Source organism: Arvicola amphibius, chromosome 5 (assembly GCF_903992535.2).
Source record: "Arvicola amphibius chromosome 5, mArvAmp1.2, whole genome shotgun sequence".
Taxonomy (NCBI): domain Eukaryota; kingdom Metazoa; phylum Chordata; class Mammalia; order Rodentia; family Cricetidae; genus Arvicola; species Arvicola amphibius.
This window is the reverse complement of record NC_052051.1, coordinates 46,488,669-46,559,826: the sequence shown is the minus strand read 5'-3', so window position 1 is coordinate 46,559,826 and position 71,158 is coordinate 46,488,669. Positions and strand designations below refer to the sequence as shown.

At 45.6% G+C, this 71,158-nt stretch overlaps 1 protein-coding gene and 1 long non-coding RNA gene across 3 annotated transcripts; both read left to right on the top strand.

Moving 5' to 3' along the window:
* The first annotated feature begins 33,858 nt into the window (after positions 1–33,858).
* On the top strand, positions 33,859–47,671 carry Slc20a1 (solute carrier family 20 member 1). Of its 2 annotated transcripts, XM_038329664.1 has the most exons (11): positions 33,862–34,051; positions 34,480–35,080; positions 35,254–35,394; positions 35,584–35,669; positions 39,690–39,786; positions 41,927–42,046; positions 43,245–43,511; positions 43,615–44,173; positions 44,723–44,908; positions 45,907–45,991; positions 46,735–47,671. In XM_038329664.1, the coding sequence occupies exons 2-11, from the start codon at positions 34,735–34,737 to the stop codon at positions 46,888–46,890; spliced, it is 2,043 nt and encodes a 680-aa protein (XP_038185592.1). In that variant the 5' UTR covers positions 33,862–34,051; positions 34,480–34,734; the 3' UTR covers positions 46,891–47,671. The 2 variants fall into 2 exon arrangements, with proteins under 2 accessions (XP_038185593.1, XP_038185592.1); XM_038329665.1 differs by lacking the exons at positions 41,927–42,046; positions 43,245–43,511; positions 43,615–44,173; ... (1 more) ...; positions 45,907–45,991; positions 46,735–47,671 and adding an exon at positions 39,877–41,920 and having other exon boundaries at positions 33,859–34,051.
* Positions 47,672–54,923: 7,252 nt separating this feature from the next.
* Positions 54,924–65,740, top strand: LOC119815038. The gene is made up of 5 exons (XR_005285490.1): positions 54,924–54,980; positions 56,915–57,430; positions 59,370–59,529; positions 60,646–60,819; positions 65,692–65,740. It is a non-coding gene; the product is annotated as an uncharacterized LOC119815038 (long non-coding RNA).
* Positions 65,741–71,158: the final 5,418 nt, after the last annotated feature.

Sequence of the window (71,158 nt, the reverse complement as noted above, 5' to 3'; positions counted from 1 at the left end):
ACTATCACCTTGAGGGATTTCTGTCCATGGCAGTGTCTTGACCCATCTATGACAGTCCTGGTACTTCTGTGTCACTGAGTATGGGCCACTGCCTTCTCCAAGCTTCTATGAGTCATTAAGTGTTGGCATCATCTCCAGATCCTCGCCAGTGTTAATCCTGTGCAGCACAGCAATGTTCTATGCCCGTGAATGCTCCTTTTCTGGCTCAGTTGATAGCAACCTGAGAAGGACAGGCCCCAGAATCTTCAGAGCCTACTGGGAACATTGCCCTTGTCCCACTGTTCCTTTGGAATATAATTTTCCCATTTCTCTCCTTAGCAAATCCAGAATCCTGTAAGTGTCCAGACAGCAGTCTGACAGCTACCAAATGCTTGGATGATGCATTTGGCCAGGAGAGAGATGCTGAGCCCTTGCTTTCACAAAGGCAGATAAATCTTGCATAGTCATGGATGTTCAATCAACGGTGGCCTTTCCATAGGGTCCAAAGGACCGGATGAGAAGGATGTGTGATGCATGGTGCCCACGCCTCGCTGCAACCGAGTGGCTCTACAGTTGTCAGTAATGCTGTGAGTCGGGACGTAGCAACAGGTGGTTACTGGAGGTGCTGGAGTCTGAGCCTGTGCTTTCCTAGTCCTAAAAAGCCAGGGTTGACCACCTATCCTCAACTGGACAATCAAAGCAAGAAAATAACAAAAAAAAAAAGTAGGAAAGGGGGTTTACTCACTGTGGTCACATGGGGAAGAGCCTTGAGGGGTGATGATGCAGATGTTCTATCTACAGCTGGATATTCAGTTATCCTTAGCATTTTGAAGTTATTAGTCTCTGTGTTATCTGCTACCCTCTTCAGTAAGAAGCTTCTCAGCCCAAGTCTATGGCAGTAAAATAAATACTTGGAAGCAGTTTGACAATGACCATTTAACAAACAACAACTATAGGTTTTCCCTTAGGGACCCGTGGCTTCCATGGTCATGGGTTTTGACCATATTTACAATACTGAGCCCAAATTTCCTTTGGTGAAATTTTTTTGTTATTTTCTTGCTTTGATTGTCCAGTTGAGGATAGGTGGTCAACCCTGGCTTTTTAGGACTAGGAAAGCACAGGCTCAGACTCCAATCTTACCTAAAAGGTGTATTGAGAATTTGAGGTTTGATTGTGCATCTTTTAAATTTTTTCTCCTTTAAGCATCCATTCCCTCTTTCAAGGGCATCTCCCACATAAGTGGCCCACGATGCCCCAGGAATGTCAGGGTGGAGCGTGCTGCTGGGTCCTCTTGTCCACACACCAGCACTGTTGCTTGATTTGGAAGTGTGCAGGGAACATATCCGTTGTGAATACAGAATATGTGAACTCACACATCCATGTGATTATGGGAAAATCCCCTGTGAGTCCCACAACAGGGTGGCTCACAGACGGATGTGCCCTGTCATGTCTGGAGTCATGCCTGCTCCCGTGATGTCTCAGCAGACGCTACAGAGGAGCATAGGAAGATCGTCTAATCTGCTTTCCACGACCAGACAGAATCTGCTCTTTCAGATTTACACACACACCCCACTGACAGGCACAGTGAACAAGCGTCGTAGGGGCAGCAGCTGTGGTTTCTTCCATTCTCTTCTTCCTCCTCTCCTTGTTTTGTTTATTAAGACAGGGTCTTGCTATATAGCCCTGGCTGGCCTGGAACTCACACAGAGATCCGCCTGCCTCTGTCTCCCGAGTGCTGGGATTGAAGGTGTGAGCTGCTGAACTCAGTCTCTGTAGCTTCCTGTGCTGGAATGATGATGACTCGCTTTGGACCTCAGTTCTGTATTGTCAAGAGGGTGGATCCTGTTGCTTTTACCCAGACGGCAGAGGTCTGATCGGGCACTTAGTTCCACTCGTGTTTAATTTTAAGGACATCCACATTAGTGACAAGCAGAGAGTATAGCTTTTGTGAAATCTAACACCACAATGTTCTCCACCACTTGAGTAGCTCCTTTTCTTGTCGCCAGGCAGAGGACCTACTGGCTGCTACCCACGGATCAATAAAACACCTACTGGCTGCTGTCCAGGGATTAATAAAAATGTGACAGGTGAGTTTTGGAGGAATCATTCAGAGAAAATAGCGCAGTTTTCAGGGCTGTCTGCTGAGCAGGAGTTCTGGGAAAAAGTCCTTGCATCTGGAGGGGCGAGCACATTTCCTCTGAGATCTGGAAATGATCCTTTCATGCAACAACACTTCTTGGTGACTTCATCCCACAAAGTAGCTAGCCACTGGTACTTGAGCCTTAAAAGGCTCATTAGAGTTAACTGGGCTGAGAAGGAAGGCATTTCTTACAGTCTTCTGCACAGTGTTCTTAAGCATGCCTACCTCTGCTCTTTTATCCATGTGACATCACACACAGATACACACACACACACACACACACACACACACACACACACACACTGTACTACTCCACCCATACCACACAGCATTGCTTCGAGTGTGGGGTGGGTCATTGGATACATGTGCATCCCATTGCTAATAGGAGCATTTCTTATGATAAAAGGAGGACCTCATATACTTAGGAGAGGCTGTGTACCCCATATGACTCTGGATAAGACTGTTCCCTAGGCCAAAGTCATTACTGGGAAGGATTCACTATGAATCACTAGCAGTCAGTGCTCCAACAGCTCACAAAATAACTGTCCTGGTCCTGGCAGAATATTCTAAGAGATAGGACAAGTACACTTTGTACCCTAATGTCAGAGATGCCAATCCTATGCTGTCGTCATTAGACAGAAAGTTGGCTCTGGTAGGGACTAATGTGCCTCAAAAAAATAGGACATAAAGCACAATAATGAATCGTGCTCAACCCCAACTGAGTCATAGAGACAGTGTTGGTAGCCCCTTTGTATGGATGGCTAAGGGCCTTCAAACAGGATATCCAGAACAATAGGCGGGAGCATTCAGCTCTAGCTGGGATGACTTAAACTAGCCAGAGGGGCATGTGTAGAAAGCTGTTACCCTTCCCCAGTAAACCTTCCAATCTGAGGGGAACTTAAAACCCCATACATCTTCCTGTGTTTGAACTTCTACTTATGAAACCGATTTCCAAATAAATGGGATTCGGAGAAAAACACTCCCCTTTTCCTGGGGTGTGTGCCCTGGGGAAAGAAACAGGGAGGGGTCGATTGGGAGGAGAGAAATACAAGCCCCACAGTTGCTAGGATTGGTGCCATTGTTTCTTAGCATGACCTGCATTTTCTAGAGTATAAAGAGAGCCATGTGACTCACTGCAAGGTGGTCTCTGGCCAAGTCTTATCTTGCCCCATGCCTCCTAAGTCTCTCCTCCGGATCACAGATACTCCTGGGATTAGCCTCAGAGAAACCCATTATCTAAAATGCAATTTCCAGTAAAATGAGCCACACACAGGCATTAAAGATCATCTAGGTGAGAGCTTGTTTGCTTATCTGCAAGTTGGAACCAAATATATTATTCTAATTGTCGTTCATGCTGACGCTGTAAGAGCACACATATCCAGGCTGTCCTAACTTGTATGGAATGCAGCCCAAGGGCCGTCAGTACCTCTCAGTGCAACTTCTGGAAAGGGTAGGAAGGAATAGATGCCTACTATTCTTTGTGATGGTTTGAGCATAAAATGTTCCCTGGAGGCTCATGTGTGTGTTCACTTGGTCCCCAGATGGGGGCGCTGTTCTGAGCTGCTGAGGAACCTTTAGGAGTTGGAGTCCAGCTGGAGGAAGTGCATTGCTGCGGTGGGCATTGAGGGTTATAGCCTCCTTCACCTTTGTGATTTTATCTCTTTGCTTTCTGGTATATGGAGAAAAATAAAGCAAAACAAAACAGAACAGATAACAACACAAGTTTGGACCACCACAGAAGGAGCCCTAGCCACCATGCCCGTCCCCCATCAAATAGAGGAAATAAACCTTTCTTCCTCTAAGGTGATTCTGTCAGGTATTTTGACTCAATGAAAAAAAAAAAAGAAACTAATAAAATAGTTTTTATTACTTAATAATTTGTAATTATATACTTTTAGTTACTTTCATTTACTCCCAATTTTTGTCTTCTTATTTGCAGGCAAATGGATGGAGCTAGAAAACATCATATTGAGTGAGATAATCCAGACCCAGAAAGACAGTTATCACATGTACTCACTCAGATGGCTTTTAGACATAGAACAAAGAAAACCAGCCTACAAATCACAATTCCAGAGAACCTAGTTAACAATGAGGACCCTAAGAGAGATATACATGGATCTAATCTATGAGGGATGTAGAAAAGACAAGATCTCCTGAGTAAATTGGGAGCATTTTACTATGAGAGAGAGAGTTTTACCATTTTACCATGGGGAGGGGAGAGGCAGGGAGGGAAGCAGAGAAAAATGTAGAGCTCAACAAAATCAATAATAATAATAAAAAAAAAAAAGACTTGTTGTGAGTGCAAATATATGATGTATTTTGAAGAAAGGTCCATGGAATTTTGAAGTTGTAAGAAATGGGTCTGGGGTCTCAAGAAAGTGATCTCACAGTCCAAAGCATTGTAACAAGGCAAAAAGATTTCTTTCTTTTGAGGGGTACATAGCCAAATCAAGCATAGGCGCCCTGTCCCTCACTCTGAGAGATCGGAGCTTGGGCTCACATTCCTGAATTTGTCTGCTTTAAATCAGCAAGCAGTCAACAAGCAGAATGGAATTCCAAGCAGAAAGTGCTACCTTGAGAACATCTTTGGGTTCTAAGAAGTGTTGTCCCTGAAGGAATTTGTGTTTCTGCTGTGTTGCTTCTTTAAAACACATTTTAATGGAGTTTTGTCCTAATTAAACTTTTGATAGAAAAGATACTACATTTTGTTTACGTTTTCACAGAATCACAATTTCTTTGTGCTAGCATCAATCTGGGCTTTAGTAATGGTATCTGCTTCAGGAGACTGGGCACACCTGTGTTCCGAGCACTTCTGCTTAGCAGTTGTAATGTCCCCCTTCAGTATGAAGTGACTTTTGTGTCTTCTCATTGTTTCAGTTTGAAGTTTACTTTGTAGCTATTAGAACAGCATCATCTGCTTGTTTTCTAGGTTTATTTGCTTACAACCGTTCCCCCATGATTCCATGCTAAAGTTGTAGCTGTCTTCTGTGGTGAGGTGCCTCCTGTATTGAGAAATTGAGACCATTAGTAATCTTATTATTGAAAGGTGTGTATGGACTCTTTTCATTTTGGTAGTTGTCTTAGTTAGGGTTTCTATTACTGTGAAGAGACACCATAACCAATAACCATGGCAAGTCTTTTTTTTTTTTTTTAAAGATTTGTTTACATATTTTCTGTACATGAATGCTCTGTCTTCATACACAGCAGAAGAGGGCATCAGATCTCATTACAGATGGTTGTGAGCCATTTGTGAGGAATTGACCTCAGGACCCCTGGAAGACCAGCTAGTGCTCTTATCCACTGAGCCATCTCTCCAGCTCCAACCATGGCAACTCTTATAAAGGAAAGCATTTAGTTGAGGTGGTGGCTTACAGTTTCAGAAGTTTAGTCCATTATCATCGTGGTGGGGAGCATAGCAGTGTGCAGGGTGACATGGTGCTGGAGCTGCTACATGGTAATATGCAGGCAACAGGAAGTAGTCTGAGACACTGGGTGGTATCTTGAGCATATATGAGACCTTTAAGCCAGCCTCCACAGTGGCACACTTCCTACAAGAACACACCTACTCCACAAGGCCACGCCTCCTAATAGTCCCACTCCCTTTGAGGGCTATTTTCTTTTAAACCACTATAGTAGTGGTTTTCCCCCCTCTTTCTCTCTTACTTTATTATTCTGGTGTGATTTATTTTATTTCCTGTGATCTCATGATGAATATTTCTCTTTAGTTCAAAGGGATCATTCAAGTATTTCTGTAGTGCTGTCTAAGTAAATTCCTTGCCCTATTTTTATCATGAAAAGTTTTTATTTCTCCTTCAACTATACCAAATAGCTAGTTTTGCTGGGTATAATAGTCCATGCTGGCAATTTTTGTTTTTCAAAACTGTATCTTGAAATACCTGTTCAGGCCATCCTGACTTTTAAAGTATTAACAAATCTGCTACTATTTTAATGGGTCTTCTTTTATATATGACTTGATGTTTCTATCTTGCTACTTTCAATATGGTTTCTTTGTTCTGTATATTTAGTATTTTAATTAAAATTACAATATGGGATGGTACATTCTTTTTTGGCCTTCTCTGTTTGGTGTCTCAAATGCCCCTATATTTGAATTGTCATCTCCTTTACCAACTCTAGGATTTTTTTTGCTATTTTTTAAAATTTATTTCTTCATGTAATATGTGTATGTGTGTGTACCACATCATGTGTGCAGAAGACCACAGAAATCAAAATAGGCCATTGGATTCCCTGGAATTAGTTAAAGAGTCCTCATGTGGGTGCTGGGATCTGAACCCTGGTCTTTTGCAAGATAATAAGTGCTCTTAACCACTGAGCCATCTCTCTCTTTCTCTCTCTCCAGCTTCTGTAATGATTCTTTTTAAAATGTTTTCTATGCCTTTGGAAATACGTTGTTTTCCTTCTGCTACCCTGGTCATCAGTAGACTTTTTTCATGGTGTTGCAGGTGACTTGGAATTCTCACTCACCTTTTTATTAGTTTATCATTGTCCTTGTTTGATTGTTCCAGTTCATTTATCATGCTGAAAGGCTCCAGTATTCTGTTCTCTCCTTAAGTGGTTCTTCTGGTGAGACATTCCCCAGAGTTTTTAAATTGGATTTAGTGTGTTCTCTATTTCTAGCATTTCAGACTGTTTTTTTTTTTCCTCAGTGTTTCTATTTCTCTGTTGAATCTGTCTTCCATCACTTTTCCTATCTCATTCAGCTGTTCGTGTTCTCAGGCAAAAGCTTATGTTCTTTGATTTCTTTGAATATACTTATAACCTTGAATTCTCTGTCTGGGATCTCATCTAATTCATTCTTGCTAAATACCATTACTATAGGAGTAGTAATTTCTGGAGGAGTTATGCTGTCTTGGGTTTTATATGTCTCTTATGCTACTGGGTTGGGATTTATGCATCTGGTTTTATTTCTTTTCTTGGTTTATTTTTTTTAAAATATTTATTTATTATGTATACAATATTCTGTGTGTATGTCTGCAGGCCAGAAGAGGGCACCAGACCTCATTACACATGGGAGCCACCATGTGGTTGCTGGGAATTGAACTCAGGACCTTTGGAAGCGCAGGCAGTGTTCTTAACCTCTGGAGCCATCTCTCCAGCCCTCTTGGTTTATTTTTTAAGATTTATTTATTTATTATGTGTACAACATTCCTTCCATGTGTGCCCGCATGCCAGAAGGGAGCGCCAGATCTCATTATAGATGGCTGTGAGCCACCATGTGGTTGCTGGGAATTGAACTCGGGACCTTTGGAAAAGCAGGCAATGCTCTTAACCGCTGAGCCATCTCTCCAGCCCTCTCGGTTTACTTTTTAATCAGCTCTATTTTTTTCAGTTGAAATACTTACAATGTTCATGTGGGGTTTGAATGTGGTAGATTATACAGTTAGAAAATCATTCCATAGTACAAGAACTCAGGGTTCTTGGTGCAAGCTCTGTTTTACTACTTGAACAGGACATTAACTGGGAGGGTTACCACAGCTGCTTTTCCACTATGCAAATGTCTTACCGGCCAATTCTCAACAGCGGCTCCTTTAACTTCCATAACTGTTGGAGGGTAAACAGCCAAGTATAGTATGGTATAGACTCGGATTTTAGCTAATGAGGTTAGGATTGGGAAGGAAATAAGGTGGGTGAAGATAAAGATAAATAAGTAAAACTACTGAGGCTAATAAAGTAGCTGGGAAGGGAAAGTTGGCTGAGATACTACTGTTCAGGTCCACAGATTTTAGTGATTGTTAAAGCTACGGAAAGTTACCATTAAGAAAAGAGGACAGGAGAGATGGCTCAGTGGTTATGAGCACAGGTTGCTCTTCCAGAGGACTGGGTTCAATTCCCAGCACCCACATGGCAGCTCACACTGTCTTTAACTCCAGTTCCAGGGGATCCAGCACACTCACATTAGACGTACACTCAGGCAAAACACTAATGCACACGAAATAGAAACAAGTCATTTAACAAGTTTTTAAAAAGAAAAAGTAAAAGGAGGCTGGACATGTTATATTATGCACCTTTAATCCCAGCACTCGGGAGGCAGAGGCAGGTGGATCTCTGAGTTCTAGGCCAGCCTGGTCTACGCATTCAGCTCCAGGCCATTCAAGGGTACAACATGAGATCCATTCTAAAACAAACAAACAAAAATGTAAAGAGGAGTAGAAAGGATAAGAGAAAGAAGACAAGATAATGAAACCAGATGGGACATCTCAGCCAGGATTGAAGAGTACGCTAAAGAACGCCTCAGAGTCAACAGACTGGGGAAAAGAGGAAGTGGTTCTGGTTTTGCTTTTGTTGATAAGTGATGGTGGAAGCTGGAAGGGACCAGAAAGTTCCAGTTCCTGCTGAGCATCTCCACAGACGCCTCTAGATCAGTTCCATCATCACGGGGGAGTGCTTTTCTGCCATGTATTCTTCTTGAATTGTGACCCTAATTAAGCATGCTCAGATCTATGTATCTTAAATTAAACATGCACTGGTTTGGATCCTTCCCAAAGTGCCCCTCCCATATGAATATGTATAGGCCTCCCTAAAATTCCTCACCCCTTCTTTGTTTGAGGGGAACACTATGCTCTCCTACCTGTAGGTGATAAAAAGCCTTCACGGTTGTGTCTTGGCTGTGACTTCAAGTCTTGCCCTTGAAGTTGCTCACACAGCCACAGCTGGACTGCCGCTACTCAGCCTGCCTTCTTCATTGTTCTCCATTTTATTCAGTCCGGGATCCCAGACCATGGGATGGTGCAAGTCTTCCCCACCCAGTTCAACTTTTCTGGAGACATCCTCAGAGACACACCCAGAGGTGTGTGATTCCTTGGTAAATCTAAATTTACGCAATCTGACAAAGATTAAGGGTCACACTCATTACTGATCAGGAAAGTTCATGCCTTAGGATTTCTATTGCTGTGATGAATACCATGACCAAAATCAACTCAGGGAGAAACAGTTAATTTTATCTTACAGCTCTCAGGTCACACTCTATCACTGAGGGACATCAGGGTGGAAGCCTGGAGACAGGAACTGAAGCAGAGGCCATGGAGGATGGCTGCTCACTGGCTTGTTTCTCATGCCTGTTCATCCTACAGCTCAAGACCTTCTACCCAGGGGTAGCACCGTCCCCTAGGGGCCGGGTCCATTCACATCAACCTGGATGGAGGCATTTTTCTCAACTGGGTTTCCCTTTTGCCAAACAACTAAAGCAATGGTCAAGTTGACAAGCTAACCAGCGTAGGAAGTGAGAAGAAAAACAGGCCTACTTAAAAAAAAAAAAAAAATCAACTGTTGAGTAACGATGTGACACCCGAGGCGGGCTTGGGGGAGACTCTGTGTTGACTCAGCATCCTGTCATGCAGCCTGTGGGCCTGGATCTGAGGCCCCACCATAGATATCAACCACAAGGAGAGGTCCAAGTCTTCCTTGGGAGGTGGCAGGAAAGCAGAAGGGCTCCATCTGCGCCTCATTTTACAACTCCCCAGCAGAGGGCAGTCTGAGCTCAGGCACCATCTTCCCTGGCCACTGGTTTAGACAACAGGGCAGATGGGAACCTAGCCCCCTCACTGCCCACTGAAGCTTGGGCATGGTGCCCACTTGCTGGCAGCAGCAGCAGTACCAGAGAAACAGGATGCACAAGGAGGTTGTTTTGAGTTCTCCCTAAGCCTGGCAGATGCCCGGCCCTGGCACCCTGCCACAGTCCCCCATCTAGGATCCTGGACCAAAGGCTCGGCGGCCTCTTATCCCAATGCAGGGTACTCCCTGTTTCCATTCACAGTTCAGAATCCGTTTCTCTAAGGCATAGACTCCCAAAGCCTCAGAGGTGGGAGGGGCTTTGTTGCTCTAAGTCTACAAACTGGCATTTCAAATAACTTCAAAGGACAGGTGGGGGCCTATATTGTGAAGCTGCCTTAGAGTAAGATACTGGCAGCTATGTTGCATGAGGGGGGTGAGGCTTGTGAAGAAATATCTCAATCCTACTTTTGTCTGAATGACAAGAAATATGGCTGCTGGTGGCAGTGGTGGTGGTGCTGGTGGTGGTGGTAGCTGGAGAGATGAATCAGTGATTAAGAGCACTGGCTGCTCTTCCAGGGGACCCAGGTATGACTCCCAGCACCCACATGGCAGCTCACAACCCACAACCATCTGTAACTCCATTCCCAGGGGATCTGATGGCCTCTTCTGGCTTCTGGAACATTAGGCACACGCAAGGGACATAGATATACATACATATAGGCAAAACAAACAAACAAACAAACCTATAAAAATTGCTTTTAAAAACTGAAGAGGATTTTGGAGGAGTTGGAGAGGAAAAGTATATGATCAAAATACATTGTTATCAACAACTTTTAATTAAAGAAAGGAAGGAAGGAAGGAAGGAAGGAAAGAAAAAAAAAAGGTGGTCATGACTGAGTTGTACCACTGGTTACCAAATATCTCCTTATTTAATAGAAGAGAAAAGTTAAGGCCCAGAGAAAAGGAGCCACTTACCCAAGGAGGGGCTCCATTCTCTTTCACTAGAGCCCCGCGTGTTCAAGTCCTGGTATCTTGGGGTAAAGGGTGAATGAATATTCGGCAGAAGTAGCTGGGCATGGCTTGGACTTCTAGATCTGTCTGACTAGTGGCTGCTGATTAATCTTACATTGCCTCATTTCCTTCCTTGGCTGAAGAACTCTTGTTTGGAGAAAGCAGCCTCTCCTAGGACATAGGACACTCCTTTTCCTTGGTGAGTCATAGGCTCCGAACCCACTGTGGACAGCTTGACTTCAAGGCAAGAATCTTCCCCGCTCCTGCTTTTTCCAACCAACACCTCCGTCAGTGGTACTCCACTCCTTTGGCCAACTCCCTGTAACTTAAATTAGTGTCCCTAGACATGTTATATACTCCTTGAAATGGGACTGTAAGGATCCAGAGGATTGCCCATCTTCAATCCTCAAAGCTCATAAGGAAAACGGGTCTTCATTAGGGTGTCTACTACTGTGATGAAACACCATGACCAAAAGCAACTTGGGGAGGACAAGGCTTGTTTCTCTCACCGTTCTATAGAACAGTTCATCATCAAAAGCAGTGAAGGCAGAAACTCATGCAGGGCAGGAACCTGGGGGCAGAGCTGATGCAGAGGCCATGGAGGGGTGCTGCTTACTGGCTTGCTCCTCATGGCTTGTTCAGACTGCTTTCTTTGTTTTTTCTTTTTTTCTTATTTTTCTTTTGGTTTTTCAAGACAGGGTTTCTCTGTGTAACAGGCCTAGCTGTCCTGGTTGTCCTGCAACTAGCTCTTGTAGACTAGGCTGGCCTCAAACTCACCGGGATCTGGCTACCTCTGCTTCCAGAGTGCTAGGATTAAAAGCATGCTCCACCACCGCCTGGCCCAGACTGCTTTCTGATAGAACCCAGGACCGCCAGCCCAGGGATGGCACCACCTACAATAGGCTGGACCTTCCTGCGTCAATCACCAATAAAGAAAATGCCCCACAGACTTGCCTATAGCCTGAATTTATGGAAGCATTTTCTTAATTGAGGTTTCCTCTACTCAGATGACTTCAGCTTGTGTCAAGTTGATGTAAAACTAGCCAGTACAGGCACACGTGTGCAGGTCTCATGGATGCTGCATGTGCTGACAAAGATCTTATAAGTGGCTTTTCAGAAGTCAGGGTATTTTGGCATTGTGTCCACCTCCAGGAGAACAAGCAGGCCAGAGATCGGCTGTGGATTTTTGCTTAGCCTCAGCCTCCTTCAGAGTAGCTGGGATTGTGCTATAGCTGCATGACAGCTCACAGGACTACACCTTTAGGTCTCAGGCCTGTATGTGGAATAGAGCTAGCCCTGGGAAGAATGTCATTTCCTTGTTACTATGACTAACTCCAGCGAGGATTAACACATAACAAATCCCTTTGTCATGGGCTCTTGCTTGTCCAGCTCCTCCCAGCCAGCAGACACAGAAGGTGGCCGAGGTAGCAGCAGTGGTAGAGGTGGGGGTGGCGAGGCAGTCCTGAAAAACCAATCTTGAAGAAATCACCTCAAGAATACCTCCTAGGGGAAGAAGTATGCAGCGTGTACCCATTTGTTCAAGGAAAAAGGAACGGAAATAGAAAGAAGACAAAGAAAGCAGAGACTAATGAGATTAGCTACCTGCAGGGCATGGCAGAGAAAGGATGGAAAGGATAAGTGGATGAAGCAGGAACAGGACTTCTCTACACAGAGCCTTTTTCTGACCTACGTTAGAAGCCACTGCGAAATTAATGAAATAAAATTTGGAAGGAGATGGAGGACCCTAAAATCAAATTTAAAAAAACAAACAGAAATAAAAATAATTTAAAAAATGTTCTTTGACCGCCATCTTATCACTTTATAATAAAACTTATTATGCATGAAACAATTAATTAAAAATTAATTTAATCTCTGTCATTTCCTTGAGTGATTGGTACTGTGACTACTTTGACAAGGGCAGGGATTGATCATGGTTGTTTAAAGCCTTCTAAAGGTCCCAACAACTGAAGCCAGATTTTCTGTCAGATTGATGCTAGAGCTCAGTCCTGAGACCCCATTACATACTCCTCTCTGGGGCAGGCACAGAGGATGATTTTCTAGATATATAGAGATATATTTTAGTTAAATAGGCATTCTTCATATCTTTCAAAGGCTACAAAATATGGCATTTAGTGTTTTAATAACTTAGGGTTTTTCATGACAATGAGACACATCTGCTCCTGGCAGCACCAATCTACTTCAAGAGGAAGATGGGCATCGAAGAGGCTCCTTATGGAGTTTGATAGCTATTTGGGCAAGAAAATGCTCTTGCCTGGACTGTTGCATAAACTGGACACAAAGAACTCACAGAGAGAGGACTGCTGAACTTGCCTAAAGGTGAGATGGTCTTTCGGGGTTCCTGATTCATAAAAGAGTCTGTGAGACAGTCTGCAGGACACAGCAGAAAGTGACTAAACTGTCTTTAAAATTTCCTGCTTCATGGAAATGTCTGCTGGACGCTATGGGCCTGAAGGCCGAAGATGGATGCCCCAACGGTACAGAGGAACTTTGGGTGACTGTCCAGGCAGCGAGTTGTCTCTGTCATTTCTAGAGTTTAAAAGTTACATATTTCTTGTTTACTTAGGTAGTATTATATCCTTCTGGAGCCTTTGATAGAGTTAAAAAATGGATAGATAGTTATAGTTTTCCTTAGTTATGATAAAAGATAAAATAGATTTAAATATTGTAACTATAATTCTTGCTTGATAACTGTTATGCTATATGTAATTTTGCGATGTTAAAGTTAAAGCCTTCTTTTTTGTTTAAACAGAAAAAGGGGAAATGATGTGGGAGGGCCTTCTGTTTTAATAAAGAAACTGCCTTGGCCAGCCCTTAGGTGGGTGGAGTAGACAGAACAGGAAGAAGGAAGTGAGGTAGATGGCTCAGTCAGTCAGATGCCACGCCTCTCCTAAGTGAGATAAATCGCCATGCCTCTCTAGGGCAGACTGCCGTGCCTCTCCTCAGTGAGATGCCATGAAGCCAGCCACCAGGTCAGGCGTGCTGAATCTTTCCCGGTAAAACACCATTCGTGCCGTTACACAGATTATTAGATATGGGTTAGTCAAGATGTGAGTAAGAGGCTGAAAATAATGGGCCAGACAGTGTTTAAATGAATATAGTTTGTGTGTTGTTATTTCGAGGCATAAGCTAGCCGGTGGCCGGGAGCCTGGCGGCGGGAAGCCGGCCTGCAGCTCCTCACTACAGACATCCAAACAGCGGAACTCACTGAGAGCAAGGCGGGAACTTGGGCAGGGAGTGAAGAGTAGGTATTATATGTAATACAATTATATATGTATATCCCGTATGTATACAATCAAATATGACTTTCTGGTGACCTCTCAGAGTTCCCAGGCTCATAGGAGGAAGAAGCCCACATGAGCCTGGAGTATAGTTATTAAGTTCCTGTCTCCACATCTTAGTCCTGTGAGATGGGTATTTGCCTTGCCCCTTTCCAATGACTGGCTCAGTGACGACCTAGGGAAAAACAGATACACAGCACTCCGTGTGTGGAAAACGTGTTTTTGCATAAAGGCGAGAGAATGTGCTCACTCTTTGGTTGGTCTCACTCTTTTCTTCCTCTCTAGTGTCAGTGCCGAGAAGCAGAAGAAGGAAGACAGGCCACTCCCTGTTTGCAAAGCAGGAAATCAAAGTTCTCCGTCCTGCTGTGTTTTTCTGTAGTCAACCTGTCTGTAACCCCAGGTGTGTCGGGGGAGGCGCGGACAGGAAACCCTTCCTTCTCCTATCCTCCCTTCCCTCTCCTAGCTGTGCTAGGGCTCAGCAGGGCAAACAAAAAGTGAGAAGAGAAAGCAGGAACGCCGGAAAGCCAGAGGTCAACCTGGGTGTAGGCAGACAGCAAGACATAAGAAGAAAACCTAAATGTAGGGAACTCCCATGGGGCTCATTGTGCCCTGCATCTTAATCACAATCATTATTGAGGTAAGTCTGAAAAAGCCTTGGGCTGGGAACAAAAGCAACATCTGGCCTCCAAGTGCTGTCCTTTATTGCTCCACACCCTTCTCTCTCAAACAAACACACACAGGGTACCCACCTCTCCAAGAAGATAAAGCCAGTATCTGCTCCCCATGCTCTTGTATCCCTCCCCGGTACCAATGCCAAGGTCCTGGTAACAGCTCCAGCCACGGGGCCTGGGGCTGTGGCTTTGTATCCATGCCTCATCAGGAACAAACTTTTTTCCTTCCTCCCACAGCCAATGTCAGGACCAGCCACCGGGGCCCAAAGGTGGTGGTTTCTCCTGTGACACCCCTCAGACACTGTGGTTTTGACATCCTGTCCTGGTGGTGTATCTGTCCCCCCACGCCACCTCCAAGAAGAGCTTTCCAGGTGCAGTAGCCAAATCTTGTTTTTCTCTTTCTCCTAGCTCAAGACACAGCTCTGATAATATTTGGATAATATTGGATAACATTTGAGACATGGATATTTTCCTTTAAACCAATATTTTAAAAACTTTTTCAGCCTCCACCCACACTAAGAAATACATTTTATTTCATCAACAGTTTGCACCTACAGACAGACAGACAGACACACACCCATGACACAATTTTCAGGAAAGAATACTTACAATATTGAATGCACTCTGGTATTTTCTTTATTTCCTTTTTTAACAGGCTGCCTGTGTGGGTTTGGGGATGTAGCTCAGCAGTACAGCACTTGTCCAGCAAACATGAGATCCTAGCATCAAAACCACAAAGTGCTTGTTGGGACTTGGAGGAAGAACACTCCATCTTAAAGCACAGGGATACTCTGCCATTGCTAAACTGAGAAGAGCTTTGCACCCCAACCTGATCAGATTAGGGTTAAGCTATATACAAGTGAGGGCTCTGGCCAGTTCTGCTTTGCAGATTGTGAACTTGGCCTCATTACAAGGAAGGAACCCTCTTTGGGGGTTTACTGACAGTGGTGATGGCTTCTGGATAAGAACTAGGCCCTAGTCCTGCTTTTTGTATTTTTCCTCTTTGGTACTTTATTATTTTTCCCTTTACACCTTTAACAACTCATCCCATTCCAGAGTCTACCTGCTGCCGCGGCTCACCTTAAGATGGCTCATCTCATGTTGTACAGTCACACATTCTTATGTCACACATTTGCTCCCCTGGCAACCCGGATGCCCCCTGGCCAGGAAAACCCAGCCATCAGAAATCTGTGAGTGAACGAAAGGAGGTGAACTGTGATGCCCACAGGGTCTATAGATTCCTATTTTTCAAGTGTTGCCTTCCTAGAGGGACCCAGTAGGCAAGAACAGGGCAAGGCAAGCTACTCTGTCTCACGTGGCAGGTGTCTCTCTCTGGTCTGAGGAGCAGAGGCCTCAGGCAGTGAGTTTACAGAACTCAGTTATCCCTGCAATGCTATGTTTATACTTAATAGTTTAGAAATTAAGCTGGGGGTGCTGGTGGCATACACCTTTGATCCCAGCACTCAGAGGCAGAGGCAGGAGGATCTGTGGGAGTTCGAGGCCAGACTGGTCTCCAAAGTGAGTTCCAGGACAGCCAGAGCTGTTACACAGAGAAACCCTGTCTCAAAAAACTAAACCAAACCAAACCAAACCAAAAAGTTTAGAAATTAAGAAAGTAAATCTAGGGCTGGAGAGATAGCTCAGAGGTTAAGAGCACTGCCCGCTCTTCTAAAGGTCCTGAGTTCAATTCCCAGCAACCACATGGTGGCTCACAACCATCTGTAATGGGATCTGGTGCCCTCTTCTGGCCTGCAGGCATAGACACAGACAGAATATTGTATACATAATAAATAAATAAATATAAAAAAAGAAAGTAAATCTAGACTTCAAAGACGGGGCACAAACAATGGGGCTCTGGAATGCAGGAAGTGACTGGACATTCAAAGAGAATAATGGCAGGTAATAGGCAGCCCCTTTGGGTTAACACCACCCCTGTCTAGCACAGCCTCACCCTGAATAAGATGTGAGAGGAATGCAGGGTGGGGGAGATGTTCCTACCTCCCATCCCAATAGAGCGACAGCTATAAAGCCTTTTATTAGTAACTGTCAAAATAGCATCATAAAACATAATATATAAATCATGAAATTACATTACAAAATGTCATGATTCTGTCTGCTGATAACAGTAACATCCTTCATGAGAAAAAAGTAGCAGATACTACTATATATCTGCTATAAAAGTGGGCTACATTGCAGCCTTTCCATAGCAGGCCAGCCACCTCCAAGAGGAAAGCTGATGAGAAGGCTCCAGCTAGGAACTGCAGAGTCTCACATACGCTGGTCTCTGTTTTTCAACCTCATCAAATACTTTCTAGGACAGCATTGTGCTGTCTTCAAAGGGACAACATTGGGCTGGAAAGATAACTCAGCAGTTAAGAGCCCGACTGCTCTCCCGGAAGCCTTGTCTTCCATTCCCAGCACCCACTTGGTGGCTAACAGTTCTCTAGAACTCCAGTTCCAGATCTGACAACCTTTTCTGACCTCCTCAGACATAGCACACTGGGTACACAGACATACATGCAGGCTAAAACACTCACACATAGTTAATTTAAAATCTTAAAACTTTAGATAAAGATTAAAGGGGAGGAAAGCAATTTTATTTTTCTGAGACAGGGTCTTATGTAATCCTGGCTGGTCTTGAACTAGGCCGTAGAGGATGACCTCCTGCCTCCACCTCCAGAAGGCTAGGATTACAAGACCATCCCACTCAGTTTATTTGGTATGGAGATTGAGATTGCTTTACACAAGCTGAGCCAGCACTCTACCAACTGAACTACATCCTCAACCCTGGCCATCTCATCTCTATGCTGAAACTGAGGGGTAGGTGAGGCTGGTGTTGTTCTGGGTGCTTGCCTATCCCACTGGTGTGAAGACACAGGTTCAATAACAGGCAACACACATACACACACGCATGTACGTGCGCGCACACACACACACATACACACACACACACAATCCTGTAAATTAAAACTAAAACAGGGGCTGGAGAGATGGCTCAGAAGTTAAGATCACTGGCTGCTCTTCCAAAGGGCCTGAGTTTAATTCCCAGCGACCACATGGTGGCTCACAACTATCTGTAATGAGATCTGGTGCCCTCTTCTGGGCTGCAGGTGTACATGCAGGCAGAACACTGTACACATAATAAATAATAATTTTTTTTTTTTTAAAAACGAGGGGGGCCGGGCGGTGGTGGCACACACCTTTAATCCCAGAACTTGGGAGGCAGAGGCAGGCGGATCTCTGTCAGTTCGAGGTCAGCCTGGTCTACAGAGCTAGTTCCAGGACAGGCTCCAAAGCTACAGAGAAACCCTGTCTCGAAAAACCAAAATAAACAAATAAATAAATAAAATAAAATAAAATAAACGAGGGGCTGGAGAGATGGCTCAGAAGTTAAGAGCACTAGCTGCTCTTCCAGAGGTCCTGAGTTCGATTCCCAGCAACCATATGGTGGCTCACAACCATCTATAATGAGATCTGGTGCCTCTTCTGGTATATATAACATATATATATATGTATATGTATATACATATATATATATGTTAACAGAACATTGTATGCATAATAAATAAATAAATAAAATGAAAACAGAAGCTTAACTACTTACTTAGTGCTGCTTTTCTTTCCTTTTCTTTTTTTGAGAGAACAGTCATAACCCATCTGCAATAAAGTATGCTCCTCAGAAGCTGTGTGTTGAGCCTGACTCCAAATGTGGTGGCATCAAGAGGTAGGACTTTAGGGTGGTGATTAGACCATACGGTGGAACCTTCGTGCATAGGATCAGTACTCTTTTTTTGTTTGTTTGTTTTTGTTTTGTTTTTTTGTTTTTTTGTTTTCGAGACAGGGTTTCTCTGCAGCTTTAGAGCCTGTCCTGGAACTAGCTCTTGTAGACCAGGCTGGTCTCGAACTCACAGAGATCCGCCTGCCTCTGCCTCCCGAGTGCTGGGATTAAAGGCGTGCGCCACCACCGCCCAGCAGGATCAGTACTCTTATAAGAGACCCCAAAGAGCTCCCTCAGGCTCTGTCATGTGAACAAAGTAGACCAGAGGATGGCCCTTCTCTAGACACAAATCTGTGGGCATCCTGATCTTGGACTTCCCAGCTTCCTATGAGCAATACATTTCTATTGCTTACAGGCCACAGGTCTGTGGAATCCTGTTTCAGCGGCTTGCATAGACGAAGACACTAATGTGTTCATTGTTTGCCAAACAGAAAGTGAGGACGGCCCACGCTCTCAAGCACACATGGTTTTCACTTCAGCAGGTAAAGTGGGATGACCCTGACCCGTGGACTGAAAAGTTCCTGAGCTGAGCCCGGAACTCTCTGGCCTAGGATTCTTCCAGCTTGGGAGCAGCCAGTCTCTTCTGAGCCTTGGGTTCTCACCTACAGCATTCAGGTAGCTTCACCGTTGTTCAAGATTACTAGAAGGAAGGAACCAGGGGGAAGGCTGAGGAGCAGTAAGATTTCTGAGAAAGTTAACCTTTTTCTAATTTTATGAATGGCAGTACTCAGTGAATGATGACAGGAGAAACCACCAAGATGAAACAATTCTAAGGTTGCCTTTTGCTAAGTAACCACGCACGGCTGCTTCAGGAGGGAGTGGTGGCAATGACAAGCCAGGTTGGGCACAGACATTTTCCCCTGTGAAGCAATGGAAAGAAAATAAAGTCAACGGATAGGAGGCCTAGTCATGGAAAGCCCTGGCTAGACAAAGCCACTGGCTTGTGTCCCCTAGGCAATGATAGGAAACAGTGGCTTAGAAGACTGTGCAGTCTGATTCCAGTGGGGTGCAGAGGCTGGGAAACAGCTAAGGTGTCAGCAGATGAGCGGCTGGCCAAACAGGACTGTGAGGGAAGGGCAGGAGAAACCAGAGTCTAGTCTAGGTGCCTGGTTCCATGTGTTCTTTTCTTCTTGCGCCTCCCTCCATCTGCTTCCTCCTCCTGTTCATCTTCTCTTCCACCCCCACAGCCCACATCAGCCCGGCATCCTTTACCACTTAAATCAGCGTGTTGATGGCACTTAGCGAAGGCTTAGGATGATCAAAATGTCGCCAGCAGGAGCTCCCTGGCAAACTCCGGCTGGCTGCCTTTGAGCGGGTCATGAGCAGAGGAGGGGCAGGCCCACCCTTTCTCTAAAGAGAATGTCAGCTCTGCTTCTCCCTCCCAGGAAGTCAGAGAGCCCTGGGCAGCACCTGACACGAGGTGCAGGGCAGCTGGCTGGGCGAGAAGAGAAGCTGACACTTCTGGGCTGGCTGAGGGCTGCTGCTTCTTCCACTCTGTGCGGAGGAAAGCAGGTCACCCTGCACCCGGCCAGACACTGAGGGGCTGACCGATTCCTTCGGGGACTCAACCGTAGAGAAGGATTTCTGGAATGGCTGCAGGCACGGCACCTCACTGAGGAAGTAAAACTGGTGATTCACAGTCCAGTCTAGGTGAAAAGGGATTGGGTGTGGTCACCCTGGGGCCTTCCACCTTCTAATATGGACCTTCCTTGGTATCTCACTTGCTGGTCTTTTTGTCTTGCCCTGAGCTTGAATTTGCCAGTCTCTGCTAAGTTCCCTGTGCTCTGACTGCAGGGCAAAGATGTCCACATCAGTATTTTGCTGGTATAGCTAAATAAATACATGGGAAAACAGAGCAGATCATCCAGACCCATTGGCGGAGTAGACACCTTGAACAGTAAAGTTCAGCTTGACTAGGAGGACCCCAGGGGATGAACGTAAGGATAAGGATGGGAGCTCTTCATCACGGGTTACACAACACAGAGTGGACTGAGAATGACGGATAATGGCCCACGGCATGTCTACAGAATTGGGTTACCTAGCACCCAAATAATCGAGGAAGAGGCAGGAGTGAGAGTGGAAGGGGTCAGTCACCTGGGTGAAACCACAGGATGTAGATTCCTGGGATGTGGAGTTGGGAGATTCAAAGAACAGTGGGCTTGAAACCACAGAGTACCTAGCTGAGGGACACCGCTCTGGCTATTCCCGAGAGGGCTGCTGCTCGGAGGCATTGAGCTATCTGGGGGTTACCTCGCTAAGGCTGTTGGAAGGGCTATACAGCCTGCGTTCAGGATGGTGGGAGGAGACACTGGGCTAGTGGAAGGGCGCCTGGAGGTGGTGATTTCAGCACAGACTCTCCTGGGGAGAGAGATGATGGGGGCTGGCCAAGGAGACTGCTATGGACTTGGAGAGATGGAGATCACACAGAAGTCATCAGAGACCACGTTAAAAAGGAGTCTTGCTTGAGTGGGGAGAGATAGCTCAATGGGTAAAATGCTTCACCTCACAAATGTGAGGACCTGAGTTCAATCCCCAGCACTGGTATAAAAGGGGGGGCATGATAGTATGCACTTCTAATATGAGCCTCCCTGGGGCTCAGCTGACGAGCCAGCCTCACACACATACACACGCGCGCGTGCACGCACACACCACACACACACACACACACACACACACACACACACACCACACACACACACACTCATACTGGGAGCTCCATCAGCATTCAGTGATAGGGTACCTAGGAAGCCTTGAGAAAGGCTTGAGTGTCTGGAGGTAGAAGGTCATACGATTCATCTCAGCAGCTGGAGAGGCAGGAGGGCAGTGGGTAGGGACCACTGTCTCAGGGAACCTGCAGTAGAAAGGAGTTGCAGTCAGAGCACAGGCAACTTGGAGGTGTTTAGAGGTGAAACAGATGGCAGGGAGAGAAGTCCTGGATCAAGAGCCTGCTGGGGACAAGGAAGACAATAAGGGTGAGAGGAGCTCACCCCCCTACACACACACACACCCTGGGGTAAATGGAAATGCTAATCTTGGATTTCACAACAATCTGCAGTTCCCTCCTCTCTCAGTCTTGTGTCAGATCTGCTAGCCCATGCTGGTGGAAAGTCCCTGAGGCCCCAGTCTTCATTCCTGCAGGCAGAGGGAGATGTGAGGCAGCTGGATGGACCAAGAGCAGAGAGGGTGTTCTGAGCTCAAGGTTGGGATCCTAAGCACCAGACACTACTCCTTTCGCAGTCTGCACCTATTCCTCCCCTGCCCTGCATCCTAGAGCCCAATTAGAGCTGCCAGCTACATGTCCAGAGGGTTGTAAACATCAGTGAAGTGTTCTGAGTCGTCCCTGCTAGATGCCCAAGATTGATAGGAAATGAAAGTGGTAACCACCAGGAGGTGAGGGAGGGCAAGAGCTGGCTTAATCCTCAGTTATTTATTGGCAGCAAGATCCTTGAGCCAGCCTTTCTGAGTTGCTAACTACAGTCTTACAGTTGCTGGCAGCAAAACTGTGTCTCTTCAGAGTTTGGTTACCCACGATGACCCCATAACAACCGCCATGCCAACGGCAGGCTCTGTGGAGGTGGGGATGTCAACAAGCAAGGAGGTGAAGGCAAGGATGACCTCACTGGGTAAGCAAACATACACCCCACATGGCTGGGGGAAGGAGGTGCTCATCAGTTGGGCTGTGGGAGGCTGTTGGGGAGAAGACAGACTGGGAAGAGGGTGGATGGAGGAAGAAAGAAACCTTGGTCTACAGAAGCAGGGGCAGTGGAAGTGGGAGAGAGACAATCTTGTTCAGAAATGACAGGTCCCAGGCTGGAAGGGAAAGGCAGAGGAAACGCTGCTTAGCTGAGGAGAAGAATCAAAAGATTTCAAAGAGCTGAGAGTTAAAAAGAAAGAGAGGCTGACACTGGAGAGGGAGATGTGGGTGGCCATGTGTGATCTGGAAGGGATTGGAAAACACCCCTCAGTCTTGGCCTGGGTGTTTTCTTCTGTGTGCTGGGTGGGTGTCTGAGTTGGTACATTATTATATAGGTAATGAAAACATTGCAGGGCGGTGGTGGTGCACACCTTTAATCCCAGGACTCGGGAGGCAGAAGCAGGCAGATCTCTGTGAGTTTGAGGCCAGTCTAGTCTAGAAGAGCTAGTTCCAGGACAGGCTCCAAAGCTACAACAACAACAACAAAAAGAACAACAAAACAAAACAAAAACATTGTGCAGCTTACAGCCCAGCCAATATAGTTGCATAAGAAAAGACAGACAGACACACTTTATAGTAGACTATTATTATGCAGATAATCCAGGAAAACAATCAGGAAGACTGCAGAAGAATCCAAGATAGTGGTAACAGACCAAAGAACAGTTACATAAGTCCACGGTATGGTTTCATTTAGTTAAAAGAAAAATTATATATATATTAGAGAAAATATAAAAGTGTGTGTGTGTAACTGTTAATGGTGATTATTTGGGACATTAGATAGAAAGCTGGGATTTCCAGGAGGTACCCTTTTAACTGGGTAACCTCTGTGGAGCTGTTTTTGAGACTATATTATTTTTGATACAGAATTTGGAGTTTTTCTTGCAGTAAATAATTTTACCTATTAGTCTGACAGGTTTTGTCTTCTGTTCTTGGTAATGGGGACAGAATCTAGGGCTCTGTGCATGCTAGGCAAGAGCTCTGCCATTGAGCCATATCCCCAGCCCTCTTCTTTAAAAAAAAAAGCCATTATTGCTTATGTGTAAGTGATGTCTATGTATGAGGTCAGGTGGGGGGACATTAGATCCTTTGAAGTTAGAGTTACAGATAGTTGTGAGCTGCCTCGTGTGGGTGCTGGGAATTGAACTCAGGTCCTCTTTAAGAACAATATATGCTCCTAACCTTAGAGCTATCTCTCCAGTTCCCTCAACCTTCTTTTTAATTTAAGACAGGCTCTCATGATGTTGCCCTGACTAGTCTTGAATTAGCAATCTTCTACTCTCAGCCTCTGAGTATCTGAAATATAGACTTTGGTGCGGCGAACCCCCCTGGCCAGCAGGGAAGAACAACCACCGAGTTGAGGATTCTTTTCAAATCACGCTTTATTGGAGCCTCTTGGTTAAGGGAGAGCTGGAAGCGAGGGGCTCTGAGCACTAAATGGCAGCTGTTTATATAGGGAGAGTGGACACAGGTCGTGCCTGAGGGAGGTTCTGTCTAGAGCCTTGCCTAATATGGAGTTGTTTACTCGGCGCTGCAGGGGCTCAGCGCCATCTTGTGATGGTGGCCGGCAAATCGGCTCCCTGCACTTTGGTTAGCCCAATAGTTCCAATGACCATGTTTTGAGAGCTAAATCATCAAAGCACAAGTCTGATATATGTGGGTTCCTATGGGGACAGTGGAATGGAGTATTCACAGTTGGGGCCATCTTGGAAGATGACATATTCTCATAGTCTTTCCCCAGCCCTGTGGGTGCATACTTTGATTTGAATCAACACATGCAACACATGGTAATGTTTGTCCGTCCATCCATCCATCCAGTGCCCACCAGGGCCTATAGGACCAGAATCCTGGGTCTCGCTATCTTACTTGCTAGCCATGTGACTGTGGGCACTGGGCCTCTCATTATCTATAAGATGGGGGTTAACACTTTCTTTGCGTACATTGTGCAGTTGTGAAGAGGAAATGAAACAAGGCTTCTAAAGGTATCTGGGGCCCAGAGGGCAAATTCTGAAAGAATATTTAGGCTCTTGCAAATTATTGTTATTAAAAAGGCAAAGAAATTGTACAAGGTGACAACAGTTAAGAAGTTCAATTCTCAGGGCTGGAGAGGTGGCTCAGAGGTTAACACTGACTATTCTTCTAGTGGTCCTGAGTTCAATTCCCAGCAACCACAGGGTGGCTCACAACCATCTATAATGAGATCTGGTGCCCTGTTCTGGTCTGTAGGCATACACACAGACAGAACACTGTATACATAATAAATAAATAAATCTTTTTTTTTAAAAAAAAGTTCATTTCTTTCAGTGATGGGATAGTAGAATAGATAATCCTGAAATTGAGTGTATATCTCCACATATACACTTACGCATACATACATAATCATACTACGCATAAATGTATGTGAGACAGGACCTTATTACATAAGCTGTCTTAAAATTTGTAGTCTTCCTACTTCAGGTTCTTGAATGCTGGGGCTACAGAGATGTGCTACCAAACATGACCGAAATGGGTATTTTCTGAGGTAATAGTTAAACTGTCTGCAAGAAAAATAGTCACTTTGGCAAAATAAAACTGAAGTGAATCTGAGAATAATGAATGAGCTCACCAACTACAGAATCATTTCATTTTAAAAGATAGTAAATGTGATCTCCACAAAGAATGACTGGGCAGGATAACACACGAACAAAATCCTGGTATTTGGAAGGCGGAGGAAGGAGGGTCACAAGTTCAAGGCCACCCTAGACTACTAACAAGACTATGTTTTAAGAACAAACAAATGGAGCTAGGGGCTGTAACTCAACTAGAAGAGAGCTTGCCTCGCATCCATGAAGCTCTGAGTTTGGTTCCCAAGCCCTCATAACTAGGGAGGGTGGCTTACACCTGAAAAGGGGGAGGCAAGAGGATGTAGAGTTCAAGATCATCCTTGGCTACGGAGTGAGTTCAAGCCAGCCTCAGACTCGCAAGACTTCATCTCAAAAACCAGCAAAAGCTACAGTCTGGGCCACTCCAATCCAATCAGTATGCAAATGAGTGCTTTCCAGATGCCAGGCGTAGTGAGACAACTTGCCCAAAGGTACGGTGGGCAAGTAAGTGGTAGAGCCTCTCGCTGCAGATGGTCTGACCTCCAAGCCTATGTGGGAGTACAGTTGTAGAAAACTCAGGAAAACAGGACTTAATATAGAGAAAAAGTGGCCCCTTTCAGCCTCTGACTGAAAAAGAACATGTAAACACATTGTTTCTAAACTTGCCTGGTGGCAAGAATCATTATTTTTGTCATTGTTTCCCAAACGGCCACATGCATCCGAATCACACGGGGAGCTTGTCGGGTGTTCTGGGATTAGGCTGCTGCACAGCGGAGGAGTGCACTGTCCACATGCACAAGGCCCTAAGGTGAACAGCCACTGCTCCCTCTGCACAGATGCAGTCCGGTTCTGGACACTGGGGGTGGGGACCTGGCAAGTTCCCTTGCTGTGGATCCATGACGGAACTCTGAGGAGCCCGGCAGAGGGCAGGACCTTTAGCCTCCATCACCAGAAATGGATTTCTCCAATGAAAAGGAAGAAGTAAAGCTTTGCTCATAACCTGAGTTTCCCTTGACAGCTGAAATGTATTCTCATTCTTGTTCTCTCCCGTCTTTCCTTTTTCCTTTACCCTTTCCCTCTGTCAAGGACCTAACTAACCAAGGACTTTCTACCACACTGGGTAAGTGCACTATCCGGGAGGGACATCCCTAGCCCATGTTTGTTAGTTTTGGGGTTTATTTTTTGCTACATGGTCTTGCTCTCTAGCTCAGCATAGTATTGAACTAGTTAAGGAGCCCAGACTGAACTCCAGCTCGTGACTCTCTGCTTTACTTCCTGAGCGCTGGAATTATGTGTGCACCATTCTCTTCAGCCTGGAGCACCTCTTGGGCCCCCAAAACACTTAGCATTGGAGACTAATAACGCTATGATAAAATCCCCCTCACCCAGCCCCAAGACAGGTATTATTTTTCTGTCCATTGAGCCCTGTGGAGCTGTTCTTGAAGAATCCTCTTTTGGTGAAGGGATCGAAGGAATGAATGATCCCGATTGGACTAAAAGGGATGCTAGTAAAAGCGGTTCCTTGCGGTGGTGGGGTGACCTAGTGGGACAGAGAGCCTGGCATAATCTCTCACATTCTGAAAATGTTTGCCGAGTGAAGCACAACCAGGATCTATTGGCGGTCAGAGAGTGAGGGTCAGGCCCACGAGTGGCAGGCCTAGCAGGGGCAGGGTGGGAAGGAGTGTAGAATGTTGGCTTCTGCGTTGCTGTTGGTCTCACAGTACGTGTTTCAAGTGCAAGGAAGGAAGGAGTCTGTGTTTCGTGAGGTCAACCTTGTGGATCGAGACCCACAGCAGGCTATCTGGTGACTGACTGAAGAGCTAGGGGAAGCCATGCTGAGCCCAAAGCTGCCTCACTGCTCCTGGATGACTATGTGGATGACTCATGTCTTGCCACCCCCTCACTCTCTCAGGCTGAAACCACATGTCCTGGGGTGTGGGGACAAGGAGAAGGGTCGCCACGACACGGGTTCCAGCAATCCTTTTACCTCAGTGGAAGAGCTGAGAAGACAGAGCATTGGTGAAAATGGATGGGTCTCCTCGGAGACATCTGACGTCTGAAGTCCTTCCGAAGACGTATCTGAGAATGCTGTGTGGTCCTGACGCTGGCTCAAAAGGAGAGAGCCAAGACATCTGGACCATCGCAGGATGTTTGAGAGCTGTGTTCCTTTTCCCACTGTCTGGGTCCTCTGCCACATCACACCCACATGTGTGAGTACAAGCCAGAAGGAAGCCACCACGTGATGAGCAGTCAGGAAAGAGGTGCATAAGGTCTGGAGCGGGTAGGCCAGCTCCTGTGTTGACAGTAAAATGGACCACTAGTTTCCTTGACACAACCAAGTCCAGCTGTTCATGCTTTGTGCTGGCCTGAGACCTAGCTCAGCTGTGCTCTTCACATCAGCGTTTGGGTGGTTCGGTATGTGAAAGTTCTCCACTTCAGGTTCTAGGTTCCCTGGGATCTAGTGTGGACAATCATGGACACTGATTAGCCCTGTCTGTGAGAGAGGGAGTAGGAAGATGTGAAGCTGTCTGAAGAGCTCAGCAGTATCCAAAGCAGATGGGGAAGTGGTGGGGACTGGATTCCTTCCTCGAATCATTACTTTTCTTGATTCTATTTGGTTTTAGAAACAGGATCTTGCTGTGTAGCCCAGGCTAGTCTAGAACTCAGGATTTTCCTGTCTCTGCATCCCAAGAGATTATTGGTGGTTCTCCACCACCCTCCTCCCCCACCCCGCCCCGTGTATGTGTGTGAAGGCCAGGGGAGGACATTTGCTATCTTCCTCTATTGCCCTCCACTTTACAACCTTGAGAAGGGTCTCCCATCTCCCATTTAGTCAGAAGCTTACTGTTTAGTTTGACTGGCCAGAGAGAACTAGGGATCCCTCTCTGTCTCCTGCTCTCCCAGGGCTAGAGTTATGGACACATGCAGCCATGCCTGGCTTTTTACACGGGTGCTGGGGATTCAAACTCAGGTCCTTATGCTTGCACTTCAAGTGCTCTTATCCACTGAGCCATCGCTCAAGCCCCAAACGGGGAGTTTGCCTTGCAAGACAGGTTTTCTTTTCCAGGAAAACTGTAAAGTGTTTACTGCAACACCAAGGTCATGACACAACTTCATTCTAGAGAGAGCTAGTTTCCTGTCTTCTTACTCTAGGGAAATTGGGGTCAGTCTTGGAGACAGGTATAGAAGTACCCCTTCCTTTTCCAACAGGGCTTGAGAAGGCTTTAAATACAGACTATAAATTCAAGAGTCAAATAGAAGAGAGGAATGAACCTGTCAAGTGAAAATCAGAGTTAGCACCCAAATCTGCTTGCCTTGCCTCTGGGCTTCCTGGCACTAGGAGGGAGGGGTACCTGAAGTTTGTTAGGGCTTTAACTGGATTTAACCAGTTTCATGCTCTGTGCCTCAGCTCCTCTGTAAAATAAGATGAAAGTACTCACACAGCATTTTACATGAGATATGTGCCTGGCACAGAGGAAGCGTGTAATCACACTGCAGATTTTACAGTTCTTTCGTCCTCCTGGGCACAGGGAAGTGGCTGTAGAGGAGAAGGTTATCCCTTAAGGGGTACCATAGGGGAATATTATTTTAAAGTGTGTTACTTTTGTTTATTCTGTATTTGTTTAACTCTGTGAAGCTGTGATTCTTTGCCTGTTTAAAACACCTGATGATCCTAATAAAGAGCTGAATGGCCAATAGCGAGGAAGGAGAAAGGATAGGCGGGGCTGGGAGGCAGAGAGAAGAAATAGAACCAAGCAAAAGCAGCAATGAGAGAACAAGGAGAGGAAGACATCAGGAACCAGCCACTCAGCCAGCCACGGAGTAAGAAGGAAAGAAAAGACGCACAGAAATAAGAAAGATAAAAGCCCAGAGGGGAAAGGCAGACAAGATGAGTAACGCTGGCAAGGAACAAGCCAAGCTAATGCCGGGCATGCGTAACAAGAAGTCAAAAGAGTAAAACATCTCACAACTGGGTGCCTTCTCTTCCAGGGATGGTCTCTTCCTCTGTTCCCTTCAAGTCCCATGGGAGGCTTCTGAAACGCCATTGTTCCCAGTCTGGCTACACAAGGAATGTGGAGTTTCCTCTCCACAACAGACTTTTTCCAGGATGTACATTCATGTATACTGAATGGTGACTGCAGATATATTTCCTGGACTGTAAGTCTCTCTGAGCTCACAATGCCCATGTGTGGTATTGTCTCCTCCTTTTGTCTGGAATTCTGTGTGTGCGTGGATGGGGGTCTTGTCCCACAGAGCCTTGCTTTGTGTTCTGCAGTGCCAGGCAGGCTGTTTTGTTCTGACCTCTGAGGGTGAAGGTATGTGAGGGGGTCTCAGACTCATGACTCAGCGGCAGGATCCTGTGGCCAGGGTGCTCAGGCTGGTGTTAGCGGTAGAGTGATTGCCTAGCATGCAAGTCCTGCGTTCTCTTCCCAGCACTGCAAATCATAGATGGCTTTTTCTTTGGGCCACCAGCTCACAAGAAACAACATGGAGACTTTTTTTAAAGCTAAGAGTCATTATTTATTTATTTATTTATTTATTCATTCATTCATTCATTCAATTTATTTATTTATTTATTTATTTATTATGTATACAATATTCTGTCTGTGTGTATGCCTGCAGGCCAGAAGAGGGCACCAGACCCCATTACAGATGGTTGTGAGCCACCATGTGGTTGCTGGGAATTGAACTCAGGACCTTTGGAAGAGCAGGCAATGCTCTTAACCTCTGAGCCATCTCTCCAGCCCCAACATGGAGACTTATTAATTAAAGCTTGGTCTATAGCTTTAAGTTGTAAGTTCTAATAGCACTTGTAACTTAAATTAATCCATTTATGTAGTGATATTTCATTTGTATCTTAATAACTAAAGCTTGCCTGAAGTTCAGAGAGTAAAACAGCTGCCCTGGTCAGCTGTCTACTGTTACAGACCAGGCAGTGTTGACACACACCTTTAATCCCAGTAGCCACACTAGTTTGCCATAGACACTGGACAGTAGTGGTGCATACCTTTAATCCCAGCCCTAGTGAGGAACAATAATAATATGGGAGGAGAAAGCTCTCACACATAGTCTCATTCCTCAGAAAGAGGATCACCTGGAGGCAGGATCACCATTTCGGACTGAGGTAGAGAGAAGAGCCAGTGGCTGACTGTTTTGCTTTTTTGACCTTCAGGTTGAATCCCAATTTCTGTCTCTAGGTTTTTATTAATCGTGATACACATATTAATCTATGTTTTGCCTCGTGACTCTCTCTCTCTGTGCCTTTAAGTCCTGCCTAACCTCTTCTTGCCTAGCCATTGGCCATGCAGCTCTTTATTAAACCAATCAGAAGGCGCCTTGGCAAAGACACATCTTCACAGTGTACAAAAACATTATTCCACAAAGCGAATAAACAAATGCACAAATAGACAAAACAAAAGTATTATTAGGGGCTGGAGAGATGGTTCAGTGGTCAAGAGTTCATACCAGTTCTTGCAAAGGACCTGAATTTGATTCCCAGGATTTATATCAGGCAGCTTACAATTGCCTGTAACTTCAGTTCTAGGGTTACTTGGTACCTGTAAGCCTCTAAAGATTCCTGCATTCAAGTGCACATACCCATCCACATATACATATTTCAAAGTAAAAATAAATATTTAAAAAAAAAAAAAACAACAACCCTGTGAGGAGTCAGAGTTCAAGCCTGGGTACTCACACGCTTTGTATCACACTGCTGCCCCTACCTCTCTGGCAGGAGCTGATTTCCTTGGCCTCTCCTGCAGCAGGAAGTTGGAAAGAACTCTTGGCCCTGATGGCTGGAGAAAGGAACGTGCTGGGGGACTCTGCTCTTGGCTAGCTGTTGAATAAAGAGAAAGGGGGTTTTGATATGCTAGATGCCTTACAGTCTGATCATGTACTCCTCCCAACAGTTCTGTGAAGGAGGGACCCTTCATCTCTTCTCTTTAAAGCTGAACTAGCAAGGTAAAGGATGTGTTTGCCCTGAGACTAGCTAACAGCAGGGCAAGCAGTCTGGCTTCAGATCGTGTTTAACTACTTAGCAACAGGCTTCCGAAAACCCAAGGGCATGTTTGTACCAAGGCCTCCATTCTAACATGGGTCAGATCCCCTCGACTGACTAATTTCCCCAGCATTGAGGGAACAGGAGAACCAATGCTGTTTGTGTGCTGGCTAAGGTTCCTCATGTACTGTTCAACTTTCATTCTCATGCTGTAATAAAACACTCTTGACAGGAAGCAATTTAGGGAAGCAAGGGTTTCCTTTAGCTTGTAATTCCAGGGTAGAACCATCACTATGGGGAATGTCAAGGTGACAGGCACTTAGAACAGCTAGTCACATTACAGCCACGTGAGTGCCCGCACGCTCAGTGCTAGGCTGGTTTTCTCCATTTCTTAACATCTACTTTTATTTGATGTGCTTGCCTGTATGTTATGTCTGTGTACTTCATGCATGACTAGTGCATACAGGGGTCAAAGGAAGGTGTCAGGTCCCCTGGAGCTGGAGTTTTGGACAATTGTGGTCCACTGTGTGGATGTTGGGAATCAAACTGGGGTCCTCTGTAAGAACAAGTGCTCTTATGTCTGAGCCATCTCTGCAGGCCCGACTCCACTCTTACATAGTCCAGGGACCCAAACCAGACATGCTGAGAATTTTATGTCAACTTGATGCAGGCTAGAGTTATCTGAGAGGAGAGAACCCCAATTGAGATCAGGCTGTAGGCAAGCCTGTAGAACAACTTCTTAATTGGTGATTGACAGGGGAGGTCCCAGCCCATTGTGGGTGGTGCCATCCCCGGGCAGGCTGACCAAGACGCCAGGAGCAAAGTCAGAAAGCGACACCCTCCATGCCCTCTGCATCAGCTCCTGCCTCCAGGGTCCTGTACAGTGTGAGTTCCTGCCCCAGCTTCCTTCAGGGCTGAATACATGCTGTGACGTGTGTATAAGCTTCCCCCAGCTTGCTTTTTGGTTTGGCGTTTCGTCATGGCAATAGACACCAGGGAAAGGTGGCACATATTTTCAGGCTTTGGTTTTCCACGCCAATTAAGACAGTCCTCTACAAACACGCCCACAGTCTACCTGATCCAGACAACCCCTCACTGACTCTCTCCCCAGGTGTGTCTAGGCTGTGTCAAATGGAATATCGAAGCTAATAGCCAGCTGTGGTGGCACATGGCTTTAATCCCAACACTCGGGAGGGGATTCTGTGTGAGTTCAAGGACAGACTGGCCTACAGAGTGAGTTCCAGGAGCAACACAGTAGGACCCTACCTCAAAAAAAAAAAAAAAAAAAAAGAAAAGAAAAAAAGAAAAAACAAGCAAACAAACAAAAAACCAAACCAAACTAAAACAAAACCCTCCAAAAACCATCTCATGATCCCCCACCTCCACCACCCATTTAAAAACACTCTAAGACAGAAAATTTTCTTTGCCTGAAAGTACAGTGTTACCAACCAACATAAGGCCAGGTCTCAGAATACTGCAGCCTCTCCGAACCACAGACACTTCTCCACATCTGAAACTCTGCCTCAGGAGTCTGCTCTTGTCCCTTAGTGGACCTTACCATGGCTGCCTCCCCCACCTCGGTTGTCTCAATTTCAAGAGGCAAAAGCACGACCATGAACAGACTGAAGCAAAACACGTCAGAAACAGTGGGAAGTCATGAGCAATTTCCTCACAAATAATTACCTTAAAAATTGTTTTAACTGGCAGAACACTAACAGCCTTTAACAAACCAGTCCTTGTATTCGATGTTTTATAACCTTGGAATGAAGTAAGGACGGAGAGTGTTGTATTTGAAGGTGCCGGAATTACACTCCAGGGTCAGTGTCCTGGAACATGAACTTTGGTTTCCAGCTATGACCTTGGGGTCAACAGACCTGTCCATACTACACGATTCTGATTCTACCAGAAGATAGGTCAGAGGACACTCAGGGGATGTTCTGATTTACAACATCTTTTTTTTTTTTTTTTTTCTGCTATTCGGTGCCCTATCTTTGGAGATGATAAAGCTGCAGCAAGGGTTTTAAAAGGGCATTCTAAACCAGCTAGTTCTGGCTGGAATACTTAACTATTACTATAACCCTCATGACTTAAAATCTCTCTCAGGCAATAAAACGAAAAGCCAAATGCGCATAACTAATCTAATGCCGCATACCACGCAGGGGGGCCAGGAAGCAACCTTTATTTCAAAAGGATGGGAAAACTTTCAGGACTCGAAAGGACGTCCTCCCTCACCTTTCCCTACGTTCTAAAACAGGCACATTCAGGAAAAAGTAACGAGGAAATGATCATTTCCTGAAGACCTATGAATTCCAGTCACATGCTTGTATCTTAGCTCATATGGCTCTTCCTGGGTAAGAACTTGTAACCAGAATACCTGAATTAGTACTGCCTGTCGCCACAAGCCCCGACGAGCAGACAGGAAATGCATCTTTGCTGTTTTACACAATCCTAACCCGTCCACCGGTCTCCTCTCACATTGCTAGTATTTCACGTTCTTAAACACTCGGTCTGAGAGACCTAGGGTTTGTTCAAGGTGACACACTGCAGCAATTAAGAGTCAGAATTCGAGTCCGACGCAACATCCCTCCCCGCTGCGCTACAGCCGGGGCTCTGAAACCGCAGGTCCGCCGCGGAGTTAACTACCGACCCACGGCTCTACCTCGGCGCAGTGCCACAACTGGGAACGCAAGCCTGTCCTCGTGACTCCGGAATCTTTCCATTTTCACCCAAGTGCCTGACTGCGGGAGCGAGGCGGCCACGTGAGGGCGAGGAGCCGCTCGGGTCCGGCCAAGGGCAGGTCCCAGCACACGAGCTCTTTCGCGTCGCCACACAGCTGACCCGGGCCCGCGTGGGAGAAACTCGGAACGACCTTGGTTGCGGCCTCTGAGTCCCAGCGTGGCGACCTGCGAGCCCGGGCCAGACTCCCCCACTGTCCCCGCCCGCGGCCACCCGGCGTGGCCAGCACAGACAGGATTACCCGGGCAAGGCTGCGGGGAGGAGGCCGGCCAGTCCCACGTGGACCAGCTCCCCTCTGGGGGCGGAGCCCAGACGGCGTCCGGACCAATCAGAGCAGTAGTCTAGCTCACCCGGCCAGGCGCGCCCGACCAGCCTGTGGCTGCGTCACGTCGGAGGTGGGGCTTCGGGCGGGCGCGAGGCTCGGCAGGTCACGTGGGGTGCGGAGCGGGCTATAAATAGGAGCTGGCGGGGTGCTCGCTAGAGTGATGGCCGCCGGCGCGCGCTGCGCTTTTTCTTTCTGAGGTGCCCGCGGCTGCTTCCGAGTGGGTGGCGAGCTCTTTCGTGTCGCTCCGGGTACTGCCGTCCCGGGCTGTGCGTCCGTGGCTCCAGCCAGCCTCAGCCCCGTTCTGGTCTCCGATCGGCCTTCTGTTTCCTTTGGTGAGTGGCGGCGCGGCAGCCCTTGCAAAGGTTCTTTCTTCTCTGGAGCGGGCCCGGGGCGAGGGAAGCTGGCGGGCGGCTGGGGGAGTTACGAGCTGCGGGATCCCCGCGGCGCTGCCGCCCGCCGCACCCTTCCGCGGGCCTTTTCGGCGGTCCTCGGGCAGGCGCGCGCGCGGGAATGGCCTTTTTCCGGTCTTCCACGGAGGGCGCGCGCGGGCCGGCAGCCGGAGACTGAATTGGAAGCGTGGGGCGGGGCACGCGGGGCGGAGGAGGGAGCGAGCTCATCGAGATCGCCATGTGTTCCACCGCGCACATCCTTTCGGGGTCAGAGGACAGAAGTAGCGGGCGGAGGGCACTGCGGAGTTCTGGGCTGCCTCCTTGCCAGGGTTGCGCCGCTATTGTTATTTTCTCCCACTTCGTTTCCCCAGGATGAACTTGCGTCCTTTCTTTAATCCGCCATGGAATTCTGCTCCGTGCTTTTAGCCCTCCAGAGCCAAAGAAACACCAGACAACAGACATCCATACGCAACGTATAGCAGTAACTCCCCAGCTCGGTTTCTGTGCCGTAGTTTACAGTATTTAATTTTATATAATATATACTATTTATTATAGCATTTTGATACCTCATTCCGTTTACACATCTTGAAAGCCGCGCAGTAATTAAAGAACCACTACACTAGAAAATGGCATCTACCGTGGCACCGATTACTAGTACTCTAGCCGCCGTTACCGCTTCTGCTCCAGGGGTAGATGACAGACTATGGATGCTCATCCTGGGCTTCATCATTGCGTTCGTCTTGGCATTCTCCGTGGGGGCCAATGATGTAGCAAATTCGTTTGGTACGGCTGTGGGCTCAGGTGTAGTGACTCTCAAGCAAGCCTGCATCCTAGCTAGCATTTTTGAAACTGTGGGCTCCATCTTGCTGGGGGCCAAAGTGAGTGAAACCATCCGGAAGGGTTTGATTGATGTGGAGATGTACAACGTAACTCCAGGCTTGCTCATGGCTGGCTCCGTCAGTGCTATGTTTGGTAAGTTCTTGTTAATGCCTTCTGTTCTTGCCACTGCCAGAACCAATCTGTATCTTGGGGTGGTTCCTTTTTTTGTCCTCAACCTTTTCCGCTTACTTTCATGAGAATGCGCTGCTTACATAACGGGGGTTTTGTCATTTTACCCCAACTAAATTTTATTGATTTTCTTTCAGGTTCTGCTGTGTGGCAACTAGTGGCTTCGTTTTTGAAGCTCCCCATTTCTGGGACCCATTGTATTGTCGGCGCAACCATAGGTTTCTCCCTCGTGGCCCAGGGGCAAAAGGGCGTCAAGTGGTCTGAACTGATAAAAATTGGTATGTTTAAATTCTGAGTGGTTTAGGTCTTATTCTTGTCATGTGTTTCTATAATACTGTGTATGGGGAGTGAGTGCCTGGTGTAAAGTAGGGGTCACAGTTAAGAGGATCAGAAATGGAACACCTAACGTTTCAGACGCTGTTTCCTCAGTTTCATTGCTTGACACTTGACTTTGTGTTCTATTCCAGTGATGTCTTGGTTCGTCTCTCCACTGCTTTCTGGTATTATGTCTGGAATTTTATTCTTCCTTGTTCGTGCATTCATCCTCCGTAAGGTAACCTTTCTACTTACGACCTCTCATGAGTCACATTCAGTCTTGTTCAGACTCCCCGGTATTCTTTCAGATGTGAGTGCTATGTAAGTATGTGGCTTTGGAAAGCTAAAAAGTTCTTTGCTCTGTACCTCCTGTATGTTGTGGCTTTCTGTGAAAGAAGCAAGTTTTTAATACCCCAGAGGGCATTCAGGAAGGAAAAACTGGGTCGTTCTATGGGCTGCCAAGAAATAGGAGAGACTGGGAGTGAAAAATAAGAGCACTTGTTGAAGGAAGCTTTGTCTAGCCCTGTACAGGTTCCTGCCTTATCTAAACCACGATTACATTCAGGACAATTGGAATTGTAACCATTGAGTTCAATGTGTCACAGTATACTGTGGCTTTTATAAGCTGCTGCTTCAATAGGTCTCTCCCATGCTGATTACTAACTACACAGAAGCTTCTAGATGAGGCCCCTACTTGTAGGGCCTCTGCCTTCTCAGGTAGAAAGAGCGGTAAAACAGGTTGTTAGATGGTGTTTTTTTGTTTGGTTTGGTTTTGCTTTAAAATTTGAGGTAGCCATTGATTTTTCTCACTATTTGAAAAACCCTTTTGAGAGACCTAGTGGCATTTTTTTTTTTTTATCATGGAGTCTGATCCTGGCTCCTCAGTAAATGTAGACAACAAGGGATTATGTTGGCACTGGACTGAATTACAGAAAGAATAAACAAATTTCTCTCAGGAGACAGTTGTCCTATTTTCTAGGGTGAAAGGCTCTTAAGAGTTCTTTGTTACGTTCTTTTAGAATTCCCTAATGTGTAGAAATCTGAGGGGAGGTAGGAACCTTATCACAGTGAAAGGAGTATGTTTAGACCCTACTTCTTGATCTAGTTCTGAGAGTCTCTGGGGAATGATGTATGTCTATGTTACTTCAATAAAAGTCCTTCCCTGACTCCTTCCCAATTCAATATACTCACCATTGCGTGTCTGGCAGAACATGTTTAACATGTTGAGCATTAGAAATATCTCTAGCTGACAACTGACCTGGGCTCGTGGAGGCTCACGGAGACTGAACTACCAACTAGAGAACTTGCATGAGACTGGCTTGGTCTTCTCTTGGGTCTCCTAATAGTGGGAGCAGGGGCGGTCTCTGACTCTGTTGCCTGCTCTTGGGACCTTTTCTTCCTGGGTTGCCTTATTCAGCCTACATAGGAGAGAGGTGCCTAGTCTTGCTACAGCTTGATTTGCCACTGACTGATATACATGGATGGCCTGCACATTTCTGAAAGGGGAGGAGAAGAGGGAGGGGAAACTGATTGGGCTGTGAGGAAATTAACTGATTAATTAATAATACAAGTATTAACAAATAAAAAAGGAAACATCTCTGGCTTGGCACAGTGTGACTGAGTAAACAGTTCACTGATACTCGATTTGGTATTCTTGCATTCAGCAAGCAGGTACAATTAGCCCTCTGCCCATTCCCCTAACTGTAGTATGTGGTAATTTGATTCCCATGAGAATTTAGTAATCCAAGTTTAGTGTTCCTATTAGAGCCATGTATCTCTCAGTGTGCCAGAAAACCAGAATAATTAATTGGATGTTGTTTGGATTCCTTTTTATGAAGGTTTGGGAAATAGATCATTCTGATTCTGGTGAGCCTCTTCTCTGATCTCACACATTCCCTGAGTGGGGAATAGAGGTGCAAAGAGGGATTTCTCGGTGTCCAGAACCTCTCATTGAGGATGTATGCCATGTTACTGGTAGTTCAAGTTGGCTATGTTAACTACTCTATTTAATGGGCTCATGTAGCCCAGACTGGCCTTGAACTTCTGGTCCTTCGGCATTCACCACACCCCCCAAGTTCTTGGATTACTGGTGTGCCCCTGCTCTCAGCTTAGAGAATATTTCTTATAAGAGTATGCAGTGGGCATGATCAAGAATGATGGATGATGTCTAATACATTGCTGACTTTGAGGATCCTCCCCTCTCTGTCATTTGGTCACAGTCTCTCAGTAACAGAAGAGGGACCCCTGCCTGTCTCCCTCCATATAACTGAGTAAGGTATATTCACGTAATTTCCAAGTAAAGCTTGAACTTCTTGGTCTCATTCCTTCCTAGATTGGACTCAAAATAGTTCCCAGAAGTCTGTTGACTTGACTGAATGACCTAGTGCATAGATGGCTTTTTATCTCTATTATTGTATGTAAAAGACAAATAGGTCACATGATAGAAAACTGTTTTATGAAAATCACTAGCCTAGTTACCTCCTGGGAAGAACTGGGAGGAGGCTAGAAGGGAGAGACCGTCCTTATTGTATTATTTTTTCTTGACTCTTACAAGTTTTTTTAACCAGTTAGTGTATTTCGCAGTGTATTAAGACTAGTCATTCCCTACTCTATCCCAAGCTATATACTCTTTATTTTAAATTTATTGATATTTTCCATTGAGTCTGTAGTGCAGGTTGACTTTGAACTCGGGGGTGGGAGTGTCTTTACCAAGTTCAGTGCTGGTGTTACAGGTGTATAGCACCATGTCCACCTTTTGACCCCCAAGGAAGAAAATACACGATGTAGGCAGCTTGTTACCTGATGAGTCAGTTACTAAATAGCTTTTGAAAATTTGGTGGGAGAGTCCCTGCCTAGAGTCTATAGAATTTTCTTGAAACCCTGGGTTTGCTTGTCTACCTCAGGCTTTTGTCTGCCTTTAGGTGTGGCCTGCAGCTATTTAGTTATTCAGGGGTGAGTCATGGGTTCTGTAGGTTGTTTCTGATCTGGTGTCTCACTGTTAGTGTCCTCTCAAACAAGGGGAAAAGCTTACAATTAGGTGTTTTTCAGTGAGGGTCTATACTGATTTGAAAAGCCAACCTTTATGCAGGGCTTTGTGCTTTTTCTTTACTGGCACAGATTTTTAAGCCGCCCCCCTTCTCCCCAAAGTCTTAACTTTAGAATCCCAGAGGTGGGTCTTCACCTCTGTCTTGTCCTTAGGATTTCGTGAAACTGTGACAGGATGGCTTTAAACTTTTGTACTGAAGGTTTGGCTTTTCTGGAGGGTCCATGTTTGGTTCTTTTAAGTGTTTGACTTGGAGGTTTTTCTGTGGGATTATCAGTAGCGCATGCTTGTTGTAAAGGAACGGTTTTCATTTTCAGTGACACCGACCTTTGGTGACTCTTAAACTTCTCACAGCTTTGCCTTGGGGTCTTTGCTTGTATCCCTGCCCACCCCACCCACTAGTGGACAGGTGGCTTACACTTACACTCTGAGACATTCTTATGTCAGCCTCACTCCCAAACTTCATGTAAATGCCCCCTCCTCCATTAGCATCCTCTTGCCTGTTTTTTTTTTTCTTTGACATGTTTGTCAGTGTGTTACTGTATAGTAAAATGTGACACTCAGTTATGTGAAAATGGGGATTTGGTCTGGTCCCTCCTCTACTTCAGGGCCCTAAACAGTCTTGACAGTCACTTGACTGAATGGATGACTGTGTTCGTAACTGATTTAACTTTGCACTTTAATAAAGCCTTATGTCACACTGATCTATATATATGTGTGTGTGCATGTATATGTATATATGTATATATACACATGTATTTATATATACATATATGTGTGTATATACATATACATACATGTGTGTCTGTGTATGTATGAGATGGTTGTGTATAGCCTGTGCATTTATTTTTAATTTTGGAGGCAGAACATCAGGAAATGAGTATTTTAACTTGTTCTGTTTATCTCTTCAGTACAGTACATCCTGGGTCCCATGTTCAGGTTTACAGATGGACTTTGGATAATTCAAAGGAAGTGATTATTTGGCATATCAATCTCATCCTTGTTATTAAGAATAGGAAGAAAAAGTTACCTATGGATAGAAGGTGACATTAACTTTCTTTTAGGGAGCAAATGCAGGACAAAGCTCAGTTGGCTTTGTAGAAATTAGGTAGGAGGCTGTTAGCACCATGATTCCACAGCATGCCATGCCACAGTGTGCTCTGAAAATGAATCTACATTTGCAACTTTTAAGATACTGATCTTAATGTTTTACAGGCAGATCCAGTTCCTAATGGCTTACGTGCTTTACCGCTTTTTTATGCCTGCACAATTGGAATAAACCTCTTTTCCATTATGTATACTGGAGCACCGTGTAAGTACAAATCAAGATATTTACATGTGAATTTAAGGTTATTTACAAAACTTGCATTAAATGCCCAATTTACCCCTTTTTGCTTTACAGGGCTGAAATCTCCTAGAAGGTGGCTGGCCTGCGCCCATTTCAGAAGGCTGCAGGCTAGTGTATGCTGAGTTAACCTAGATAGTTTTCAACCAAAGAGACCTGCTCAGATTCTAAATCACTACAGACCTTTCCTCTTTAGTCTTCACAGGATCCACTGATAATATGACCTTCTCCCCTCCCTTTGTCATATCTATGCCAAAAATGCTGGAATTGATACTGGCCTCAACTACTGAAGAGTCATTAGTTAACCTGTTCTTCAATAACCTGTCATTTAGGACTGGTCATTGGGTGTCATTTTTCTCTCCCAATTGGAGCAGTTTCAGTTCCTAATTTATCAGTTTGAATTTACTTGAATGAGAAGAATTGAATACCTGGTCTAATTACACTTGGAAGAAGAATTTCTGCAGCTAAGGGGAAGCATTTGAGAGGATATAAAGTTCAGGTGTTGTTTGCTTTCCTAGTGGGACTAAGGGAAGGAAAGGGTTCATTTATGGCAGCTGAGAAATTGATAGCTTGGACCTTATGAGTCAGAGAAGTACAGTTCTGAATCCAGGCTCATTTGGCGTGCTGGTTCTTCATTGCATAAGAACCTAGACAGTTACTACACTTACTCTTCTAACTAATCCGTGGGAAGAAGAAAGATTGTGTGCTGCCCAAGGCATCCCCGTGTCCATGTGTGTAAATAGAAAGGTAGCATAGGGATTTTACTTATGTAATACATGCTCACATCTTCACTTCTTAAAGGATTTTAATACTTGTGACCTCTTAATTGGTTCTACCTCTGACTACTGGATTGTGACCTGTTTATTATTGCTACTGAAATTATGTAGTCACTGAGCAAAACAAACAGCTAGCAGAATATTTCTAACATTTTTGTTCTTGAAATGTCAGTATTTTATGACAGGACTGGCTTTGATGCGAGAGCTTTGCTACTTTTGTTTTGTCCTTTATGGATCATGTATAAGGAAAACCAGTCCTTTTCTTCCCTTTGGCTTGGAATGTGGGCACATTTAAATTGTGATAGAGACTGAGGAAACCTCATTTGTATTTTACTTTGTGTGACTAACTGCTTGATCACAACTGAAGCAGAACTTAAAGACTGGTAGTCACCACAGAACTTGAGTTCTGAAGGATCTCAGTTTATTTCCAGTTCTTAAAGGCTAGTTCTTAGTATTCTGTCTCTTACAGTGCTGGGGATTGGCTCTAGGGCCTTATGCAAGCTAGGCTGAGCTACAACCCTGGCTTAAAAGGTTTTAATGGAACAATAATGATTCTATTTTATAAGTAACTCAATATGCAGTAAGCAGAATCAAGTGAAGCAAGTGCAGGTACTCAGCTGCTGCGGGAAGGACAAGCAGGCAGTGGTGCCCTGGGTTTCAGTAATGTGAAGTGGTCCTGACTTTAGTTCAGATCGGCAGCCCCAGGTGCCTGTATGCCCGTGGTAAGCTGATTCTAACCTGCACTGCTGATCCTGAGATCCAAGGGGACAATTCTGGAGAACAAGTCTCTCAGTGACTTGTTAGTAAACTACCTCCTACTTAAATGGTCATCTTCCTACAGTCAACAGCCCTGTCTTCTGTTAGCTTGAGGATACTTTTGCAGACAGTTTCTCTGAAGGCTGCCTGCTCCAGTGAACGTGATAACTTCCCATAGTTGTGTCAGCACAACACTTTAAGTGTTAAAATAAGTCATGTGTAAGTGTAGTATGTGGTAGTTAGAATGATAAGCTGGGTGGAGAAAGGGATACTTGGTTGGTTTTATAGCTTCAGGTTGTAGAGACTCTTACGTCTGTGGGCCAAGAGCATGAAGAAGCACAGTACACGCATCCATCAAGTGTTCAGTGGGCCTGGTTGCTGTGGGTATAAGCTGGTCATTGGGGTTTTCTCCATGGTCTGTATAGCTACTAACCTCATGAGACTCTGGAATGGCAGCAGCTGTCAAGGGTGATGGGTTAGCCTGAGGAAGCCCTCCTTCCCCTCAGGAGGGTTTACACGTTGTTGCAGGGGGCTGTTGCCCTGGGGTTTTCAAGATGCACCATTTTATCTCGTAGTGCTGGGCTTTGACAAACTTCCTCTGTGGGGTACCATCCTCATCTCGGTGGGATGTGCAGTTTTCAGTGCCCTTTTCGTCTGGTTCTTTGTATGTCCCAGGATGAAGAGAAAAATCGAACGTAAGTAATACAGTTTAGTAGTGTTCCCCCTCTACCCTGCCCTTCCCTTCCCCTCCTACCTCCCTCTCTCACCTATAGGAGTACACTGGGCAGACTGACAACAGAGGGTTTTAAATGGACTAAAAGTGGCCTGAGACCTAGCCATTAAGAATATGTGACTAAGGGTAGGCACACAGTAGCTTTGATAGAGAAAGCATTTGCCTCAGCTGTCTCTGTACTCAGCTTAGATGTATGTGTTGTAGTGTGTGTAGCAATATCCACTACATAATGCAGACGCATAGCGATGCACATAGTCCTCATGCTAGAGCTATAACACAGAAGTAAACAGTTTTAGGGATAAGTAATCTCTTAGGTTATTACAGAATTGTTTTTGTGATTTCATTAAAAACTGAGGAAGTTTTTATTGGTACTAGCCCTAACTAGTCTTTGTTTTCTTAGTTGCTAAGATAACTTAGAAGAACCCGATTGTGTTCTTTCAGTGTATGGAAAGTTAGTTTGCTGATTCACAGCAGTGCGGGATGCTTAGACTGCAGTGGCGTTAGAATGCTGCGTCATTGCAGCTGAACTGAGGAGCTGCCCGGAGCTGTGCTTGTCTGCTGTGCCGCATGCACAGTGGGGATGAGGCTTGCAGGACTCTGACCTCATTTTTTTCCTCCGTCTGGGAGGAGAGACGAATCTTACTTTAATGTTGTACTTGTGTGAGATGCCTGAGCCAGTTGGTGGATGTGCCTGATAAAAACACTGCCTGGCTGCCGGGGGCGGAAGTGTTTAGGCATGACTGTTACAGTTGTCTGTACTCTTGACCTGACAGTTAGGAGATTCCTTAGGGGCAGTCTAGCCCAGCTAGTCAACTGCCTTGAACTCCCTTTTATAACTGAGTGCTAAAAAGGGCTAAAACCCTTTTTAAAAAGGGTTAAAAAGTAAAAACCAAGAAATGAACCAGAACCCTAAAATATTTACTATCTGGCCATTTACAGTACCTTGTCATCCTTTCCCCCCAGTAGAGGGTGTGGTATGTGGCTGGCTTGCTCCCAAGGGAAAGATGAATTCCTGACATAATAAAGAGGGTAGGAATGTTAGCTTAAATTTTTAACTAGAATTTACTTACCTATTATTTTGAGATGAGTTTCAGTGGTGGATAGAAAGGGATGTGGAACAAAGTAGTATAGCCAAACCAAAGATCCCCTTTATTTCCTAGGAGAAATAAAGTCTAGTCCCTCTGAAAGTCCCTTAATGGAAAAGAAGAACAACTTGAAAGAAGACCATGAAGAAACAAAGATGTCACTTGGCGATGTTGAGAATGGGAATCCTGTGTCTGAGGTGCCATGTGCCACTGGGCCTCTCCGGGCTGTGGTGGAGGAGAGAACAGTATCATTCAAGCTTGGGGACCTGGAGGAAGCTCCAGAGCGAGAGCGGCTTCCCTTGGACTTGAAGGAGGAGACCAACATAGATGGTACCATCAATGGTGAGTTAACTTCCCGGAGTTTCCTGGTGTCATGGTTGTGGAGAGGCTGCTATTCTGGACTGATGCACTTGGCGTTGAATGTTCCATTTTTGCTCTTGGCTAGGTGCAGTGCAGTTGCCTAATGGGAACCTTGTGCAGTTCAGCCAGACTGTGAGCAACCAGATTAACTCCAGTGGCCACTATCAGTATCACACCGTGCACAAAGATTCTGGCTTGTACAAAGAGCTGCTCCATAAGTTACATCTGGCCAAGGTGGGAGACTGCATGGGGGACTCTGGGGACAAGCCCTTGAGGCGCAACAACAGCTACACTTCCTACACCATGGCAATTTGTGGCATGCCGCTGGATTCCTTCCGTGCCAAAGAAGGTGAACAGAAGGGAGAAGAAACGGAGACGTTGACATGGCCCAACGCAGATACCAAGAAGCGGATTCGAATGGACAGTTACACCAGTTACTGCAATGCTGTGTCTGACCTTCACTCTGAATCTGAGATGGACATGAATGTTAAGTCTGAGATGGGTCTGGGTGACAGAAAAGAGAGTAGTGGCTCTCTTGAAGAGTGGTATGACCAGGACAAGCCTGAAGTCTCCCTCCTCTTCCAGTTTCTGCAGATTCTTACAGCCTGCTTTGGGTCATTTGCCCATGGTGGTAATGACGTCAGGTCAGTCCACATGACTCAGTGTTGCTTCCTCTTTTTAAACAGTCTGCTCACCCTCCTGTGTACAGTGCTCTACCTCCTGGGGCACACTGAATAATCTAGACAGGATGAGGTGCTGGTTAATAAAGCAAAAGGGAAGTTTATTCAGATTATAAGAATGTTCTTAGCTTTATTTCTGTTCAAGATAAATGTCTCTCTGGATGGGAACTAAGTCTTTGGTAAATTGGCCATCAGTGATGAGAAACTTAAAATCACTGCCTGCCCCGGAGTGGACTTAAGGTCGCCAAGCCTTGTTCCTGTGGCCGGTGACCCTCGCTGGGCTCTGGAGGCTGCTGTAAGTGCACAGAGGAGAGACAGCACCACCAGTTGCCTTTACCCCTCTGTCACCGCAGCCGTCGTTGTCTTGTCGTGTGTTGGTTTCTATAGGGTCACTTGCTAAATGAGCTGAAAAGCTGGGTCTAGACAGTTCAGTCCATCAGTTATTAAGAGATTGGGTCTTGACAAGAAGTGGTTCTTTCTAGAGAGTCACCACTGTTCTCCTTTTCCTTCTAGCAATGCCATCGGTCCTCTGGTTGCCTTGTACCTTGTTTATAAAACGAATGATGTGTCTACGAAAGTGGCAACACCACTATGGCTTCTGCTGTATGGTGGTGTTGGCATCTGTACAGGGCTGTGGGTTTGGGGAAGAAGAGTTATCCAGACGATGGGGAAGGACCTGACACCAATCACACCCTCCAGGTGAGTAGGTGGAGCCTGCCTCAGCCCAGAGCTCGAGCTTCTCGAGAGATGCGTGCTGTGGAGTGTATCACAGTTGATGCAGTGCTGTGCAGCGTACCGCAGTCGCTGCTGTCCCTAGAGATGCAGTGTACCGCAGTCGCTGCTGTCCCCAGAGATGCAGTGCTGTGCAGCGTACCGCAGTCGCTGCTGTCCCCAGAGATGCAGTGCTGTGCAGCGTATCACAGTCGCTGCTGTCCCCAGAGATGCAGTGTACCGCAGTCGCTGCTGTCCCCAGCTGATCTGAACATTTCTACTGCACTTACTGTCTGGCTAGTAAACATTTCTTTTCAGTCTGCTCAGCTCTAGTGATCACATAATTGAATTTTCTGAGAAAGATGTACTGGCATAAATTACATATATATAGCTTTGATTCAGGAGCTAAAACCTTACGTTTTCTTCAGGATAAAAGTCTGAACCCTTTTTTTGTTGTTGTTGTTTTTTAAAGATTTATTTATTTATTATGTATACAACATTCCTTCCATGTATGCCTGCAGGCCAGAAGAGGCCACCAGATCTCATTACAGATGGCTGTGAGCCACAATGTGGTTGCTGGGAATTGAACTCAGGACCTCTGGAAGAGCAGTCAGTGCTCTTAACCTCTGAGCCATCTCTCCAGCCCTGTTGTTTACTTTTTGAGACAGGTCTCTCTGTAGTTTGAATGGCCTGGAATTTGCTATGTAGACCAAGATGACCTTGAACTCAGAAATTCATCTTTCTCTGCCTTCTGCTTGTGAAGATTAAAAGGCATATACCTCTGTGCTTGGCATGTCCCAGCTTTTTAAATAATGAAATTCCAGAAGTACTTAATCCTCAGGTGTTAGAGCGTTGGTCCTCTTTAAGTAGGTTTCAAGGGTTAGAGGAGAAATGTCAGGTTTTGTCGCTATGTAGATTAGATTACTTGGTAGTGTTGGCTTTTCAGAAAACCTAAAATGTTGACAAGCATCTTTTTGTGTCAACAGTGGCTTCAGTATTGAACTGGCATCTGCCCTCACTGTGGTCATCGCGTCAAACATCGGCCTTCCCATCAGCACAACACACTGTAAAGTAAGTGGAATGGAATGAACCCCTCAAATTGTCCTAGCCTCGTTCATATGCATGGCTTTACTTTTCTTTGATTTAGAAAGTTTTGTGCAGTTGCAGTCTTAATTGAGAAGCTTAGACAGGGCCTTGTGGATAGAAGCTGATGTTCTGCAGTTCGTCTGCTTGCAGTCATTTCCGTTCTCGGTGGAGCTAGCTGTGGTTCCTGGCCAATTAGCTTCCTTTTTACTTAGCTCCTCTGTGTTTTTTTTTCCATTGAGAAGCCAGTCTGTAGTGTGAGTGTGTGCTAACAAACTGGTCTCTAGTCTGGATAGGTTCCTGTCCTTTGGGGTAGAAAATATGCTGGTTTAACAAGTTTGTGAGACTCATCATAAGGGCAGTCTTCTGGTAAAAGCATATGTCTAGGGCCTCTCAGGCCTGTAGTGCTAAGAAACTAATTGAACTTTTAAGAAGTTTTTTGGTGACCACAACATAATTATATGATAAAGAGAAACTGACTTTGTTAAAAGAACTGAAGCTGGTCCAGCCTGGGGCCGCCATGGTACTCTTTCTGCTGGGGTGTTTGTTGTGTCACATACCAGCCACTCTCTAGAACAATTGTTAGGAAGTCAGAACTTTAATTTACAAAGGGCAGAGAAAAGGAGTCTTGTGTTTTAGGACATTTAGCACAGATTTGATAGTTGAATATTTATATTGCCTTGTATACCCATGGATAGTTAGATAACTTGTCTGGTCTATGTGTCTCCCAGGTGGGCTCTGTTGTGTCTGTCGGCTGGCTCCGATCCAAGAAGGCTGTCGACTGGAGACTGTTTCGCAATATTTTTATGGCCTGGTTTGTCACTGTCCCCATTTCTGGGGTTATCAGTGCTGCTATCATGGCAATATTCAAATATATGATCCTGTAAGTGTGAAGCTGGGATCAAAATTTGTGTCAGCATCTGGGACCACCACACACATTCCTGTTCCTAAAAGAATGCTCACAGTGTTGCTGAAGACAGACAAGGGTTATAAAGTTTGGGAGCCATGGGAGGAAAGTGTAATTTATACTATAATTGCTTTTGTGCTAAATATGACTTGTTTCAAATTAGCTATGTAAAATAGCCGGGTTTCCATCAGTTCATCCTAAGGTCCCTTTTCTTCTGGGCTATGAATTCCTGTACATATTTCTCTACTTTTTGTATCAGGCATCAATTCCATTATATTTTAATGTTGTCTGTAAGATAACTTATGTGGGTTCTTTTTAAACAGCCAGGCAGAGCCATTTAATGGCACGTATTCTGCTTTGTTGGCCTCACCAGCTTCTTCCCCAACATGCACAGGGATTTAACAAACATGTAACTGAAGCTTCCCTCGTAGTCTCTCATAGAAACAGTCACGGCACTCTGCCCCCGTCGGTTGTAGCGGGTTCTGTTGACATATGAGGGAACTTATTAGAGGGCCGAGAAACTTTGGCACAGTGAAAATAAAAGTTTATAGGAAACTTCTTTGCAAGCAACTCATGGACATGTTGCTAAGAAGTATGAAGACAAAGCCTCCTGGTGGTTGTGATTCTTCCTTTTGAGATTTTTGGCAGTGTGGGATGGGTGAATGAAGTGGGATGTGAACTCCGGGCAAATTCAATGGGACAGCCTTCCATGTTCATCTGTCTACCTCTAACTCAATAAAAAGCCTACAGTTTTTAGAAAATTTGTTCTTGTGGTTTTTGTTTCAATTGAGTCTTCAGAGTCCTGATCATTCAACATTATGACCTTCTTAGGAGAGTAAGTGCCCTTCCCCGAATGAGGGTGCTATCCAAGTTCAAGCTCCTTGCTCTTCATTTTCTGTGATCCCCTGAGTGATGTTGCTCCATGTAGCAGTTTGGTGTGTGGCAGTTGTGCTGCCCAGACCTCAGGCAGGTCTGCACATAGATTGTCTCTAGCTTTGTGGTGACAGAGAAGCTGAAATTAAGTTGTATGTGATTCACCTAAGAATTCTTGCTTGTAGGCTTGAAGATAGAGCCCAGGTAGAGTACTCGCCTGCCACACACAGGCCCCAGGTTTAATCTTTGGCACTGCAGAGAAAAAAGTTTGGGGTTCTTCAACCTTGCTATGGTGGGTTTTGCTCTTCATCAGAACAATTAATGAAAAATGTATTTCTTTGTAAACTAAGTTGATGGTGTCTATTTTGAAAATTACTGGACATTTAGTTTTATAGAATATTTTAATAAAATCCATGACCAGGCCAGGAGAAGGCTATGCCCAAGAGCTCTCTGCCTTTCTATCTTGTCAGTTTCTCTGGAGAATTCTCAGTAAATATGTTCCCCCTTGCCATCAGGCACTGAGCTGTTGATATTTAGTCCTCGTGAACGTTGTGGCACGTCTTACCCTTAATTTGGAACATTTCAGTGCTTGGTGAGTTTTGACAGAGTGGACATTAGCTTGAGGCTCAGGCTGGCAGTATGATGGAATAGAATGGGAAGGACTGCCCCATCCCCCCTAAGATTCCCAGTAGTGCTATCTCCTGCTTTTTGTTTCATTCCAAGTTAATTATTTTTTTTAAGATCTTACTATTTTTTCTCTCCCCTCCTTCCCTCCCTTCCTTTCATCTGCCCTCTAGAGAATCCGAAGCCTCTGGCCTCCCTACACAACTAAAAATAATTAGGATTAACTAACCTGGCATTCATAAAGAAAAAAAGGAAAACAACTTTTTTTTTTCCCCTTCAAACTATTTTTAGGTGGACCTGAGAGTCAGAAGGGTATGGTGAGAGCTGGGCCTGGCTTGTATACTTGATCATTCTATGGCACAAAAGCCCAAGGCCTTTCACATTGTGAGCACAAAGAGCACGGTGCCCTCCCCAACTTTCCTTCCAGCACAGAAGATGGACTCAGACCAAGTAGGAGGAGGAGTCCCTAGAGATGGGAGGTGACAGGAGTTTGTGTTTTCTTCTCTATTAATGGCTACTGCAGGTAGGGACACGGGCTAGTAAGAAAAGAACCCTGGCCTATTTTGGCATATAGATGTTGCCTTTTCTTAAAAATTAAAGTCATGTGTATATTAACGAGTCAGTAGTAAGATTTTTAGTAAAAGACAGGTCCATTGCTTCCATTTGCCTTTCCTGAGGAAACTATTTCTAAGTTGTTTTGTTTGTTTTGGTATTACTGCTGCATAAACATATTAACAGTTATTCCTTTACTTTTTTGGCCAGTTGTATTGGGAGAAATCTGGTTGTCAGCCCTATTGGTTCTCAACTGGGGTGATTTTCTTCCCGTCTCCACATGTGAAAATATTATAGACATGTTTGACTGTTAAAGTTAGTAGATGCTACTGACCAGAGATGTTGCCATGAACACTCTCCAGCTCTCTGCTGAGGTTGAAGAAACCAGATGTAGGAGAATTCTAGTTGAGCTGTTGGGGATCCCAAAGGAAAACTCAGAAGGGTGAAAGTCCAACTGCCCCGAGTTCTGGGCTCAGTGAGGAGAGTGGTCATACATAGTATAACCTCTCTCTTCAGCATAAGCAGCCTTTGTTTTGTTTGGTTGATTGTGGATTCCAGTTGCTGTGGTTTAGGTAAACACTGGTCAACAACCTGGATCACACGTCAGTCACTGATGTGTGAGTCATTGCGTAAAGTGCAAACTTTGGCACTGGCTCTTGAGTCTACAAATCACATTTAGAAAATAGCAGTTATTCATGATCAGTGGTCCAGCTCCACTTCCAAAGTCTGCTGATGACTGGGTTTGTGTACCTGTTACTGCACTCGCAGATGACAGAGTTGTATTGCCTCCTCCCTGAGTAGAATCAACTTCCACTACTATTGGACTGTGCTCCAGGCTTGTCTGGGGCTTGAGTGGACATTGTTTTTACTATTAGACACAACTCATCAGTCCAGCCTTACTTACAGACACAGCATTACTTCATTTTTTTTCCAAGACAGGGTTTCTCTGTTTATCAGACTAGCCTTTAACTCACAGAGATCCACCTGTCTCTGCCTCCTGAGTGCTGGGATTAAAGGCATGCACTACCAACACCTGGCATCATTTCAATTCTTAAAGCCTCTCTTAGAAAACCCTTTGCTGTTGCATCTAGAGATCTTGCTTTAGCTGAAGTTGGAAGTAAGTTAAAAGTACCATGGCAGAAATGAACGAGAACATTCGTTGTGGCACTGCATGACCTCAGGAATCAAATCTTGCATGATTAGATGGGAAGGTGAAAGGGCGGAGAGTGTGGAGGGATTATTCTTGTTTGATCATGGGCAGGCAGGAAGGCTTAGCATGGTAAGGTATTTACCAGGTAAGCCTGAGACCCTAGTTCGGTACTCAGGGCCCTCATAAAAGTGAATGGAGAAAGCCAATTCCACAAAGTTGTCCTCTGACAGCCACATGCACCCATATACATATATTACACACACACACACACACACACACACACGTAATGAATAAAAAATATTAATCTTTTTAAGGATTTAAAGCTGGCAAGATGGCTTGTCAGATAAGGGCATCTGTGGCCAATCCTGATGATCCGAGTTTGACACCCTGATGCCCGGTACCCACGTAATGGGAGAACCAATTTCCATAAGTCAGGCTGAGTCCTCCACACGTGCACCATGGCATCTGTGTATCTTATCCCCATGAAATTAGTCAATATTAAATTAAAAACATTGGGTATGCTGGCGTGTGCTTGTAATTCTAGTGCTGAGGGGCAGAGACAGGTAGATCTCAGGGTCTGTTTTTTGAGGGTTTTGCTGGCAGCCAGTCTAAAAAAATAGCTCAGGGTTCAGTGAGGACCTGTCTCAAAAATATAAGTCAGAGAGCAATAAAGGAAGAGACTGAAGTTGAACCTCACCATGTACACACACAGGTGAGCATCCCTCCCCCAACACGTACATATACCACACACACATGCACAAGGTGGAGAAATGTCCTGAATGTTTACATAAAAAGCATTTTAACAATTAGGTGTGGGAAAGAATGAGACAGCCTCATCGCATTCCACTTCTCAGACTCACTACCCATAGGAAAGTGCCATCAAAAACTTGCACACCTTTTAAAGAATTTTGTTCATAGGCCCGGCGGTGGTGGCGCGTGCCTTTAATCCCAGCACTCGGGAGGCAGAGGCAGGCAGATCTCTGTGAGTTCGAGACCAGCCTGGTCTACAAGAGCTAGCTCCAGGACAGGCTCTAAAGCTGCAGAGAAACCCTGTCTCGAAAAACCAAAAAAAAAAAAAAAAAAAAAAAAAATTTTTTTGTACATGCTCAGTTGTGGAGTCTTTCTGAAAAAGGAAGCTCTTTTAAAAAAAAAAATGTATTCTTTGGCCGGGCGGTGGTGGCGCACGCCTTTAATCCCAGCACTTGGGAGGCAGAGGCAGGCGGATCTCTGTGAGGTCAAGGCCAGCCTCGTCTACAAGAGCTAGTTCCAGGACAGGCTCCAAAGCTACAGAGAAACCCTGTCTCGAAAAACCAACCAACCAACAAACAAACAAAAAAAATGTATTTGACAACTTCATTCATGTTTATAGTATGTTTGGACATATTCACGTACACCCCATTTCCTTCTCCTCTACCCCTCTTGCCCTGTCTGTAGTCCCTCTTTACAACGTGCCCTCCTCCTATTTTCGTGTCTTCTTAAAAAAAAAAAAAAAAAACTGACTTTTTTTTTGTTTTTTTTCCAAGACAGGGTTTCTCTGTGTAATAGCTCTGGATGTTCTGGAACTCACCTTGTAGACCAGGTTGGCCTCAAACTCAGAGATCCACCTGCCTCCCAAGTGCTGGGATTAAAGGATCTCTTGGGCCATGGGCTCTTGGGGAGGTTTACAGTACCATGCCTTAATTCTCCCTCCTGTAAAGTGGACCTTGAGCAGAAAGTGGTTGGTTACAAACTCCCATAATCTTCATCCCACCATCGCCCCAACGGGCAGGGCTTGCTTGGTGGGGTAGTACTGTTGCATCCAGGATCCAACTCTGGAAGACGATTGATGACTTTGCCAGCGGCCTGCATAGCACCTTTTGACCCTATGAAAGCAGCCAGTAAGAAGGACATTTCCAGGGCAGTTCCAGCTTGATGTCTTACAACCGAAGTATGTGGTGTCCTCATAGACAAGTAGACCCTCATAGACCCACAAGTAAGTGGGTTCTAGTGGGCAGAACAAGAAGTTTGTACTTCTTGGAGACCTCTGTGATCTCTACGACCAACAACTCCTAGGGAGGTATCCTGAGCGTGGCTCTAGATTTTTGTTTAATAATCCACGACTGGCTTGTGGGAGTAGCATTATTCATTATCCATGCATGGTGTCTCCATTCAACCTCCTTTTAAAAAAATTATACCTAGCCAGTGTCTTGGCGAGGTCAGGGACCTTAGAAGAAAATTTACTGCCCCTACTTCACCAGACCAGCATAATTCCCTACTCCATTCTTTATCTTGCCCATATCCACAGAGAAGTGTAGCTATCATCCCTCATCAAAGAAGCCACTTTTCACAGAAAATAGCAACCATAACAAAAACCACAACTGGACACATGCAGAGATCAGCAGATTGTGAGGATCGCAGCCCCAATGAATAATACATATACATTACAGTTCCTGTGTCTATGGCTCAGGAAACATTCCAGAAGAGGAGCAGAAAGATGGTCAGAGCCAGAATTCCAGGAAGTCTGCTGTGACATGGTCTTCCCTAGAAATGCTGCCTAGACAAGACCAGAACAATGGAAATATCAATAGCTATGTTAAGGAGGAAAGGGGGAAACTTCGCAGGGTCCCACCCTTAGACAAAGAATTCTAGGTAACTATCACTGCTGGGAGAAGGAGGATTAAGGCTCCCAGGTATGAGGCCCGTCATCTGTTGTCTTATCCAGAGTGATTTGCCCTGAAATCGTATACACACAAACAACAGAAATGGACTCAGCAGGTTGTATTTATATATTTCTGTATGCACAAACACCCACACGTTCAAAAAAAGAAGAGGCAATCAACTTGAGAGTTGGGGGGGTGTAAGAGGAGTTGGAGAGGGGGCAAGTGATGTAACTATTACTTTAAGGCGACGAGGTGGTTGTGCACGCCTTTAATCCCAGCTCTTGGGAGGCAGAAGCAGGCAGATCTCTGCATTCCAAGCCAACCTGTTCTACAGAGCAAGTTCCCGGACAGCCAGGGCTACACGGAAAAATCAGTTTTTGAACCAAAATAATAATAACAATATATTTTTAAAAATATATTTTAAAAGAGTGTACGGAGTAGTGCATAAGGCTTCCCATACATCCTTAGTTTTAGTTAACTTGCCCCCAAACGCCTCCTGTCCTCCCACCCCATCCCTGAGCTGTTTATTCTCGGTAAGCCCCCTTGGCGTCTAGAAGTCAGATGGCTTCATTCCTGGACTGGATGTCAATCTCAAATCACCGATAAGCCTCCTATCGTAATAGACGAACGCTGCGCAATCCTGCCCGTGCTTATTTGCAAGGGGCCTTAAGTGTTGCAAGCTGGGTCACACCGGGCCAAGACGGCCTTTCAGTCTTTATTACCTGCTTGGCAGCAAATGAAAGCATTTGCCCTCGCTCCTTCACCTTCAGGCAGTATAAAGCTGCTTGCAGAGCAAAGGTGGCACGTCAAAACTTGCTCAGTGAGTGCTCTGATGTGCCCTGGAAAACCTCCTGGTATGGAGGGCCTGCTCCACTGATCCTTTCCCCTCTTCGGTAATATATGATGTTTGCACACATCTTAATTACCTATGCTTTCACTAAAATCGGGTTTAGTGCTCTAACTTTCTTGATAAGGTCAGCGAATTCATTCCCCACAGCGTGAAATAGTTTCTATTGCTCATCTGCCCCAGTCTTCGCCTGGACTAAGAAAGCTAAATTCCGTGGTTTCTTGTTTTCTTTTTGATTGATTTGTGCACGTGTCCGCTTGCGCACGCATGTGTAGATGGAAGTCAGAGGTCCATAAGTGTCCACCAACTTACTTTTTCAGTCAGGGTCTCTCAGAACCTGAAGTCTGTTGTTTCTGTGAGGCTGGCTGGCCAGCAAGCTCCAGGGGATTTGCCCGTGTCTGCCTCCCAGTGGCTGGTGTCACAGACATGCACTGCCATGCTTGGCTTGTACATGGATGCTGGGGGTTTTGAACTCGGGTCCTCATGCTGGTGCAGCAGGCTCTTTGCCCACTGAGCCATCTGGTTGTCATTTCCTCAACTTTTACTGTTTCCTCAGAGATGATAAAATTCAGAGGGTTGAGAAGGGTCAGGTGGCTGGACATCAGTGGAGAAGGTGAAGATGCTACTCCCAGAGCCTGCTTTTGTGATGGAGTGTACTTAAGGACTAAGATGAAACCCGGGCTGCTCACCGGTGGTACTTGCCCTGAAGGCTGGGCTGTTGTGATAGTCAGGAAGGATGCTGGGGTGGGGGGGTTGGTCTCTGCTGGGCAACGGTAGCAGGTCTCCCTGCCTGGGATGTTATTGCTGAAGACCTAGATAGCAGGTCTCCACTTCCAGTCTTTCTATTTCTGGAAGCAAATGTTCTCTAATTGCAGGCTGGAGCTGAATGCTTCACAGTGTTTCCCACTGTGCTAATTGGAAAAATATAATTTTCAACTCACTGTGCCCTGCTTTGCACAATAATGGCTGGCAGCTGGATTCCCAGTTCAGTTCCTCAAGTGAACTAGTACTTTGTAGTTTAGTGGGAAGGACAATAGACCCTTGGGGGGGTGTTCCCGGAGGGAGCCTAGATCATGTGAAGAACCACTGGAGAATGTTCTCCAGCCTGAAAACATGTACCTATCGACTTCTGGTTTGTTCTAAGAGCCTCTATTAAATTTAATTTCAATTAAGATGTTTGGGGAGCCAGCTCCTGGGAATATTAATCGATATGGCCCATTAGTTGAACAGTCCTTTGCTGGGTCTCACATGTGCTTTATTGATCCGGGACAAAGGTAATTTTCTTTTACCTGACATCTTGGTTCCTGGCAAGCTCTCCATTGACCTCGGTGTGTTCAGCCTCACCAGCCTTCTGAGAATCACACCAGCATGGGAGCGGAGACTGGGTAAGCAGCACTTGTGCTTAGAACCTGGCTTCTCCTTTAGGTGGGTCTAGCTCTTCCCACAGAGAATCACCATTGATCACAGAGGAAGGCTTTGCACTCCGAGCTTCCCGTGGGAGCAGAGATCTCACTGCCCGTGGGATGCCTCGCCTATGCAGCAGGAGGCTGAAAAGCGCAGGCTTTGGGACCTGACCTGTCTGGGCTCAGGTTCCCAGCTCTACTCCTTCCAATTGGGTGGCCTGGGAGGCTGATTTGTCTATCTAAGCGCCGGTTGCTCATCTAGAGGTTGGTAATGATGATAACACTGACGCCCCAGGATTTTCATGAGGATTAAATAAAATAGTGCACATGATCTGTGTAATACCTGACCTCGGCCCTCTGGCATGCTTAGTAACTCATGCTGTTCTTGAAACAGTCTTATTTTTGCAGCTGCTGCTCGTGTTTTGCAGCCTCCTTCCTGCTTTCCTCTTCCTCCTCCCTAAGTTTTGCTGTGTCGCTCAGGCTGATCTGTGGCATCCCTGGATCTCACTCAGCTTCCCAACTCCTGAGATTACAAGCTTGTGCCACTCCGCCTGGACTTCACCACTTTCCTGACAAGGTCTCCTGGGCCCCGCTTCTCCACGCATCTTCTCTCGAGGGTGTGATGTGATGTGTAGTTTTTCTGAACTTGGATAACTTCATCTGAAGTCTGAGCTAAGAGCGTGTCACCTTGGATTGCTTCAGTTTAGGCTGAGCTGTGAATGACATGAAACCTCTCTCCCCACTGCAAAAAAAAAAAAAAAAATCCCAGTCTGTCCTAATAGCTCTAGGGTAATCAGGGTGCAAAGACAGGCTCTTTCTGTCTGGTTCTGTCTTCAGCATGTGGTTGCCATCTCCAGAGCCAAAAGTCAGCAGTTGGTAAGGGCAAGTTTGACTCCACCACCGAGTCCTGATGGGCAGGAACGAGTCAGGTGCATGTGGATTGCAGAGAGTGGGTACACATCCCACTCCTGGTACCAGGGTGCCTCAGGATCCAGTCAGGAGACTTTGTTTGTTTGTTTGTTTGTTTTGTTTTTGTTTTTTAATTGTATGTGTGTTTTCCTCAATCACTTTCCACCTTATTTATGGAAGCCGCTTCTCTCTGTTCAACACAAAGCTTGTCACTTTTGTCTAGTTTGGTTAGCCAGCTTGTTCCAGGGATCCCCTATCTTCACCTTGGGGTGCTGGAATCATAGGTGGGCTTCTATACCTATCTGATGTTCTCTTGGGTGTGGGGGATCTGAACTCTGGTCCCCTCCATTGCACAGGGACACTTCACCCGCTGTGTCGCTCCGCCCCCGCCCCCATAATGGTTTTTTCCACAGAGAATCTAGTCTTTGAATTTCAGTTGTTAAGTAGCTGGCAAGTGCTGACCGGGCACCTGAGACAGCAAGGAGGACTCCAAGGTATCAGTGAGGCAGCAAAAAGAAGGCAGGAGGGGGAAAGGAGGGGATGGAGTTACCAACAGGAGAACCTTTTGCGGAAGAGTTAGTTGTATGGGTGAGTTTTGTGGACGGGGCCCAAAAACAGAGCGCTGGTGAGGGCAAGCGCTGGTGAGGGCAAGCGCTGTGAGGACCAGCCTGTTCTGTGAGAGCCGAAGGGGAACTGAGCAGCGAGAATATACTGCTGAGTGAAGAATTGCAAGGTTTACCTTTTCGGAAAAGGAAACAGAGACGGAGGAAGTTCCATTTCCTTTCTCCAGTGTCTTTAAAGTCCTCTAGGGGCAGAGCAAACCCACGGCCACTGGCAAACTTTCCTGAAGAGTTCCCAAGACCTCAGCAGAGCGAGGGCGGGGGTGGGGGGTGCGGGGTCACGATGGGGGGAGAAAGCTGGGCTTGAAGCTGAGCTGCCATAACTCCCCAGACCACTCAGGTGGCACCTTCTGGCACTCCCCTTTCCAGTGTCTTTCTTGTTCCCAGGAATGGTGCATTACCTGAGGGGCGAGACTCGGGCATCATCACGTGACCATCCTGTCTCAGCACTATCTGTGGGCAGATCGCGCGCAGGTGGATCACTAATCCCTAAGGAGACTTCATGATTGGATCCTTGTTTTTCTCATTCACTGTAAAGAATAGCTGCCTCGTCTCCCTCACGCTCTGCCCTGAGATGTGGTTTTCTTGTTCGGAGGATTTGGAGTTCTACTGAGGATCACGGGGAGAGCAGATACACAGGTGTCAACCCCTGGGCTTCTCTGTGACACTCCTAAGCCTGCATAGTCTCTTCATGGTGTCTGAATCCTTGATTGACCTGAGTTGTATAAACTTCAAGCAATAAGAAAGAATGACAGCTTGAGCTCACAGTTAGCATCCTTTATTTAGGGCCTTCATTCTCCCGGAAGGACAGAATGGTCCAGTGATTCTCAGCCCAGTCTTTGCATTGGACCCACCTTGACCTTGGACATAGATCTCTTCCAGGAATCCTGTGATTCCACATAGGTAAAGCCTGGGTGTCAAGATGTTTAAATCTCTAGTGGAAACTCAACGTTCTTGCAGGGCTGAGAATCCTGAAAACAGGCAGCTTGGAGCATACCAGGACTTCTGGTGAGAGTCCAGTGGGTATAATTGGGTAAATGGAACCAGGAATGTACTTTAGTATGACTTGCTTTCAGGCCAGCACTTTCAAAACCCCATCTACTGCTAGCGTGTGACCACTGGCATAGTTACAGATCTGATTTACCACCTTCAGAAAGGGGCACTGTTCTTAACATTTATTGCAGCTCCCTTGGTTCAAATCCAGGTAATTGGCCCTAAGTACTTTTCATGACCCCAATTTCAAGCCCATTTGAGCTAAGTGGAAGTGGGAGCACAGTTCCCTATCTTAAGGATGGAGTGGGGAATTCAGGAAATACAAGGGATAAGTAGGTGCTGTTATCCCCTGGGCCTTGTGCTACATACCGAAGACGGGTGCGGTGCCTCACGCCTGTGATCCTGGAACCCAGGAGATGAGCCAGGAGGACTGTTGTGAGTTCCTGGGCCAGCATGGCTGCAGAATGAGACCCTGCCTCAAGAAAACGAAACCTAACGGAGCAAAACAAAAATCCCAAAGGCAAATTACCAACTTGTTGTCAAGTGTTTCATCCATAGAAAGGTATAAAGAATAGATAAGTCAGGCTTGGGTCTAACTAAATCGTGAAGCCCGTGCTTAGAAAGTAGGAAGCTTAGGTCAGCCTCCAGCACCCAAATGCAAAACCTGACCAAGTGATAACAGAGAAATTAAATAAAACAGTGAGCACACTTGGTTCCCACACTAGAAACATTTATTTTACCATTTTCGTAAGACTGTGTTTACAATTTGCTACTCAACATTTCATCCAGATCTGCATGGAGTTGCAAAGGACAATGAAATCTTTGCGTGAGAGGAACAAACAAAAAATGCCACCAAACAGCCGGCAGCATTTCAACTGAGGGATTTGTGTTCTTTTTCAAAGTTGCATAGTTAAAAACATGAAAAGTTATGGGGCCACTAAGATACCTCAGTGGCTGAAGGGGCTTGACTGGCGTTTGAACCCTGGAGCTCAAGTAAACGAGGAAGGAGAAAGCTGAGTCCACGTAGTTGTCCTGTTTTTCACGTGTGTGCTATGACATGTGCAGACACACACACACGCAATAATAATAATAAACAATTTTTAGAAGTTTTTAAAGTTTTTAAAGAATTTTTAGAAGTAAGATGATAAAACGATGAACACTTCCCAGCTTGAGAGTTCGGGACTTGGATGTTTCTTCTGTTTTTAACTACACACAGGTACATATCCCTAAGAGCAAACAACCTCCTTTTGCATGTTTTTAGGCCACAACTAAATGATCTTATACTTTATGTAGTCTTATACACATGATTTTCTTTTTACTCGACATGACAGTGAAAACCTCCCTGTTAATATGTGTAGCTCTGGCCACTCATGACCAATTTGTTATCTGCGCTCATTAACATTTGGTGATTTCAAATTTGATTGGCAATTCAAAAGAGTTCTTCTGGTTTGAGGATATGGATAGTTGGCAGAACACTTGCCTAGCATGTGGAAGGCCCTAGGTTCAAAAGAAGAAGAAGAGGAGGAGGAGGAGGAGGAGGAGGAGGAGGAGGAGGAGGAGGAGGAATCCTATTAGCACTCCATTGGGGTGTGGTGTAAGGGATAGAACCATTCGTTAGCTTTTTATAAGGGTTTCCTTGGGTGTTCCTGCCCAAGGGTAGAGTTGTGCATTTCATAGTCTTTGGTTTTAGTTTAGACATTGACTAAACCAGGTGCTTCTCCCGTGAGCATCACGTTTTCGATCTGCACCTTGGCTAATATTTGATATTGTCAAACTTGAGGTTTTTGCGAAAAGTGTTATTTCTCTAAACTTAACAATCGTATCAGGTATCTTTTTCATTTCATTTCAGACCCAAGTATCCAATATTAAATGACATAAAATAAGGCCTATTAACTATAAGCAAGTTGGATCTGACCCAGGTCTGCTAGATTCCAAGGCTCTTGATGAACATGAAGTCATAAAAGCTTGGAGGAACTCCTGAGACTGCCACTAGCGCTGAGTACCAGCAGGTGTGAGGGGTGGGCCAAGATCTGGGATGTAGGAGTAAGGAGCGCAGGAGGGAGAGAGGACGAGGACGGAGGGCGAGCAGACCGCAGGACACGGTGGGAAACACTTGTCTATAGTGCCAATATGCAAGACCGGCGTTAGGAAAGGATAACCGTAGACCCTCTTTCCATGGTTGTGGAACCTGGGCGGTTCCTCCCTAAAGCGCCCTTAACTGCTTTGCTGAGTGGACGTCATCAGAAATAGCCAATCTCCAGGTCCAGGCCTTAAGACACTGACAGCTTCTGCTTATCACTCATATCCTTCTTTCGTGGGAAAGGTAATTAATGTAAAAGAATTCGGACGGCTGCAGGGCGTAGTAGCGCACACCTTTAATCCCAGCACTTGGGAGGCAGAGGAGGGCAGATCTCTGTGAGTTCAAGGCCAACCTAGGTTACGTAGTGAGTTCCAGGACAGCTAGAGATATGTAGAGAGACCCTGTGCCCTGCAAAAATTCAGATTGCTTCCTAAAATGGTACATTGTGGTATATCTCAGCTACCCACTTGTTGCCATGGGAGTCAGCCATCTTGGAAGTTAATCTTCCAGCCCCAGGTGAGAGCCTACTTGTTGGCAGTGGAGTAGAGAAGGCCAGGCAAGCTGAACTGTGTTTGGATTCCCCATTTTCCACAATGCTTGGTTTAGCTGTTAAAAGTTTTTGTTATATAGCAATGATAGGGATCTAGCTAAGGTAGAGGTTGAAATGAAGATACTTTTATTCTTTGCAGAGACCATTAAATATGTGTATTTCAAGGCTAAAGTTTACCTAGTCCAGCTCTCATGAGTTTGCTTTGCTTGTGTTGTATAAAGAGCACATTGTGAATTGCTAACCTGTGACTTCTAACCCTCTGCCTTCATTTCCCATGTTCTGGTCTGGTCTTTGCTTGAAGTGCATACTTAATTTATAATTAAAGATGTAATTATGGAATGGATAAATACAATTTAGATTTCCTGTGTTATATAATTTTGAGATGAGTTTGGCCAAAGGGAAATCAGATGATAATTAGGGTGGCACAAATTAGTCGGAACTGGCACTAATTGACCCCCACTTGCTTTATCTCATTTACTGCTCACAATAACTCAGTTGGGAACTTACACCTTCCTGAGGAGATGATTAAGGCACTGGAGAAATTGAGAAAGCCGTTTGAGGTCACAGCCTGCACAAGAGGAACATATCATCCAGGGGTGGAGGAAGTACACAGAGACATTCAACTGGCACACCAGTCGGAGAGATATCCGTTGGATTGCTTCTTCCAAGGTGAGTAAGTGTTTAAACACTGTTTAGAAATGGGGCTTATAGCCAAACCTGGCAACCTAGATTTGATCCCAAGAACCATATGGTAGACAGAACTGACTCTTGCAAGTTGTCCTTTAACCTCCGTGTGCACTCCATGTCACCCAAGTAGACCTCATCACAAAAAGAAAAAAATTTAAATGTAGAGAAATTGTTTAGAGACCTCAATACATCTTGGTGTGTGCTTTCACTGTTCTTCCTGCAGGAAAGCCTGCAGCCTCAGGATATCTGGATGTCACAGTGGATACCACCAGGCTCCAATGTGTACAGAGAATGGGCTCACCACATGAAACATGGAGCCTGTGCCTTGGGGTCTTTAAAGCCAATAAAAAAGAAGTGTATGACATAGAAGGATAATGAAGCCCAAGGGTTATTTTTGGCTGTTAATCCCAAATAAGCCAAATTTAAACTTGAGGCCTTAAATTATTATTAATGCTTCCCATATAAACACACAGTATAGGGTTGGCTAGAAGACTCAGTGGGTTAAAGGTGCCTGTTGCTAAGGCCGAGGACATAAGCACCATCCCCAGGACCTACACAGTAGAAGGAAAGAATTAACTCCTGCCAATTGTCCTCTGACACAGGGTACTTTGGTATGTGCCTCCCTCCTCCCCCATCACAACTTAATTAAAGTGTCCAAAAATGAGCCAAGATACAGTGTTAGACTAAACACAGTCCTGTTCACAAACATGGCTAAGACAGTGATAATATTACTGATTGGGCTGCCATGCCATGCTGGCTTTCCCAGTGTAGTCTGAAGGAGATCCTTGAGACACAGGGACCTTCACAGGCCAAGCTTGGGTTTGCCCCAGTCTCTCCCCCTTGACTTTTTGGAACTTTCTACTAAACAGGGCAGAATTTATGGATAGAAGGCACTGGGTTGATGGGGTGGGGTGATAAGAAAACGCCTGCCAGGCAGACGTAGAAGACGCATGGTTTGCAGAGATAGGGAGGCTGTTCCTGGTATTGCTTTGCAGAGCCCTAGATTGGCAGACACCAGGTGATGGTTGCCTCCTTGCTCTTTTCTGTCTAAGCCTTCCTTGACTCTCGGGTGTGTGGGGGGAGGGGCAGGGGCCGGGCTGGCGAGTTTGGGGTCATGAGGGCCTTTTTGACTGGAATAACACCAGATTGTCCCCCAGACAAAACACTACTTTATGACCTTTGTCACCCAGAGTTTTGCTTTATGTTGAGGTACAAGCCAGAGCATGCAGTATGAATTTGCCTCTGCCTGTTGTTGAAGCCACACAAATGTCCCATGCTGTTAGCCTTTCCCTGGGCTGGTAGGGTTTTTGAATCCTGGGGTTGGTAAGAAATGCTAGGGACGTAATGAAGATGAGGTCACGAATCTCAAGAAGTTGGAGGGAGTTTCTTCAATGAGACAAGTATTTTTTTAAGCCTTCTTCCTTTTTGGCTTTCTTCAGAGCCAAATATATTATAATATTTATATTTATATTTATATAAATAGTATTAATATTATAACCCTCATTCATGCAAGAGCACTGATCAAACCATATACAAAACAGGAGCTGTAACCCAAGAGTCAAAGGGTTAATATTCTCAATACGCAAAGAGCCTTTAGAAACAAGTAAGAAAATAAAAAAGATCATGATAAAAACAAACAGAGCACATATGGGAATATCCTAGTATCCTCCCACCCCCACCCCAGCCCCTGTTTCCAGAATCTATAGATTTCTGTCCGGCACATAACTGAGCCCAGTTTGCAGCTTGTCAAGACAGGTCAAGATTATCTTATTCCAGAGCAGACATGTGAAAAACTCTAGTCTACTCAGGGTGAATTTGGAGACTTTGGCTGGTGTGTGTGTGTGTGTGTGTGTGTGTGTGTGTGTGTGTGTGTGTGTGTATGGGGGGGGGGAGCATGCAGTCTCAGGTTTCCATCCATAGAGTACATGTCCAAGCCTTTGTCAAGGCAAGAAGCTGGTCCTATCAGTAAGCCACTGTGTGAAACCTCCCTGTGCCCTCCCTGTGCCCTTCTCAAGACTGCTAGTAGTCCAGGCCAGTTCCGGCTGCTTTCTCACGGTTGAGACAGTCCTGAAACACGCCCCATCCAGTGCCAGGTCTGCTCTATAGAGGTTTGGAAGAGATAGAAATCTCGGATGTTTTGGAGACAGCACTACTGTCAGGGCCAGGCCCTGTGAGCTGGCACAACTCTTGGGGCTTCTGGACAGGCAGCCCTGGCCAACTGGCTCATCTTGGCATCCCCTGGTAGAGGCAGGACCTTTCTTAGAGGTGAGAGAGGCTTCAGTTCCCTGCCCTGAGTGTGTGTGTGTGTAGTGTGAATGTGTGTGTGATCAGCCAGGCAGATAGGACTCCCACACCTACTCCAGACTCCCCATGGTTAACCCCCTGTAATCAGCGCACCTGTGGGTGGGGGCAGCAGAAGTATAATATCTACCCTGTGAACAGGCACCACGTCCTGCCTCCATCCTTCCCCATCCCAACTCAGTACCCGCAGGTCCAAACTCTGTTGCCCGCCCCTGGTTTTGGTTTCTGTAGTTCCTTCCCTCTGGGTCCCACCGATGAGCAGGAGCTATGCTCCTGAGCTGGAGATATGCTCCTGAGCCGGAGGTGATACACTTCTGAGCCCTATCTCGCGCCTTTTCACCTATCTGCCCCAGGCAGCTGTGGGCCTGCGGGCCTCACCCCAGTCACACTGCCTTGATGTTAAGGTGTCCTGGCGATCCCGTCCCGCAGATTGTGCCAGGGTCTCTCTTCTTTCAGTAATGCCTGATTGTTCAATAAGATTATCTTTTGGGGAGGATTAAAAGAAAAAAAAGAGTCTGGGAGAACAAGAAATGATTTTAAAATGAATACGCAGTACTGAAAATAGTTGATGACTGCCAGCCCAAGAGCAGGCACCATCTTATTGGACTAGAGTAGAAAACTAGGAAATGAACCTAATGCTATTGCATATGAGAGTTTGCTGTGTAGGGAAGCAGCCAAAGCATAGGACAGTGTTTCTTAGCTGGGGCTGGCTTTCCTTCCTACAGACAATCTGAAGTAAAATTTTGAAAAGAATTAGTCAGTGGACTCTTTTGCCATCTCTAATAAGGTCTCTAAGAAACACATTTTATCCTTGTGATAAGGACTTTTACAAGCATACAGACTGGAAATAATGAAAACAATATTAGTACATTATAATATTAGTAATAGTGTTATTATAACCCATTTTCATGCAAGAGCACTGATCAAACCATATACAAAACAGGAGCTGTAACCCAGGAGGCAAAGGGTTAATATCTCCCTATGCAAACAACTAAAAAAATTAAAAAGATCATGATAAAAACAGGCAAAGGAAATGCATGACGAGGAATGTTACTTAAAAAAAAAAAAAGAAAAAAGAAACATAGAGCCCAGGCCTGGTGGCACACTGACAAGACTTGGAAGGCAAAGGTGGACAGAGGGCTAAAAGTTCAAGGTCAGCTTGAGTTTTATAGTGAGGTCAGATCAGGCAAGGTTGCATGCAAAACCCCGTGGTGGGGTTGGGGAGGAGAGATGAAAACAGAAAGAAATAAAAAGGGGGAAAAAAGAAGAAATGAAAGAATGGGCAGCCAGTCAGCTGGTGCCGCATGCCTGTGTAGTTTGGGCCATCTGGGCTGCAAAATGAGACCTTATCATTAAAAGTGGGGAGGAGAATACACACGGCTAGCAAGGAATGTCTAATTTTCTGCAATGAGCAGACAATCAGAAATTATGCCTCTATTCACCTGGAAAAGATGAAAAGAGGCTAAAAAGGGCCCCAGCTGCTGTGGGTCTGAGGGCAGAAGGAAGACGTAGGTACTCTCTGGATGATGAAATCTTAACGATACAGCACTCTGGGAGCCATACACTGCGCGTGCAATAAAATGCACCCAGTTTCATTATACGACAAGATTTAATAAACGTGAAGACCAAGGTAAACATCATCACAATAAAGTTAAATACATTTTACTGGTAAAGTTCAAGATCTGTCACCGTCCACGTTCCCTCTTACTCCTTTGCAGCCAACTTCCCCTGCTCTTGCTTTCTGTTGTTGTGGTTTGGCCCTTTCTAGAATTTCAGGGAAATTAGATTAGACGGTTGTGCCTAGGCCTTTAACAAAATGCCTGTTTATATGCTGCTATGGATATCTGTAATAATTCTCCTTTTATTGCTGAGTAATATTACGTTACATAAGCATGCCATAATTTTTAATGACTCATTTTTAAGCTGCAGACAGGGTCTTTTCAGCCCACCAGCCGTGACCTTTGGAGCCTCTGGGGATCTACAGATGCGACACGCCAGACTTTTGCCTCCCCACTCCTTCAGAAAGCTTGGCTTCTTCTTGTCCTCTCTGGGTCTTGTCTTAGGTCTAATGCAGAGCAGAGCTACCCTTCTGCTGTTTGTGTAACATGTTAGAGAAGTTACCGCACACATAATATAGAGAAACACAAAGATATTCTCACTGAAAAATAAAAGTGAAAGTATATACAGTCCTGTTCAGTTCCACAAATTGGTTTAGAGACTCAATATACTTTAAAAAGACCACAAATCCCTTACCACCTGCCCCTAGGAGACCAGCCTTCTTTTCTAGAATGCATATTTATCTTTCCTTTTAAGTAGACATTATTATATTGTAGAAGAATATATTGCTTTCTTATTTTAAAATTTCAAAACATTTGAAAATAATACATAAATATGGTTTTAAAAATCAAAGAAAAAGACTTTTTTCCTTAGGCACACCCACTATGAACATGCTGGCATCTTCCTGGCATTTACAAGGGCCAGTGTGCACCATGTGTATAACCTGGGGTTGGAGAGGTGGCTCAGAGGTTCAGGGCATGTACTGCTCTTTCAAAGGTTCCAAGTTCAGTTCCCAGAATCTCCATCTGAAGACTCACAGCCACCTGTAACTCCAGCTTCAGGAGATCGGACACCTTCTTCTGTTCTTCTCAGGTACCTGCACACACGTGGCACACACACACACACAAATAAAAATAAAAGAAAATCTTTAAAAATTTTTTAAAAAGTGGTTGGAGAGATGGCTCAGTGGTTAAGAGCACTGGCTTTTCTTCTTGAAGGCCTTGGCTTAACCCTCAGCATCCACCTTGAAGCTCCCACTTCTGTTGTGATTCCAGTTCCAGGGGATCCAACACCCTCTTCTGGACTCTGAGAGAAGTGCTCCTATATGCAGGCAAGCAAAGCACTAATACACTTAATATAAGAGCAATAATAAGTACAAAAACACTGACACTAAAGAAAATCCAGCTGTCCATGTTCTTGACTTGGTACGGTGACAGGGAAACCTCCCTTATCCCTGATACCTGCATCTATTTATTTATAAGTGTGGAGTGTGTGCCTAGGCCCATGTGCACACCCTAGAGGATGATCTCTGGTTTCCTGCGCATTTGTTTTTTTTGTTTGTTTTTGTTTTATTCCTTTGAGATCCATCGGGACTCTCACTGTGTGGACAGCCAGCGTCTTTACCCACAGAGCCATCTCACAGGCTCTGATGAGTGGGTTTTACAGAGGGCTTCATGTTACCTACTTCTAATTCAAACACTCTGTGACTTTCCCTAAGTCCACATCTTCCTATAAAGAAATTGGAAACTTGAGCCTCTGGGATTTCAGTTTGTATTGTGATGAAAAGTGTTTTTTTTCTAAAAAGGGGCTCCCTAAATATAGGGGTGCAGAATTTGGGGCCCAAGAGGATGGAAATTGCCCACTATGGCAGCATCCTGCAAAGCTCCAAACTTCGTGTTTCATTGGTTCCCAGTCTCTTGCTCTGTCTATATTCTAAGTCCTCATCCTCCTCTTGGGCTGTGAGAAGCTCCCTCTTTTCTTAGAGGTGCTGTGGAGGAAGAAGCTTAGGGCTTAGGGATCTTTCCCTGCTACATCACGTGGGAGAAAGGACGGTAACTCACAGGCCCTTCTCAATGAGGGCTGCCACGCTTTTCATGATGCCTGTTCTGAACTGCAGAGAGGAGGGCACTCTCATACAGACAGCGTTACACCTTATGCTCACTGATGTTAAATAGCGAATGACTTGTTATTTCTTTTTAAAAAATATTTACTCTTTCATAATTTTATATCTATCCATAGAGATATATGTAGTATACTTTTATTATATTTCCCTGTTATCCTCACTAATAAGCCTTTGTCTTCTTACCAAGCCATTTCTTCTTCCCAGTGACCTCTTTCCTACTTTCATGATGTGTGTGTGTGTGTGTGTGTGTGTGTGTGTGTGACTACACCACTGAGAAATATGGCTCCTCCCACAGCCATTGCCATAGGGCATATAGGACCTCAGGGAGAGGTGGACCCTCATGCTCCCCTTCTCCATACATGTTGGAAATTGATAAAGGTGATTTCTTTAAAGAATATTGTATTTTATTTTTAACTGTACATAGGTGTGGCATCTGTATACATGAATGCAGGTGTCAATGAGAGCTAGAAGAACGTTGGATCCCTTGGAGCTAGAGTTACAGGTGGTCATGAACTTTGAATTCAGCTGGGGTTCTCTGGAAGAACAGTATGTGCTCCCAACCACTGAATCTTATTTCTAGCCCTGGGATCAGGACTTCCTGGAAAGCAACTTCTGCTGGGCATTAGGTAGGCCTCTGTCAATCCTCAAGAATCCAACCAGGGCTGCATGCATGTGCTTGGGTTTCACTTTCTGTGTCATTAGGGAGGCTGCTTGGCCCAGCTGCGGAAGAATCCTAGTCCTTAGCACCTTCGGTGTGAAGCCCTACTGGGCCAAGTGGGCTCCCGGGGAGCTGTTTCTAGCCAAGTCTCCATGCGCCTCGTGGGCGGGTGTAGAAACCCGGGTAAGGCTTGGCAGGAGATCTGCAGTAGGCACCGTCACAACCCAAACAGTCGCCATGGACACAGTGCTTCACGCATCTCTTCCATATACCTGGAGACTACAAGAGTCTGTGCAAGTCCTAGAAATGGTGATGTTACAGGAAGTGCCCGGGCTCACCCGATAGCCTGATGTGGTGTTTTCCAGGCACCTGAAAACCACCGAATATTTAAACTGCCATTTAAATATTCCCAGGTCGGTCCTCCCACTATTGGACTGAAATAAAGATTTTTGGTCACTTGAACTCCTAGTACCTTGCTCTGGATGTGACAACTCTGTTTCTTTCTAATGCGTTTCCAGTTCAAGGTCAGATGCAGCTTGGGAGGATGAAGCGTTCTTTCCAAGCCAGGTGTAAGCACACGTGCATGCACTCTGTGCGAGCCCCAGCCTTTGGACTCCGTTCTGAACTTTGACCGCTGCGTGGAGTGCTAGAGAAATATGGCCAGGCTGACTCACTATGCAGGCTCCCAGACAGTGAGTGGGTGATCCTTTCTGAGCAGTGCAGAGCTCACGTTGCTAGACCCTGGCAAGCTTGGACTTGACCACTGCTCCTGCAGTAGCAGAGAAGGCAGCGACAGTGGACACAGGAGCCCCCACCCCAGCTCTTCAGGGTCTGTATCTCTCTGCCTTCCCCCACTGTGGGCCACCTCTGTTTTTCACCAAGCTCTGTCACCACCCCAGCTTTTCCTGTTCCTTCCTCCAGAGCCCTAGACTGTTAGGCCTCATCATAGTAGATGCTGGAATTACTGACATCCAGGATGGCTGTGTCAATTTTCCCCTGCTTCTGTAACTTCTATCCCTGGTCCCTCTGGGCAGCCAAGTGGGCAGTGAATGGTCAAGTGTGGGAGAGAGGACACAGGAGGCAAAGGAAGAAAGAAGTGCAAGAACCTGGGTCTGAGGGATTGGCTGATGAACACTGAAGCTCTGGGATTTAAGCATTCCAAAATGTTTTTCTCCTTTGGCCAGACTGTGTTACTATAGGATCTTTAGATCCTTCGAGAAAATGAAAACATTCCTACTGTGAACCTATTAAAATTGTCATTTGTGTTTCTTCCTAAGGCCCCAGTAAAGAGGGCTGGAGAGAAGGCTCGGTGTTAAGAGCCCTGGCTACTCTTGTAGAGGACCCAGTTCAGTTGCTAGCACCCACATGCTGGCTCGCAACCATTGATAAAGTTGCAGGGAATCTAATGTCTTCTCTGGCTTCTGTGGACATTGCATGCATGTGGTGAGTAGACATACATAAAAGCAAAACATTCGGGTGCATAAAATAAATTGAAAAAATAATTTAAAAGAAAAGACCCACTAAAGACGACTGGGGAGATGCTTAGCAGGTAAAGTTTGCTGAGCAAGCACTAGGGTCTGAGCTCTGATCCCTAGCACCCGTGTAAAATCTGAGCATGGCAGGGTGTGTCTGTAGCCCCAGCCAATGGGGTCAGCAGAGACAGGTGGAACATGGGGGCTTGCTGGCCAGACTGTCTAGCTGGAGTGACAGTCTCCAAGTTAACTGAGAGATCCAGTCTTAAAAATGAGGAGGAGAGTGAGAGAGAGAGACACCTGATGACTTCTGACCTCCACATGAGCATACGCAGGTGAGCTCCCCACCCCAACATGTGTGGGCATTCACACAGACACACACGCATTCATGTGCACACACACATGCAGCGAAGAGCAAGCACAGACAGAACACCAAGCTTAGTGCAGAAAATTAAAGAAAAGCAAGTCAGAAACAGGACCTGAGAACCGGGGTAGTGTGCAAGGTATCTGCCCTTCCTCGACACTGACTTTCTCATCTATACAGGTCATGCCAACCCCTCACACCCTTACCTCGTAGGGTATTTGGGTGAGAAAATTTGAACAAGTGTAGGTGCTGGTGAGTGAGGTCAGTTTGTGTTTCTGCTGTTCTTCAATAGACGGTGCGTGTCTGCCCTTCTCTGCCCCGGTCCTAAGACTTGAGTCTTATGGTGACAACAGCAGATAAAGAGGTTTTTGTCTGGGCAGGCTTCTTCAGACAGAGCTGAGACAGAAACAGGGATTGAAGCTCGTGATAAGCGTCCAGGTTTGGAGACACAGAAGCGGTCTCTGCCGGCCTATCTAAAGTACTCTGGGTTTATGTGTTGCCATTGCTGCCAGTGGTGGTGGTTTTGTTGTTCTGTTTTGTTTGTTTGTTTGTTTTGTTTTCTTGAGATGGGGTCTCCCTGGCTTCCCTGGAGCTCACTATGTGAGATGTGAGTTAGACCAGACTAGCCCTAAACTCACTCACGAGATCTGCTTCCCTTTGCCTTCCGAGTCATGGGTTCAGCCTGTGGCTGGTTTGTCTTGTTGGGAAAGAACCATGAACTGGGAAGCCTGTAAACAGTAAAAGCCTCCTCCTCACCTTCTAGAGACTGAGCACTACCAGATCGAACCATTTTCTTGCTTATGGGTGGTATCACGCGTGGTAGCTCTCCAGGAACTATCAGGAGGACAAGTTCCAATTCCAGAGGCTCCTACCTCATGGCCTCATCACCTAAAGGCCTCACCTCTAACACAGCCAAACGGTGGGTAAGCATTTTAGCATATGAATTTGAGGTGACATAAGTATCTACCCCGCTGTACCCTCAAAATACACACACACATACACACACACACACACACACACACACACACAGTGATTGTTTTCAATTTCTCAGCATAAGTCTCTTGTGCCTGAACCCACAGAGAGGAGAGCAGACAAACTTGGTGGGACCTGGAGGGACTTCTTGCCTGCCTATTCTGCATCAGCTTGGGTCTGACATGCCATGCAGTCTGCCTGGCCAGAGAGAAGCACCTGTCCTTTCTGGAATAAGGTGCAGGCAGCTCCTCAGTGGAAAGCTGAGAGAGCATTGCCAAAACTAGGCCTGGAACAGAAAAAATGATGGGGTTTGGGGAAACAAAAGGAGAAAGGAAGCCAGCATGGCCAGTGTGACTGGAGGAGTGCAAATGAGGGAGCCGATGAAGTCAGGGAGACCAACAGGGACAAGGCAGAAATGTGTGTGAACCTGAGCTACTGAGGCTTCAACACATCAGAGCACACACCAACTTTCATTGTGTTTGTGAAAGTCTTGTTTGCTTTGTCTGGAGAATATCAGATGGAACACGGAGGATAAACATTCCAGCATATGAGTTGGACAAAGGAGAGCCTGTGGCCTGAGAGAAACTGGGGTAACCGGGATAGGAGTGGAGTGCCCACAATCTCTGCTGACTCCCCAGGCAGTCTCTATGCTCACACCCAGGTCCTCAAATCTCTCCCGTGTTGCCATGGCATCCAACCCTGACCAAGTGCTTGAGGTATTCTCATTAGCTTGTGGTTATTGCTTAGAGGGGCAAGACTAATCATCAGTGTCTTCTAAACACAGCAACCTGGTGGGAAATAGGTAATGGGCAACCAGGTGAAGTGGGTTAGCCTCAGAAGAGACCTGCTCATCCTCCACAGGAGTTATGTATCTG

What these genes read in the sequence shown, in the direction of transcription:
- Slc20a1 (XM_038329664.1), top strand. Translation starts at nt 34,735, where the DNA reads ATGGCATCTACCGTGGCACCGATTACTAGTACTCTAGCCGCCGTTACC. An exon ending in CTCCGTCAGTGCTATGTTTG is followed by an intron (nt 35,081 to 35,253) that starts GTAAGTTCTTGT and finishes ATTTTCTTTCAG; the next exon opens with GTTCTGCTGTGTGGCAACTA. An exon ending in GATGAAGAGAAAAATCGAAC is followed by an intron (nt 42,047 to 43,244) that starts GTAAGTAATACA and finishes TTTATTTCCTAG; the next exon opens with GAGAAATAAAGTCTAGTCCC.